The 72,089-nt window shown below is 35.8% G+C and overlaps 1 protein-coding gene across 6 annotated transcripts; it reads left to right on the forward strand.

Moving 5' to 3' along the window:
* Positions 1-1,073: 1,073 nt before the first annotated feature.
* Positions 1,074-37,444, forward strand: ODF2L (outer dense fiber of sperm tails 2 like). 6 transcript variants are annotated; one of them, XM_061121485.1, is made up of 17 exons: positions 1,418-1,659; positions 3,450-3,528; positions 7,909-8,077; positions 9,960-10,092; positions 12,494-12,553; positions 12,680-12,751; positions 13,295-13,411; positions 16,693-16,878; positions 19,278-19,387; positions 20,156-20,291; positions 26,754-26,864; positions 28,152-28,256; positions 30,422-30,580; positions 31,866-31,951; positions 32,035-32,197; positions 34,522-34,647; positions 36,866-37,444. In XM_061121485.1, the coding sequence occupies exons 3-17, from the start codon at positions 7,965-7,967 to the stop codon at positions 36,992-36,994; spliced, it is 1,806 nt and encodes a 601-aa protein (XP_060977468.1). In that variant the 5' UTR covers positions 1,418-1,659; positions 3,450-3,528; positions 7,909-7,964; the 3' UTR covers positions 36,995-37,444. The 6 variants fall into 6 exon arrangements, with proteins under 6 accessions (XP_060977470.1, XP_060977466.1, XP_060977471.1 ...); XM_061121483.1 differs by lacking the exons at positions 1,418-1,659; positions 3,450-3,528 and adding an exon at positions 1,076-1,252; XM_061121486.1 differs by lacking the exons at positions 1,418-1,659; positions 3,450-3,528 and adding an exon at positions 1,348-1,409.
* Positions 37,445-72,089: the final 34,645 nt, after the last annotated feature.

A 72,089-nucleotide genomic window follows, 5' to 3' on the forward strand; every position in this document is an offset into this window, starting at 1 on the left:
ACAGTCTGAAACAAAAGCTTGTGGCGCAGAAAGCGCTTCCCAGGTAGTGCTAGTGGTAAAGAACCTGCCTGCCAATGCAGGAGACATAAGAGAGGGGGTTCAATCGCTGGGTGGGGAAAATCCCCTAGAGGAGGGCATGACAACCCACTCCAGTATTCTTGTCTGGACAATCCCATGGATAGAGGAGCCTGGCAGGCTACAGTCCATTGGGTGGAAAGGAGTTGGCCATGACTGAGGGACTGAGCAGGCACGGTTGCCTCAATTTTATTTGTCTTCTTTTTTTCAGGTGAGAAGACTAGCTCAGAGAAGTTGACTTGCCAAAGGTCATGATCCATCAATTACGTACTTACAAGTGCAGTTCCTACTGCTTTTTAACATTAGCATATATGGAAGTTAATGTATTGTGAACTTGTGCTGGGGTTGGGGGTGGGGATGGGGGAAGCATTGTTGGAATCATCAACGGAAATTGTTCTTTAGTGAAACCAATACGTGGTATGCCACGGTTAAACTACTCAGTTGATAAGTTTATTTGTGAACCTAATGTGATGCCCACGATTTTTAACGTTAGGTTGAAGCGCTGGATAACTTTTTTGTTTTTTAACTTTTCCAAGTAGAATTTTGCCTTGTTCAATTTATAAACGTATCAGCAGGCTGTAACACCGATACAAATAATCTGAGACCCGAGAGACGGCTAGGAGAATTACCTCGGATAAATGGCTTTTAGCTGTTTACATTTACAGTGAACTTTCTTCAAGTCGCGATTGCCTTGGTTTTTTTTTCAAATTTCCCCCTTTAAAAAACAAAAGGAGGGCACTTTTGATGATTCAAGCCTACTGTCAGAAGATTTGGAATGCATCGGCCTTATTTCCCTTTCTGGGTGAACTCAACAGTTAAGACTTTCGGTAACTATACACAAGTGCTACCCTTCTCTTAAAACAAAGGTTGGGGGTGGGGGAATTTACCGGGAGAAGCAATTCAGAGACAGGACGCCTCCCTCGTGCCCCGCCCCCTCACTCCTGACTACAGCAGCCGACGCCGGCGCTCGCTTTCCTGAACTCGGCCGATTGGCTGCGCCGCTGCGGGCCCGAGCGAAGAGGCGGGGCGGCCGTTGCCAGAGAAGCTGCTTGCTGGTTACCAACTCGAATTCGCCTGCGTCCGGAGTCGCGTCCTTGCCTTCCTTCCTAGCTTTCATCCACTGCACTGCCCCCCGCATCCTGCTCCCTGCTGGCCCACCCAGGGCTGGACAGCACAGGTATGCTCGTCAGGGTTTGCACCAACGTTCACCAAACGTCAGCCTTTGGGGCCCCTGCGGACCCAGTGGCGGCCTGACGTCACGGCGGCGTGATGACGCAGTGGTGGAAGCGACGGCCTGCTTTTGGAGGGGAAATCTTGGGCTTGCGCGGCGGAGGGTCGGTTACCGCGGGTCGCTCTAAGGGTCCCGGGTTGGAGCCGTGGCTGGGGCCGTGGCCGTGGCGAGTTACGGAAGTGAAAGGCCCTCGCGTCCACCCAAAACTAACCTCAGCCCCTTTCTGCCTCCACCTCCCACTCGCAGCCTGGGCTTGGGAAAGGCAGCGAGGAAGGGTGTGGTCCCTGGAACAGCCTGGCAGATCTTAGCGAAGTGGGCTTGTCCAGGACGGAGACGTGATCCAGACGGCCCTGGTAACGGCAGCCCTTCTTTAGGAAATACTGCCCCTTCACATATTCGGCTGATTTTGAAGTGCCCGCTATATAATACGCCAGGCTCTAGTAGGCTCCGGGGCTCCTTTAGTAAAGAATACTTCAGGCCTCAGGAAATAATTCCTTTTTCAGTGTCCTAGATTTCCACTCTCTATTCTTTAAAGTGTATGGTTTGGACAAGTCACTGACTTTCCTGGTTTCAATTGCCTTATTCGTAAAATGAGGGGGGTAAGCCACTTTCGAGTGGTTGTAATAAGAGATTTAAGTTAACCAGTGTCAGGTTTTGAGTAGGTGGTCGGTAAGTGGTGCTTGTTTAGTGAGAAAACCATAGCCAGACTTGGCTGGTGTTGGGGAGCAAGTATGGCAAAGACATTTTCCCTAACACTTCACACACAGTTAGGTTTCAGGTGTTTTTGAATGAATGAGGGCTTCCTTGATGGTTCAGTGAATGAGGTTCTTGGAGTAGTTTTAAGTACCACTTGGTTAGTTATGGTTTAAAGAATAGACTGCAGAAAGCCTGTCTACTTTTAAAATGAGTTTAATACCCTCCTGCTTACAATAAGATTGTCATGGTCATGTTTGTTATGATCCTTAACAGCCAGGTGTCCATTTTCTTCTCTCTTTCTTCTTATTTCAAAATTGATGTGTATTAGTAAGGTAGTTTTGCATCTGAAACTCCCAAAGGTATGAGAAAATGGCTTTGTTTATACCGCTGCTAATCACTGCTTAGTTTGTGCAAATGATTGAGACCCTAGAAGCTGGGTATAGCAATGAGGTTAACATAACATCTATTCCCTTGGGCACAGTTCTGTTGGAAGTCAATGATGGTTCCCCTGGGCCCTGGCTTAGTAGAACTCAGTCAGTTTTTTACTACATTGAAGATGATTTGTAATAATTCTGCAAGAATGATTTTTGAAAGAATTATTTTGAAGTTGAGTTGATTCTGTTACAGATAACTCAGAATGAAAAAATAATATGTTTATTTTTGAAAGTTTTTTTTTGATGTGGACAGTTTTTGAAGTTTTATTGAACTTGTTACAGTGTAGCTTTTGTTTTATGTTTTGATTTTTTTGGCCAGGAGACGTGGGATGTTAGCTCCCTGACCAGGAATTGAACCCATACTTCCTGCATTGGAAGGTGAAGTCTAAATCACTGGACAGCCAGGGAAGTCCTAATACACACTTTTAAAAGATTTTCTTCAAACTGGTCTAAGTTAATTTTTGTATTTAACGGGATAAGCAGTCATTTTCTGCAACTTAAATGTTGAGCATCCATTCAGATGGTCATGAGTAAATAAGGGGTTACATTTGATCATTTCCACACTGTTCTCTTGCTTTTCCTGTAGTCTAATTCCTTCATTGTTTTCCGTGGTGTTTTGTTTGTTTGTTTTAATCACCAGCAGGAGCAACTTGTGATTTTTAAAAAAATTTTTGTTGTAAAACATTGTTGAAATTTCATCTGTCTTGGGACCTATTTCTACTCTCTTCCATATGCCTAGTCTATTTTCCAAAACACGACTGGGTTTATCTTTAAAAGATGCACTTCTAATCTGGCATTCTCCTGCTTAAAATTATTTAATGGTCTGTCTTAACCTTTTGGGAAAAAACTCAAGCTCTTGAACTTTGCATAGGATTACTGCTTTCATGTGTCCAGTCAGTCTCATCTTTTGCCAAGTGCCCTTTCAAATCATGTTCTGCCATGATTCCTTGTTCTTGCTGGTACTTTACTCTCTATCTGGAATGCCTTTTTCTTTTCCCTTTTGCCAACCTCAGATGTGTTCTGCTGGACTCTACTGCGGATTCATCTCTGGGAAGTCTCCCAGGATCCTGCTCGTTGCTTTCAGAGTACCCAGTGAGTCCTTATAACCTTCAGCACACTGGATTTTAGTTGTCTGCTCTCTGTCTTTTCTGGGACTTCCTAGGTGATGCTAGTGGTAAAGAACCTGACTGTCAATGCAGGAGACATGACACATGGGTTCGAGCCCTGGGCCAGGAGGATCCCCTGGAGAAGAGCCTGGCAATCGACTCCAGTATTCTTGCCTGGAGAATCCCATGGACAGAGGAACCTGGCAGGCTGCAGTCCATAGGTTTGCCAAGAGTTGGATACAACTGAAGTGACTTAGCACGCTCAGAGTCTTCTCTCAAGTTAGACTTGTCTGTGCCTTCAAGGAGCTCAGTCTTACTCATCCTTTATTTCCTTGTACAGAACAGTTTTCATTTTTAAAATCTAAACTGAATTTATAAGAGTATTATTAAAACACTTATACAAGAGAAGTTTGTATGTTACTTTCAGCTCTGTAAATTCTTACGTTTTAGTAACTGCTGGCTTTTGATTCAATACTGAGTTCTACCACTTCCTTACTTATAAACTTGAGCAAGCTATTTAACCTTTCTAAAACTTGGTTTCTTCATGTGTAGCTTTGGGATGTTAATAGAAACTGTGCAGGGTTTTTGTGAGGTGTTGTTATAAGGTAAGTTAATGTTCTGTTGATAAATGGCAGCATGTCCTCATGCTGTTCATGTGTTGAAGGGAAAGAAAATGTTTTATTTTTATCTGATAAAAGAATACTGACTATTTAGGGTGAAATGGTACTCTGAAGACTTTGGTCCAGTCTTCTGGGTAATTGGGTTCTCTATGAGGCTTGCTTGATCTCTTAACTGTTTCAGGTTGAATAATAAATTATTTGGTCACCCTCACTTATATATTGGAACCTAACCTATGCCTCTCACTGTATTATGTAATTTTTGAGGGTAAAGGGTGACGAGTATATTGCCCTCACAGATTTAGTAGCCATTTAAAAATATTACCATTTATAGAGCAATTAAATTCTAAACTGTGTAATTCTGAAAATATTATTAGATATTTAGGATTCTTAGTGGACTGAATCAGTCAGAGGAATATTTTGAGAAGGAGGGAGGACTTGTGTCTTGAAAATATGTATGTATCCTTTATTTACAAATCAGACACTCTTCCTGTCAACTTTTTTCTCGATATTATACAATCTGCAACCCTTTTATTTTTAAATTCCTTTATTCATTGGACAGAAGCATTATCTAATTTTCAAAGTTAATCTCTATATCAAAAAAATGCTTTTTTGCAATTTTGATAGCTTTCACTCATAAGATCTGTTTTCCATCTCTGGCTATTTTTACTCTGCCTAATTCCAAATACCTTTTTTTTTTTGGCTATGGAGTCCAAAAAGCTATACAATTACTTCTAGTAAACTTTTGACTAGTGTTTAGTGAGGGAAATGAGTAACATTTCTGTATCTAGTTGCTGTTCTTTGCTGAATATTTCATAGTGAATTTTTCAATATAAGCTGCATGCTTTTGTTTAACGCTAATGGGAACTAGTTTTCCAAGGGGTAGTATTTGGCAAAACAAAATGAAATATGCAAGATTCATATGCTTTTTTCTTCAGGGAGATTAGTTTTGAATGCATATTTGAAGCTGATTAGTTTGTATAGAACAATGTAGGTGCTATGGAAGGTCATGGACTGTGATCTTTCCTTTCTGTGATCGTGGCAGCATCATGGTCCCTGAACAGCCATCTTTCAAATGCTTGTTGTTGGCCAAAATGGAACATTGTTTAGTGAATGTAGCTGGGTTGCCAGAAACCCATGACTACTCCTGGAAAAGGCTTTAAATATATGCCTTTTGGGTAGAAGACTGAAAGTCATTTCTATATAGGAAATTTAATTCTTTAAACATTAAAAATATTTTAAAATGGCTGTTCTTTAGGGATTTGATCATTAAAAGTGTGTGTGCCAGAATATGTGTCTTTGTTTCACCACGAGCAAATTGGACAAAAGTTTAATACATTTGTAAATTGGCAGTTTATTCTACACAATTGATGACATTTCCTTGTGAAATATCTGCTTTTTTTCCATGCAAGAATACATTTGGTGCACCAAGATGATAGCTTTTTTTTTTTTTTTATAAAGGCAAGACTTTTTATGTTAAAGAAAATTATTACATTTTTCAGCATACATATGTTTCTGCTTATAGTATCATCACAACACAAAAATAGTGGAGTACCTTGGAACCTCTCAACAATAATTTTGAGAACTTCCTGTATTCCTATATATTATAAGTGAATAATCCTACATTCGTTTCCCACAAAGCCAAGCAAGAACTTATTTAAAGTACTAATACCAAGCTGAATCTTTTTTAAAAAATATTTCTTTTTCTTTATTTATTTGCATGCATTGGGTCTTAGTTGCTACATGTAGGGTTTTCGTCGCTGCATGTGGGATCTGTAATTGAGGCATTTGGGATCTGGTTCCCTGACCAGAGATTGAAGCCAAGCCCCCTGCATTGAAAGTGTGGAATCAGCCACTGGACACAAGGAGTTCTCAAACTGAGTCTTACCTCATAAAATGTTTTCAATACATTGAGGATCCTTATCCTCTTACACTGATTTGTAAACTTTTGTTTTAAATATATAGGCTATTGTTCTTTTAGTGATCCCCTAAAAGATGAATCAAGGGGTGAATAGTTATAAAAAGCATCAGTCTTGATTCATCATATTTGTAAATTACGCCAAGCCTTGAGCCCTCTCCTTCAGTTATTGCTTAGCTTTTACAAGGCTTATAGGTGCTGAGGATTCTAGTAAAGAAGAAATTTTTCTTGAGATTCCGTTGTACAGAGAGACAGATATTTAAACAAGTTAATGGACAAAAGATAAGTACCAAAACTGAACAAGTGAGTAGATGATAATTTCCTTGATTGCAGTGACTTATCCAAGCATATTCGTTTTCATCTTTAGCTTTGGTTTTTCATTTGATTTTGTATATTCATGAAAGAAAGTGAAAGCGAAGTCTCTAAGTCATGTCTGACTCTTTGCGACTCTGTGGACTGAGGCCCACAAGGCTCCTCCGTCCGTGGGATTCTCCAGGCAAGAATACTGGAGTGGGTTGCCATTTTCTTCTTCAGGGGATCTTTCCAACCCAGGGATCCAACTCTGGTTTTCCACATGTGGGCTGACTCTTGACCATCTGAGCCACCAGGGAATGCCTGTATATTAATATTTTAAATTTTTTTCTGGACTACCAGTAGCTCAAAATATTGTTATGCCCTAATAATAGATGTTGCATATTTGTAGCAGTCACATAGATCATCTTAGACTATATGTATCTTATTCTGCATTTCCATTTTGACATGAGTTGCTAGTGTTTAAAAAATATGAGCATGCTTTCATTGGCCTATATCCTAAATATCTCTCTGATGTAGAGAACCTTCAGACAAAAAAGAGATACATTTTTTATAGACATTTTAAATGATTTCTGAATTGCTAATTAAATATTGTGAATACTTTTCAACCTTTAATTTCACATCTATCTAAAGATTTGAAAATTCTTGAACATATGTATTTTATGATACAGAAAATTAAAAATAAATTATAAGGAGCTAAAGTATCTCTGTAACAATGCAGAAGACCTTAAGTATGATGTTTGATTTTGTATAAACAGAATCAGGGAGACACATTTCCATATATTAGAATTGTGAAAATACAGTCTTAATGATTGCCAAACCACTAATTCATTACTTAAAATGGAATAGCTTTGAAGAAATTCATAAATGTCATAAATTTACAATTCACATTTTAAAATGACATCTCCAAATTTGAGAGAAAACAATTAGATTATTTATTAAGACTTAGATGTAATATCATCTGTCCATTCAGCGTCACCAAAGAATATCCTAGATTGAACTTTTTTAAAGAATAGGATTTATTTGTAGAAATAAGTGAATTTAATGTTGAAAAGTCTACTTTTAAAAAAACCTTTATCTTTGCAGCTACTGTTGCCAAATACTTTTAAAAGTATCTTAAATTTTTACTGTTATAGGCATGAATAACATTCATTTCTTGTTGACTAGATCTAATGAAACTGAAATTGATAGTTATTCTATGACTTTTATGTCCATTTTCTAGTCTGTTTGGATCAAGATATTTTAATACTTCAAGAAATAGACTAATAGTAATTTCTACATTCTTGTGAGTATGTAGAAAACAGTGACTTTTTGGAAGCTGGCAGTTGACAATTGTTGAATGATTGTGCTATGCAATTTTGATACTATTTTAAATTAGTATCACAACGAGTAGCAGCTATAATTTGAGTTTTGTCTGTGAAATATTTTTCTTTTATGCGTCTTTAGGGTTTTTATCTTATATGGTGATAACAGAAAAAAATAATCTACTGAAATGTTTAATAATGAAAATATTTCCTAGGTTTCAGCTTATGTGGAGAACTTGCTGTGGAAGCCACCTATAAATCCATTTAATTTATGGAGGAGACTGCAAGTGATGGAAGTCATTCAGAAGAACTCTTTTCCCATTTTGAAAGTAGATCAGAAAAAGAACATTTACCACAGGATGCCAGTGAAAGTCATCTCAGCTGGTATTCTCAACAATAGCAGGGGATAACTTAATTTTCTTGATTTCAGGGTTTCATATTTTGTCCATATTGTAAACTATTTGAATCAAATATAGCATTCTTTCAAGGATATCATCTAACAGTCTAGGAATTGATATTTATTTAATTTGATTACAAAGTACTCATGTAGCAGAATATGGCTATTTTGAAATTTTAATGACAGCAATTAAAATTGAAAACGTTACCTATAAAAATTTATAAAGTGTATACCTTTTTACCTAAGGTAAATGAAAATATAAATACCATGTAATAGTGGAAATATAGTTCATGAGTACTAATTCACTGTCATTTGGTATATTGCTATGTAACAGATATCTGTCATACTTTGCTTCTTTGGTATGGGGATGCACTTGTTTTTTGTATGACTCATTGCTCCCCAAAGTGACAATCTTAAAATACCGTGATTGTTGCTATGGATGGTATAGTGCAGCTTCTAGTTATAAATGAAAATAATGTTTGGTCATATATAATTATTTTTGACTTTCTGTACATGGTTTCTAATAATGATAATTGTCTTTTGTAGCCAGCATTCCTTAGGCCCATCATTTTAAGCCAGTGGTGCTTAAGAACACAATGTATTTCTTAGAGACATAGCCTCTAAGATGCCTTTCATTGTTATTGAGCCATTATATTATGTTCCATAGAAGAGAAGTGGTGTCAATTAAAGAAAGACACAGTGCTTTCTTGGAATGCTTGGAATTTTATTTATAAATACTGTAAAAGCCCCTTCAAACTTATACATAATTTTTGTCCAAATGACTCTGCTCATATAAAGATTAAATAAAATAAATTAGTGAAGGTTTTCTCAAAGCTTCTTTATACTCAAAATCCAACTTCTTTGAGTCACTTTTTAACTCAGAGTTCTCTCTGCTATTAGGAGTATTAGTGAAATGGTATTTCTTAGGCACATCTATATCTGAAATGAAAATTATTGGTGATGGGCTCTTACTTACAGTATACAGCAAGCCTACCTTGGAACTTGCTTCTAGAATGTTGCTAAACATTCTTACTTCAACAACTCCTTCAAGCCCTCTGTGTGACCCGTCTTTGCTAGAGATTAAAAAAGTGCTATATGCCATCTCTGGGATAGTCTTCATACTATCTGATGCTCATTCTATAAGTTTTGAACATGTACAGGAGATAGAGCTCAAGACGGCTTCCAGACTGACAAAGATTAGTAAGAAGCATCCCTATTTCGGGACGTAAAAGTATGAACTTCTTGTTCCCCCCAAGAAATGCATCTTATAGTGATACACAGTGGTGTAGATAAAACATAACCAAGAAAGCAAATATTATCAGTTTCATTTTAAATGATAATGTTTTATAAAACCAAATGTGAAGAATTTTTAGGTGTCTGGAGCAGTTTAGTTTTTTGTGTGACAAATGAGTTTAGCTTACACATTCTTCTGGAGGAATTTTTTTCTGAAGACCCATAGATTTCAAGAAGGGATTGGAAATAAGAGCTAGAAAGTCAGATCTTTTGTTTTTAGACTAGGGAGAAGGAAGGGAAGAAAAAAAAGACACACATTCACATAAATCATTTTACAAACTGAAGAAGAGATGTTGAATAATTATCAAATAGCACAGTGATACATTGCTGTTGGTAGTCTTCATATTTTATACATCTTAACATTTTAGAAACTGTCTTACCATTTATAGTTATGTGTAGGAAAAATATGGAAGTATAGAAAAATTCATACATTGTTAGTGACAGTTCAGTGTTAAATTTTGCAGAGCAGTATATGGAACTGTAATACTTAATCAAGCTATGCTTAGTTTGCACAAAAAGTATAACAAATTTATGTAACAGTTTTAACTTAAATTTTCTTTGTGCATATCTAACTAGCCTAAAGCAGGACATCCAAAATGAGAAGACCGAATTGGAAGCATTGTTTAAGGAAGCCGAGTTAGCAACTTGTTCTGCAGAATTACTTCTGCCATTATTTAAGGACACCATTGAAGAGATTAGTTTTGAAAATGTGAGTATTTGACTAGTGAACATCTAATAAAATGAGGAGCTAGGATAACATTCAGAATGCATTAACTGAGGTCTCATATCTTATAGTAATTATGCTCACACACTGGTATTTGATATAAAAAATGCAAGTTTATCGGTGTTCTTTTTTCCTATGTCATTAATTGCAATTCTTTTCATCAAAGATAATCTCAGGAATGCACTTGATGAGAGGCCGAGCTAGAAACTGTGTACCTCAGTGCTTGACTTACCTGGAGTTGAACTAGAGCCAACTTCTCTCAAGAGTGAATTTAAAATATTCTGAGAGATGAAATCAATTTTCTATAGTACTATGTGGAATAAAAACCTCTATTCTAAAATTACAGTGTACTAAAGTTTGAGTTAAGGGCAAAAAAATAGATTGTATAATATTAGTTTTATTATAATAAATTCCTGAAATATTTTAGGTTTTAAGCCCTTATTTTGATTTCATTTTACTTTAGTGTACCAGGTAACAAATACTATTCACTGCTATAAACTTGGCAGATTTTCCTACTACTATGTGCAAAAGAGGGCCTCCCTGGAGGCTCAGTGGTAAAGAACCCACCTGCCAATACAGGAGACCTGTGTTCGATCCCTGGGTCAGGAAGATCCCCTGGAGTAGGAAATGGCCACCCACTCCAGTATTCTTGCCTGGGAAATCCCATGGACAAAGGAGCCTGGTGGGCTCCAGTCATGGGCTCCATGGGGTCACACAGAGTTGGATGTGACTTAGTGACTAGACAACAACACCAAGTGCAGAAGAATGATTGTTTTTTCTGGGAAAAAGTATTCTTTGCCAATAGTTGCATTACATTTTAGAGTGTCTTAATGCAATGTCTTAAAATGTGTTTGTGGCTCTTATATTTTGTCAGGCTAACCTTTCTGCATCCAATTTGAAGATTTCTAAACAGATGGAAATATTAACAATAGAATTAGACACTTAAATGTGTAAAACAAACTTAAGAACATCTTCTTAGAAAGACAGAATACCAACAAGTAAGAAATACTAAGCACTATTTCAATAGTGATATTTCTCACTTGAAGGGTATATTGGTTCTTGAACTGTAGAAATTAAAATATTGGTATATTTGAAATGGAAATGATTCTTGCATTTTTGTTTGAAATGGCAATCATTAACCCCTACTTTCAGTGTTTCATGAGTAGTTTTACATGAAAGCAGCATATTTTATAGAAAATACATTTTTCTTTTCAATCTCAAGAACTTTCATTTTTTGTTTTACTTGATTTCAGTTGATTACTGTAAAAAACTCTTGGAATTTAAGCTCTTGTATTCATTTTATTTATGCATTCATATATTCCTTTCTTAACGGTTTTAATGAGATCTAATTCACATACCATACAGTTCACTGGTTCAAAGCGTGCAATTCAGTGATTTTTGGTATATTCACAGAATTGTGTAGTCATTACACATCAGCCTTGGAGCATTTTTGTAACTACAAATAGAAACCCTTAGCCCTTTAGAATTTTGCTTCTCATCCTCATCTACCCTTCCTTTATCCATTATCTGCTTTTTCTGTATCTGTGGATTTGCTAATTTCACATATTTTTTATCAAGTGAGTGAAAGAAGCTCAGTTGTGTCCCACTCTTTGCAACCCCATGGACTATACAGTCCATGAAATTCTCCAGGCCAGAGTGGAAAGCTACTGGAGTGGGTAGCTTTTCCCTTCTCCAGGGGTCTTCCCAACCCAGGGATCAAACCCAGGGTTCCCACATTGCAGGCAGATTCTTTACCAGCTGAGCCACAAGGGAAGCCCAAGAATACTGGAGTGGGTAGCCTATCCCTTCGCCAGTGGATCTTCCTGACCCAGGAATCAAACCAGGGTCTTCTGCATTGCAGGCAGATTCTTTACCACCTGAGCTATCAGGGAAGCCCTGATATTTTATACAAATAGAATCATATGGTATGTGTGACCCTCAAAGTGAATAAACATTTTCTGCATTCTCATTTAAAATATCTACATGGAATTCTTTTATTGATTTGCTGTAATTCTTTGAAATATTTCTTTTTGCTAGACTTTAGATTGCTTATAATTTTTACCTGTTTACAAACAGCGTTGTGGGCCTCCTTTATATACAAGGTTCTTATGATTTTTATGTCATGAGACATTATTTAGAAACTAATTTTATAAATTGTGGACAAAAATTGATTTGGAACACTTAAGCAAAAATCTTTCTGGTTTTTAACTTAAAAAAGCTGAACTATGCATAGTAGTTGTCCATATTAATTTCTTTGGAAGGCAGCTATGGTCACCACTATATGCTGCACCACATTAGTTTCTTAAGTGATGCTTAATCCACTTTCTGCTGTTGTGTAGAGAAATATAGCTTGTGAACACTGATTTATAACTTCTTTTTTCCACAGAGAGGGGAAAGTTTATCCAACTTGTTAGAGAAACTAACTGATAATGAAAGTGAAAACATTGTAAGTCTTTTATACTTGGGAGTCTAGTTTTTTGAATTTTTTTGTTTATATGCTGGTCAGTTTTATAAAATTAGCCAACATTACCCAAGTTGTGATATTCTAACTTTTACATTATATTTATTGAAGAATCTTAAGAACAAAGTACTTGAAAAGGAGACCTATATCCAAGAACTTTCTTCTTTGTTTCAGAATGAAAAGGTAAGCAAATTTTGAGCTTAATTCATCATATTTTCTAAATATTGACTCCTTCTTTCTCTTCTTTCCATGCTAGCCTCCTGTTTATCCTCATAAATAGACACAAAGTTTTTTAGGTTATTTGGACTTTTCCCCCAGTTTTATGTATCAAATATAGCATCTTAATTTTTTAAAGTTGTTTTTTCTTTTTAGATTTTTATGATGCTTCATTCAGGGTACTTGGCATAAGTCAGGGACCTATGTATAAATATATATTTCAGTTTTAGTATAAATTAAGGTATTTCTGTGTTTGTAGGATCATTTTAGACATATCCATGATTTTACTTAGGAGGATAGATAGGAACTTGTAACAAGAGATAATTAGGAGTTATTAAATTAAAAAGGGGAGTAGGAAACATCCCCTTGATTTTATATAAAATCCATTTGTAATGGGAGTGTTGTACTTTGCTCTTTAGCAAATTTTTAGATCATATCCAAGTACTGTGAAGTTTAATATTGTAGAGAAATACATTAAATAACACATTTTTGTTTTGTTTTCTCTTATAGGCAAATGCTTTGAAAGCAAGCCGTTTTTCACAATCAGTGAAAGTTGTACATGAACGACTGCAGTCCCAAATTCATAAAAAGGAAGCAGAGAATGATAAATTAAAAGAACACATAAAGGTTATAAATACTCATCCATTTTTATAGTTTTAAGTGCTAAAAGTAATGAATGACAATATAGTCTTAATTCTGGAATTTAGTGGATTTGAAAGAATTTAAGTGTTGCCTTGGGAAATCCATATTTGAGGTAAATCTTAACATTTCTGGTCTTTCTAAAGATTTGGCTCCAGATCCTAATGTGAAAATGCTGTCTCTGTTTAGTACCGATCTAGGAAGGATTTGTAAAGATTGAATTACTTAAAAAAATCTCTCCTATTATTAGTTAAATTATATTTATTTGGAAAAGCTATTAAATATAAGAGAAAATTAAAATAACTTTAAAATACTGAAGTTATTAATATTTGGCATATGGTCATCCCCTTTTATGAGCCTATAATGTACTTAAATACTCTTGCACTTATTTAATGAGACAATAATGTTTATTATATTGTTTTTGTTACTAATGATAATAACATTAAGATTAGGTAACCTAGCATTGGTGTTTAGATAATCAAGTAATCTGTTATACAGCTTTTTTAGCAGGGTAATTAAGAGGAATTCTCTGGTTTAAACTGCATAGTTTAAATATTCTTGTGGAAGCCTCACAGTCACTCTTTAAGGTGAGAGTTCTAGGTTGCTTTGGTATGACACAAGCTAACTGGATCTACTGTCATTTTTGCCAAAGGAAAAGAAGCAGTGCTGCCACTTTTGAAAGAGAAGTGTACAAAGACAAACCCCATTGAGTGTGAGGACTTCTGTGCGGGAATTCTGTTTGCTTTTATCCTCCTGAATCATGGCAGATGCCTGTAGCCCAGGCACATGTTTTTCACGACTGCATATCAAGGGTTGTTTTTTGCCCATGAAAGAGACATTAAGCAGACTTATTTGAGATATAAATTTTGTCTTTTGTCTGCCTTTAGGTGCTTTTTAGCACTTTCCCCCAGAGATTCCCTGTGTTCTTTGCGTCTGTGTCTTAGGGCACTGGAGATGAACTAGAGTTGAAATGTACTGCTCTGTCATGGTAAATATAAAAGAATACATGTACTTTAACATCCCAGATTATCTACTACAATTTATCTTTTCTTTTTTTTTAAATTATGTCTTTAAATAGCAGTTAGGAAGTTCTTGAAAATATTTTCTTCAGTTTAAAAATGAAATAGTAAAATTTTTTTTAAGTTAAATTAGACAGTTCCTTTTTATATTCATGATATTTAGGAGAGCAAATATAAGGCTATAAAATCCTAAGATTTTGCCATCACATTCACCTGTCTGATACTTTGAGTTGACCGTCTCTTATAAAATTCTATTATTTAGAAATAATTAGAAGTTGAATTAGCTCATGGATTTTTTTTACATTCCTTCTAACACAGTTTTGGAATTTATTTAGGGTTGACAAGTTTTTTTTTTTTTTTTTTTAACAAATGTGTGCACAGTGAACTAACTAACTCAGTTTGCCAACATAAATCTCATTAGTACTGTTGATGACTCAACAATTATATTAGGTCTTTTAAATTTTTTGGTTATATTATAATTCTTTGAGAACTACCTTAAAGATACTTTGAACTCATTTTTCTTTCTAGATCTTTAAAATATGTCAATTAGAGTTAGAAGATTTTCACATTTTAGAAGAGACAGAATAATTATCTTTATAATACACTACAAGTATAATTCTTTGGGAAGAGGAAAAGGCAAATAGTTGGTTTAAAATATATATCCGTTCATTTGGCAAATGACGGTGAAGGGATTATTTTGAAACTATAAAAATAATTTGATAGTTTCAGCATACTTCCTAATAGTGGTTGAGCATGGGATTTGATAATCTAGTAGAAAGTCTTGTGGATCCATGTTCAAAAAAAATCTATTTCACCCTGTGTTAAGTGTGCCTGTCATTCATGATGTGATGATGACACCCTGTGGTTTCTTAGAGAAAGTACAGCTGTTTTTCTTGGGTTGGGGAGGGTTCTTCCTTTCTCTCAGCCGACTTAATTATATTGCAATTTGTTTTCCCCAGCTACTTATTAAAATGGGGTTTTTTAGTTTATAGAGATTTTTAAAGACACTTTAAGAATGTTTTGCTTCTTCTCTTAGTTTGTGAAGTTACTTTTCAAAGAGATCAAGTCTTTAGATCCTGTTTAAGATGTATCTCTTAAACTCAGTTTTACTGAAAGTTAAGTGTAGTTTTTTTGTTGATCATAAGGTAGAAAAGCTCCATCTTTTACTGTAAATTCTTTGAAATTTTTTATTAAAATGATTTTCCAGGAAATGAAAGACTAAAACTTAAATTCTTTAATAATTTTGCATTCTTTTCAGAAACACAACTTTTAAGAAACATAGAAATGTTAAAACCTTAAGTCTTTAAGGTCTTAGTTAGTACTCAGATGCTTTAAAATACAAAGTTTTAAGATAATTTGAAATGAAAACATGAGTTATCGCACTAAATCATATTCATCATCAAACCAACCTAATATTCTGTGTTAAGTTATATCCCCAAGAGATATGTAAGGAAAGTTATGTCAATTAACATTATCAGACTCAGTGAATAAAAACATGCCTTACCTTTGGGTAAAAAGATAACCAAACATCTTTTTGCCCTTAATGACTCTTGCTGATCTGGTAGTCATTTCTCAAACCCTGTGTGGTCTTAGAATAATAGCTTCAACAAATAGCTTACTACTTACTGGGCAAAGTAGCACTTTTATTGTCTTGATGTAACTCTTTCAAATGTCAAGACTTCCCCCTTAATTCTAGTAAATTAAAATATAGCAAATAAGTTTTTGTTTATCTCGTTTATACTCTTCATGATCTATAGATTTTGATTATATAGCCTTTAAGCATTTATAATTTGAACTGGAGTCCTAATATATTTGGGGAGCTATTGATTCCTTTGAGCTTTATGTACCTACTGTTTGAATTGTCTCTGGCTTAATTAAATTTTTTTTTTTTTTTGATTTGCAGTAACTAGTAAGTGCTGTATATAATATTCTAGATGTGAAATTTAAAAAAAAAATTCTAGTTAATCAAAAAGGTTTTAAGGGAATTAGTGTTTCTGCCATAATCACCAGTATTAGCATCTTCAATAAGAGTAGTATTAGTTTTATATAGGTTTATACATTTTAAATTTGCACTGTATAACTGGTTACAAATAAACATTGGTGAAATCACCTTTCTTCACTGTTTTGCTTTTTACTAAACTTATTAGTCATTTTGATAAATTCTATGTGGACGATTACTTACATGTTTTAACAATGTTTATGTCAACATTGGCATTCTAAAATAACTTAACTACTGCTGATATTTTTTAGAGCTTAGAAACCCAAATATCAGAATGGAATTTGCAGTTGAAAAAGAGTAAGTACGAGGCTGTAGCAATGAAAGAATCAAGTAGGCAAAAAACTATTGCTCTGAAAAAGGCATCCAAAATTTACAAACAAAGGATTGAACATTTTACTGGAGACATGGAAAACCTTACTTCCCAAATTAGAGAGCAGGTGAGTTATATACATTCTTCCTTAAAGAATTGTTTTATGTACTTAGTTTATGTACTTAACTTCGTAATGCTTAGTATAATTATCTTGTTAGAAAATCTTTACTCATACTAATTTTGCTTTAGTCTTTATTTTGAAAGATTACATAAAGTGACAAATTTGCCTGTTGAATTACATCAGCGTTTCTTTGGGACTTTATTTAAAGGATATGTAAGTCCTAAAGCATCTGTGATTAACTAAGGGTTGTACCACTTCATACATACTCACCCTTGGAAATTTACATTGCATATTAACTTTAAATTAAAGTACATTAACAAAGGCTCTGAAAAGGCCTTCAACATCAAGGAGGGTATTGAATTCAGAGTTTTCCACCACTTAGTTAGCTGCGTGAATTCTTCTATTCACAAAGTAACTCTTAGAACTGATTCTGAGGAGTACCAGTTTGGGAAATGCTGATTTGTATTATTAGACCATATGACTTTATTCAATAATTCACTTCACTTAAACTCCATAAATGCATTTAAATACACGTGCTGATGTAAACCCACCATGTGAAAGTTATCTTTGGGTTTATTAACACAGTTGAAAATTGACTTAGTGCTTTGTTTTTGATGAATTGTGTTTATTCGATTACCAAGTAATAAAATATTTACTCCTTTTAAGTACCATTGGTATCCCACCTCTTAAGAACTTAGATATGAATGAAATGAAAACAGACTTGCATAAAAGCTTATATAAACAAAACAACCTAATATTTTATAAGCTCAACTATGAACATTAAAAAACTCTTAATATTTAACCTACATTCAGAAGAATTTAATTAGATAAAAGACTTGAGGACTAAGTGCAAAATCTGTAAGGCTGAAGGCCTAGTTGAATGCCTGAAAATATTCCTGTGTGTTAAAAACTAATTGAGTCATTAACATTCTTGGGATTTTCTTTTAACTAGCACCATGTCACTCATGCCCCAGATCATAGTATAGGAAGACTTTGCCCCTTGTTAGCCTGGTGACTTTGGGTAAGGTACTTAACCTCTCTAAGCTTTAGGTTCTTTATCTATAAAATAGGGGATGATAATACTGCCTGTCTCATATAGGAATAAATGAGAAAATATACGTCAAATGCAGTGTCTGTCAGACTGCGTTTTTGCCACGTTAAGCTCCTTTCTATTCCTCTAATGCGGGTAGTGTGTTTGTTTCACTGTTCTATGTTGTTGCTGGCTGTAATGTTCTTCTCAGGTTCTGTAATAGCTGATTCTTTTAAAAATCATTCTGGTATCGTTTTACTTGACATCTCTTCACAGGGGCCTTCCTTGACTACTCCTTTTGAAATAGCCCCACAACAGTTAATCACATCAATGTCTTAAATTTTTTTCTTAGCCTTATTTTATAGGCAAAATTTCTAAATATCTTAATTTATATTCTAATATAATTGCCCAACATATCCTTCATAATGCATATTAATATTCATTTACATGTAATATAAAAACAATACTAGTCTTTTTTAAATTAAAAATATTACTGTAAAAATGTAAAAAAAAATTGTCTCGCACACAGTAGATGTTGAATAAACACTTGTTCAGTGATAGGAGAGAAGGAAGCACCCAATAAATGTAAACTGCTCATATCACTACTTCTAAGTCTTCTTGTTAGTAATTATTGGCACTGTTGTCATTCTAGTGAATTTGTTTTTCTTTAGAGAGGGGGCACAATGGCTACAGCTCTTTAGGTGTATTTGTAAAGAGTAGATTCATTTGACAGTTATTTGTTGAGAGTCAGTAGGGTGATCTATACAGAATAGCTTGGCATACAACTATCATATGACCCAGCAATTTCATTCCTGTGTATTTATCCAAAAAAGCCCAAAAAGCTAATTAAAAAAGATATGCAGCCTAAAGTTCATAGCAACATTATTTATGATAACCAAGATATGAAAGCAACCTAAGTATCCATTAACAGATGACTGGATAGAGAAGATGTAGTGTATACACACAAAGGAATATTACTCAGCTATAAAAACTGAACTTTTGCCATTTGCAACAACATGGATGGACTTGAAGGGTATTATGCTAAGTGAAATAAGTCAGAGAAAGACAAGAGTTCAATAAATATAAAGGGAGTTATTTTCAGTAATTATGAAATATTTTTTGAAAATAGCTCCACTAACATCCTTAAAATGTTAAGTTGGAACTGTTATTATATGCATATAAACTAATAGTATTATAAAGTCATTATTAAATTTTACTTTAATGTTTTCCTGTGTTCATATCTGTACACTGAAATTTTCTGTAACAAAAGTTCCATAACTTATAGGGCGAGGGTTTCCTTGTTAATAATGTGTTTGTTTTTAGAACAAAACTAGTGTTATTAAATTACAAGATGAGTACTTTATGTATTTTTTAGGAAGCCAAGTTGTCTGAAACAGTTTCAGCTTCCAATGCCTGGAAAAGTCATTATGAGAAAATTGTAATAGAGAAAACCGAGTTGGAAGTTCAGATCGAAACAATGAAAAAGTAAGAAAAAAGAGAGTCCTTTTACTGTTTTATAAGAAATGTTTAAAAAAAAAAAAAAGAAATGTTTTCAGTTCTTTCCTCTTTGAGTAGTTTATATATGGTTCCTATGAATTACATATGTAAAGCTATTGTCTGATTTGCTGTGTTTGCTATTTATAATTTATAAACTTTTCTTACTCTACTTTAAAAATGCAGTTAAAAATTATTACCCATTAAGATTCATTTTATTCACAAATTATTGATCCTTAAGGTGTCTTAAATGCATAACAAAGAAAATCTGAGTAAAAATATGTATGTTTTATATTTTGTTATTTGTTATTAATAAGTTAACAATAAAGAACTATACATTTGCTTTTGAATGTTTCACTTTCTGTATATTTTCTTCAACTTTTTAACTGAAAAGTAGTGTATATTATTTGCATCTAAAGATTACTTAATATCTTACTTGATCCTTTTATTTATCTCTTTCCCAAAATTGTGTGTATGTGTATATGCATGTATGAATGACAGAAAGACAGGCCTACCTGTGGATCATAGTTTAGATGTTTTACTGACTAGTGAAGAGAATATTGTGTACTCTTTCATTAGTGTCATCCATGGATAATTATTTCTAATCAGTTATTCAGGTAGAAGTAACCTTATAGATTATGGTTTCCTAATTCCTTTGTTCTGAGTGTGCTTAACTTTTGAAACTGTACAAAGAATAACTTCAGAAGCACACTTAAGATATATATTGTTTGAATTAAAATTTCTATGTCTTTTATAAAGGCAAATCATTAATCTTTTGGAAGATCTGAAGAAAATGGAAGAGCATGGAAAAATTTCATGTGAAGAAATTCTTAGAAAACTTCACTCAATTGAATATGAAAATGAAACTCTGAATCTTGAGAATACAAAATTAAAGGTATTATGTGTTTGTGTGTATGTATATCATGTTGTATAATGACAACTTAGTCCTTTGTAGAAATAGCTTGAAGTAACATGTTTAGAAGTATGCTGTTGTATCATTTATCTTTTATGTTTCTCAGAGTTTTGGAATATCATTATAATAAGTAATTCTAAAACTATATCTTTGTATCTTTATATACTTATATATGGACAATACTTATATATTTAAATGTTTACAGTTGTGTACACAGATACATGTAAAAATCGTTTTTAGTAGTACTGAATAAGATTTATGAAGCTGAATAACTCTCTTTGTCTCAACCTAAGAGAATTTATTTATTCTCCAATTTTAGCAGTTTAGGTGAATCTCCAAAATTACATTAACTTTAATGCATAAGATTATTTCTAGGTGTCATGGTTATGATAGGATATGGCCTCAGGCTTGGTCCATTTGAAACCAGAAAGTATATTTTTTGGCTGCTTCATAACCAGAAAGAATTTTCCAACTTAATCAAATCTGAGGGACAATTGAGTTTTTATGTACCAAAGAAAAGATATAGAAGCTTTTATACTTCTTGAGAAAAGGGATATTTGAGTTCCCACTCATAGATATATGTAACCTGATGAGACCTGACTTAAGAGGATGACATCATTTTCAGTTCCTTAATACTGTTTTTGGAGGACAGTAAATAGAAGACAGAAAAAAATCTGTTTACAGGAAAAAAGGTGAGATTTGGCAGTTCAAAACCAGAGTGGCATCAGAGAACTGAGCTACTTTTTAGCTCTCTACCCTGCTATTCAAATGGGTGATGGGGCTCCATCCATTATATATCCAAGATTCAAACAACAGGATGGAGGGAAACAAAAGATTATCTCTCCCTTTCCCCCCATTTCCTCCTCTTTATGGAGACTTCCTGAAAGTTCCATACCACCTGATTCTTCTCCTTAAGTATGGTCACTCAGTTGTGTCCGACTCTTTGTGACCCTATGGACTGTAGCCTCCCAGGCTTCTCCCATGGGACTTTCCAGGCAAGTGCCTTATTTAGGTATTAATATATGGCTCCCTCTAGTTACAAGGGAGACTCGATAATGGAGCCTTCTAGAGATCCTGAGCTCTAGCCAAATATGAATACTGCTTATTTCCTGCAGTTTGTTCATGTTTTCTTCTATCCCTATAGTTTTACCATTGTTTGGAATTTTTTTTCTCAAGTATATAAATCCTACCTTTTCTTTAAAGTTGAGTTTAAATGCTCCTTCCTCCCAAAGTCTCCTCAATTAGGATAAATCTTTCCTCACAAACTCCCATCTTTTATGTAGAGGATGCCTAGGGGAGGTCTGACATATAGTTAGTTCTCATTCAATATTTATTGAACAAATTCTTTTTTTTCCTATTAATTTATTTTGATTGGAAGATAATTACTTTACAGTATTGTAATGGATTTTGCCATACATCAACATGAATTAGCCACAGGTATACACGTGACCCCCTATCTAGAATCCCCCTCCCACCTATCTTCCCACCCCATTCCTCTGGGTTGTCCCAGAACACCAGCTTTGGGTGCCCTGCTTCATGCCTTGAACTTGCACTGGTCATCTGTTTTACATATGGTAATGTACATGCATGTTTCAATGGTATTCTCGCAAATCATCCCACCCTTGCCATCTCCCACTGAGTCCAAAAGTCTGTTCTTCACATCTGTGACTTCTCTGCTGCCATTCAGGTAGGATCATTGGTACCATCTTTCTAAATTCCATATACATGTGTTAATATACATTATGTTAGTATAATTTCTTTCCTTTCTGACTTGCTTCACTCTTTATAATGGGCTGTCGTTCATCCAGGTTCATCATTAGAACTGACTCAAATACATTCCTTTTTGTAGCTGAGTAATATTCCATTGTGTATATGTACCACAACTTTCTTACCCATTTATCTACCAGTGGATGTCTAGGTTGCTTCCATGTCCTAGCTATTGTAAACAGTGCTGCAGTGAACACTGGGGTACTGAAATGTGTCTCTTTCAGTTCTTGTTTCCTCTGGGTATATGCCCAGCAGTGGAATTGCTAGGTTGTAGGGCAGTTCTGTTCACAATTTTTAAAGGAATCTCCACACTGTACTCCATAGTGGCTGTACTAGTTTACATTCTCACCAACAGTGAAAAGAGGATTCCCTTTTCTCTACACCCTTTCCAGCATTTATTGTTTGTGGACTTTTTGATGATTCCATTCTGATCTGCATGAGATGATACCTCATTGTGGTTTTAATTTGCATTTCTCTAATAATGAGTGAAGTTGAGCATCTTTTCTTGGTGTTTATTAGTCATCTGTATGTCTTCTTTAGAGAAATGTCTGTTTAGGTTTTTTGCCCATTTTTTGATTGGGTTGTTCATTTTTCTGGTATTGAGCTGTATGAATTGCTTGTATATTTTGGAGATTAATTCTTTGTCAGTTGTTTTGTTTGCTATTATTACTCCCATTCTGAGGGCTATCTTTTCACCTTGCCTATAGTTCCTTTGTTTTTATTTCCATTACTCTGGGAGGTGGGTTATAGTGGTTTTTGCTGAGATTTATGTCAGAGAGTGTTGTGTCTATGTTTTCCTCTAAGAGTTTTATAGTCTCTGGTCTTACATTTAGGTTTTTAACCCGTTTTGAGTTTATTTTTGTGTACGGTGTTAAAAAGTGTTCTAGTCTCATTCTTTTGCAGGTAGTTGACTAGTTTTCCCAGCACCACTTGTTAAAGAGACTATCTTTTCTCCATTGTACATTTTTGCCTCTTTTGTCAATGATAAGTTATCTATACATTCATGCATTTATCTCTGGACTTTCTATTTTGTTCCATTGATCTATATTTCTGTCTTTGTGCCAAAACTATACTGTCTTGATGTCTGTAGCTTTGTAGTATAGTCTGAAGTCAGGAAGGTTGACTCCTCCAATATCATTCTTCTTTCTCAAGATTGCTTTGGCTATTCAGGGTCTTTTGTGTTTCCATAGAAATTGTGAAATTATTTGTTCTAGTTCTGTGAAAATTACTGTTGGTAGTTTGATAGGGATTGAATTGAATCTACAGATTGCTTTGGGTAGTATACTCATGTTCACTATATTGACTCTCCAATCCAAGAACATGGTATATATATTTCTCCATCTATTTGTATCATCTTTGATTTCTTTCATCAGTGTTTTATAGTTTTCTGTACACAGGACTTTTGTTTCTTTTGGTAAATTTATTCCTAAGTATATTATTCTTTTGAATGAATTCTTTAAATGTTTTGTTGTAGAAGAGGAAGCAGCTTTATTGATTATGTTTATATTTTCTTAGTTTCCTTGATATCCTTCAGAGAGGGAATTAGGATATTTCATTAATTATAAGTCTGGTTTTTAATTAAATATAAAAATCATTGAGTTAAAGTTTATATGTTATCATATTAATAATTCAAAAATATGTATTTTTAACACATTCTCTGAATTTTGTTCAAGGAAAAACATATGTTATATACAATGTAAAATTGTCTAGATGTTGTATTTTGTTACTTTCTCTTATTTCGGAATAATTTTTGATTTTAGTTTCAAATGAAGATGATACTAGCTGATACTGTTTCCAAGTCCCAGTGACCTCCTCTATTAAAAACAACAAAAATTATTTGGAGGGTTACAAAGTTCTATTTGTTCATTATAGAAAGTTTGAAAAACAGAAAAGCACAAGAGGATAAATCTAAAAATCACCTATGATCTCACAAATGAAAGAAATGAAGTTACTATTTTAGCATATATATAATTGGGATTTTGTATTACTTTCAGATTTTTTTCTATTATAAATAAAAATATGGATGGTTTTAGTCTTTTTGCATATATTATATATATATATATATATATATATATATATATTTTAGGATAAATTTCTGGAAGTAGAATTATATGGTCAAGAGAAAGACCCATTCTTAATGTTAGTATTATATATTTCCAAATCACTCATCATAAATGGGTCCTTATACTTTTGGCAACATTTGACAATTTTAAAACAAATCTCTCCAAATTTGATAAGTGATCTTACCTAGTTTTGGGGATTTAGATACCATCTATATCCTGACGGCTCTCAAATCTATATCTCTAGCCTAGACCTTAGCCCTGAATTCCAGACATATTATGTATTCTACTGCTTACTTGAAATCTCTTGGATATTTCATAGATGTCTCAAAGTTATCATGTCCAAAATAGAGCTCCTATATTCTTCAGTATGGTTCATCCTACAAAGTTTCCCTTGCCTCAGTTAATAGCAGTCATCCTTTCTATTACTTGACTCCTTTCTCTCATACCTACAATCCAGTTTGTCAGCAGATCTACTTCAAATACATCCAGAATTTAACCACTTCTCACCAGCTTCACTGTCATTGTCCTGGTTCAGCCCACTGTCATCTCTCATTATAGTGACTTCCTATATCTTCTCTGCTTCTGCCGTTGCCCCTGTAGTCAGCATTCAGTGTAGTAGTAGAGTAGTTCCTATAAAAATGTAAGTCGTCTTCAGACCATGCCACTGCTCTTGGTTAATGGAGTAAACCTCTACAAGGCATTATATATACTATCTGACCTCTGACATTACCTCTCTGACCTTATCTTCTTCCACACTTCCCTTTTTCTTGCTTTCTGCTACATTGGCCTTCTTTCTGTTTTCCTCTGACTGACCAGGTTTTCTCCCACTATGGCCTCTTTCCTCAAAGCAACACATCCCTTTGGTGTTTACTCCAGAGTCTTTTTCAGGAGGCCTTCCTGGTGGCCCATTCTCAACTTGTCCTTACTATCTTGCTATCATGTATGATATATCTTACATCTTGTTCTTGTTTTCTTTGTCTATATACTCCTTGTTTTTGTCTGTCTATACATGGGGTACATTAAGCTTATGATGGAAGGGGTTTTTGCTCTTTATGTTCACTACTGAAAGACTATAACCAGTGCTTAGGGCATTTTGTAATAACTGGTAAGCATATTTTTTCATGTATTTTTCATCATTTCCATTTCTGCCTTTTGGAATTACCTGCTAATTATCCTTTACATGTCTTTTTTTTTTTCAAAATTATTATATAAGGGCTCTCCCTATATTAAGGGTATTAATCATTTGTCATAATCCTTCACTTTGTTGCACATTTTGTTAGCCTGTTTAATACTTTGAGGGCTCTGAAATTTTGGCGATACACATGAACCTATGTATGTATATGTGTATGTACGTGTGTGTGTATAATGTGTGTGTGTGTATATATATATATATATATATATTTTTTTTTTCCTTTATGGCTTCCTTTGTTAGTCTCTCACATTTCTGTGTATCTTGGGAGCAATGTACTGACTATGATCAAGAAACAGACTTATCTTTTCAAGGATGTTTGTATAGTGAATATCCTTGGGAGATAGTAGTGTTTCCTTCTACCAAAAGGTATGCTTACTGCCTGTTATAAGAGATTTGGGTTCCCTAAATTTGGAGTTGCTTCTCTATACGTCTCACTGTGTATACAGGTGTCATCGGCCCTCTTGGTACTGCTTTGGAGGAAGTGAGGCTTAGGAAACTAACACAAACGCTGATATAAGACTCACCCAGGAGTCTTCTGTCTTCTGCTAGTAACCATGAGACTATGCTAGGCTAACTGGTAGTCTTGGAGGGTAAAAATTTCAGACTCTTAGAGTTCTTGATATCCTTTTTGATTTTATGCTTAGTTAGGTTTTTACTATTCTAAAATTAAATCAAATTTTACCTGAATCTTCTGTGAAAAAAAGTGTAAGCTTAATTTTTTTTTAATATTTAACACATTAAAATAAATATATAATTGACCAATGTAAAAATCATGTTTGCTGAAGGTATATTGTTAACCTGTTTTTTCCTAATGAATGATTGTCTTATTACCATTATAGTGATCCATATTTTCCCTGTTTATTTAAAAATTCAATCTTTGTCATATACTAAATATAATCTTAATATATTTTTTTTCTATTCCATAGACTTCTGTATTATATAGAGAGGGGTCGCAGAGTCAGACACGACTTGGCGACTGAACAACAGCATACATTTTAATATCTAATAAGTACTGAGATTCTCTACTTAGTATCCTTTAAAATTGTTATTAGTCTCTTCTATTTTTCCATATGAATTTTAAATTAATTTTCTCATATTCCTCTTCCCCTCAACTGTTTTGGTTGTAATTATAGTAAAATTGTATTGATTTGTAAAAAACTGATATGTCAATAGTATTGAGTCTCCCCTTCCAGGAATGTGGTCTTTCTATTGTTCAAGTCTTTTAGGTCAATACATTTTTAAAGTTTAAAAATATGTTTTTAATAAATTACTTTTTGAAATTCTTAATTTTAATGGTAATCATATGCAGTCAGAAATAAGCTAATTTTATTAGCTTTGTTGATAAATGAGTTAATTTTTAATGTATTGAAGTACAAATGAATTCTAATGATTTATAAAATCTATTTATATATTCCTTAATAGAGTACACTTGCTGCTTTGAAGGATGAGATTGCCTCTGTTGAACATGAACTCTTAGAATTACAAGAAGTAGAAAAACAACAGAAAACCCTTATTGAAGTTTATAAAACTCAGGTGACCATTGCATTTATTTTAATGTTTGTTAAATTTGGTAGATAATTTAAGCATTGTATTTGTTTATGGTTTGAAAAAGCAGAACTGAGGAAAGATGGAGTTATTGTGTTAAAATATGATTTATCTCAAAATATTTCTTAAGGTCCCAAATTCATAAAATGATTCTTCTTAGTCCTAATTCAAATGTGCTGTGTTTATATTGGATATTCCTAAAAGTGATCTAAAATTAATTGCATAGGTGTAATGGAACTTATAGTAATCTTGTTAGTTAATTTTAGTTATATTTGTCATCTTGTATTTTTAATGGTATTGATTTAGAGTAATGACTCCATTCAAGGGTCATTAAAGCACAATATTTCCTCTTTGCATCTTAATAAAGTATAATTTAGATTTATTCTCATGAAAGACCTGGAAAAGAACATATGTATTGAATAGAGCATATGTTAATTGGTAATTTATAGAAAAGCTTATGATTTAGAAATACAGTATTTAAGAAAAAATTCACTTGAAAGATGGGACATATGCAGGTCCTTGAATGATGGGTAACAAATTGGTCAATAAAGATTTTATTTCCTTGAAAGAGAGTGTTTGAATTGAAGGATAATGGACTAAAGGTTAAAGCTGAAGGAGGGAAATAATGCAGGTAAGTAGGAAGGACTCCATTCCCATGGTTTAGATGGGAAACTGGAATTGAGACTAAAATTTAGTTAGAATATTCCAGTTATCCCTGCTGGAGGTAAGAGTGGAGGCTGTGATGGACTGTGTGATGCCTCACTGGAAATATCATCTGGGTCTTCCAGCTGGTGGTTCTGATTCAACCCTCCATCGAGAATACTGTGGATGAGTATATTCTTGGCTCTGGGTCTTGCATAAAGTGTTTAGGTGGGTTTTTTTTTGTTTTTTTTTTTAACATATTTTGATTTGTAGAGTGAAGTAGTTGCTTTGGGAGCTAGTTTGGACCAGAGACCAATTCTTTAAAGTGACATTGACCTGCTAATGAAGGTTTCTCTCTAATATTCAGAGCTCAGGTGAAGATTCTAGAAATATTATGGGAAAAGACAGGTAAATCACAAAAGGACTGTGGATTAGAGTAGAGCACTGAGTGATTCGTGTATTTAAAGAAGGAATAACATTAGATAAACATACTGACGGTACTAATAGGATAATGATAATGGGTTTAAAATTGAAATTTAAAAATTTAAATTCACATTTTTAGCTTTTTATTTCATATAATGGTTCTAATAAGAAAATAATGCATATTACTGTAATAATATTTTTTATTTTCAGATACAAAAGGTGCAAGAAGCAGCTGAAATGGTAAAAAGCAGATGCAAAAATTTGCTTCAAGAAAATAGCCTAATAACAAAAAACAAAAATAAAAAATTAAAAAAGGTTAGCTTGACATTTTAAATAATGTTTTATTTATGTTTTGTACTGTATGAATTTTATATGAATTATTTTATATAAATTTTATATAAATTCTTTAATTTTCTTTAGTTTAAACTTAGGAATTATCTGTTTTTGATTTCTGTGGCAATTTGTTGTCTAAGGAAGTAATATTTCTTCACCTGAAATGTGATAATATATTTTAAAAATTTTTCCTAAATATTTAAAAAATAACATAAATGTTTAATTTTTCTGATACAAGAGGAGACTAAAGTAGCATCAAAAGTGGTTATCATTGAGCTTCATGCAAAGTTGACTTTCATTTTTAATCTCACCTTTTTTATTCTGATACTAAATCTTTTGTGTAAAGAAACAAAGTAAATATTCTCTTCTAAATGCTTTTTTGGAAGAAAAGTAACATAAAAAAAAAAAAAGAACCCAGAATCATTTCCTTTTTTTTTCACCCTATTGCGAAAGAATGAGGGGAAGGTCAGTGTTGGCAAGTTATGATGTTTTTGTGACTGATTTTTAAGTTTTTAAATGAAACCGCATCCTTTTTGGGTCTTCTCACATTGCTTTTGGTAAGGAAGCAGTGAAACTTGTAGGACGCTGACACCCCTGACTTGCGGCTGGGGAGGTCATGGGATGTTACTGGTTAGTTCCAACTGAGTGTACTAAGGTGACTGTCTCTGGGTTGTCCCCACATCTTGGAATTGAGAAGTCTGAGTAAGACACCAGTGTGAAGAAGCAGTCAGTCAGAGCAGGCATTCTGCTGGTTAAAAGAGAGAAAGGTAGGCCATCAGATGTGCAACTTCCTACTTTTCACCTATTTTTAGCAGACCAGAGAAGAAATCATTTCATACCTCTTGATTACTTTTCTCATAGACATACCAATGCAAATGCCTCCTCTTTTATAGGCAACACTATAAATAAAAGTCTATTTTAGAAAACCTGTTCAAAAGGCTGAAGAGGCTGGGGCCTGTGCAGGGTTTTCAGATACTGTGAGGTCACAGTGTTTTCTTACTGGTATTAAACCAGATAAGCTGTTTTTTTTTTAAGTGAAATGCTTCCTTTTTCTTGTCCACTGTTTGTCTTTCTCATGGGCTCTTAGATGTTTGGGGACCCAGAGGCAGGCATTTTTCTAATTTTATCATTTGTGATCCAGAAGACCTGATGTTGCATAGTAGCTCTTGGTATTCCCTGTCTTGGGGAAAAGTCTAGCTTTTGTTTTCTTCCCTATGAACATTCTTGGTGCCCTATGTCTTGTTATTTTCTCTTAATTATCAGTTCAAGCAATTTTTATGGTTGCTTCTTGTCACATCTCTACAAAAATGCTCCCTCGAGGAATTGTAGCAGCCCAGAGATAATATAGGTACAATTAGATTTGTTCTTAGTAACATAGTAACATTAATGATCAAATTATAGTTTCCTGAATACTACTGATATTAGGTATTTTGAATTAGTGAAGCAAACTTCACTAATTCCGACTCCGCTGAGTGCAGCAAGGCTGCTCTATTCAAAATATCTGAGTTACTAGATCAAATTTTGGAAAAAAGTCTAAAGTTACTTTGGACTGATGGCTGGACAGCAGAAGACTGCTGTACCAGCTTTCTTAGTAATGTCTGTGCTTGCATATAAATGACAGGACGGAGTCAAAAGTTTACTTTCCTAAGTAATTTAAACATTCACCCTGCAAGCTAATATCACCATATTCATTTACTCAACAAACTTTTTGTACACTAATTAAAGTCCAACATACTTTTGTGTTCTATATTCTTATGTTCTTATTTAATGGGTGGACTTCCCTGGTGGCTCAGATGGTAAAGAATTAACCTGTCATGCAGGAGGTCCAGGTTTGATCCTTGGGTCGGGAAGATCCCCTGGGGAAGGAATCGGCAGAATGTGCCTGGAGAAGTCCATGGACAGAGGAGCCTGGCGGCAGTCCATGGGGTCATAAAAAGTCAGATATGACTGAGAAAGTTTCACTTTTCATTCTTATTTAGCACAGTCGAACTTGAAGTTTATTCTTACTTATTTGGTTAAATCTCTTTTTATAAACTCTTATACCTAAAGTATTTATTATATTACAGGCATATCTAGTATTTAAGATAGTAAAAACATGAATGCTGAATGTGTGATCTTGCACTTATTTCCCTAATGCTACAACTCAGATGAGAGGCCAGATGGAGTCTCATCTGAAGGAGTTAGAACGAGTCCGCGATTCCTTGACGGCGGTGGAACAGAGGCTTCAGGAGTGTCAGGAGAGCCTGCAGCACCACAAGGGGAGGTGTGCAGACCAGGCGCACACCGTTAGGGAGCTTCAGGGCCAGGTGTCAGCCATCATTTTGATTTTCGTTAGACGTGTTAAATGCTTTGGAATAATTTCGCCAGCTGAGGGCACTCCTGTCAGGGGTTGATTATTTTACTCTTATCTAAATAAGTTGATAAAGTGTCAGTTTCTTGTGAATACTGTGATTATTTTGTAAGCTATTCTTGTTGGTATTTTATCATGAGAAATGGTAGTTAAATTGCTAATTTAGTTTATTCATACAAATCTGTATTTAAACATTTGAGGACAGTAATAGCATGAGAGAAGGAGCAAAGCTATGCTTACATGTATATTTTTGATGTCAGGATAAGATAAATTATTGTAATTTACCTTATAAAAATTAGAATTTATTTCTGTTAGAATTATGTGCAAATTTATTTGGATTAGTCTCAATTATTTTTTTAAACATATACTTTTTCACTGCATCAGAAGAGAGAGATCAATGGGTTCCATATAGCCATCTCTTAACTAAATGCCTAACACATAGTAAACACTTAACAAATATTTTTTAATCTTTTTTTCAAAGAAGCATGTCCTAAGGTGGTGGCACATCTTTTTATTTGCAAAATAATTTTAGGAAGAATTCCCTATCTTCCAAATTAATCTGGATTTAATATTGAAAATCATCTCTTTAAAAGAACCCAAACAAAACTTTGCTGAGTTTATCTCCTGAGAAGAGATTTTTCTAGGAAAATGTCAAATCACACTAACTGAAATATGAGAAAAAAATTTTTTTTCAAAACTGCATTATTTAAATGTAGCTTTTAAAGCAGTGGGAAGAATATTCTGTTTTGGTGTAGGCAAGTGTATATTTGGTTGATTTGCTTATCTGTTTTGTTTTGCTTCTCACAAATATGGTTTTTATTCAGTAGTTACAACTTGACAGATATTCAATTATTAATCACTGCCTGTAGGTGAATCAGAAAACTGTGTAAGAATAATCCTAAGTATCCAACAATAGGAGGTTACTGTTTAAAATCTTCACATTTACTTAACAAAATACATGTTATTTTTCAATAAAACATTACTCAGAATGTTTTAATTGCCATCTTTTAGTAAAAATTTTAGTAGATAATTTTCCATGAGGCAGCAATAGTTTTTTTAAAATATCCAGGAATTTAAGAATTTGTTTCTTAACAATGTAATATTTCTTGGTGTCTCTCTCTGTAGGGGTAATAATATTTATACCATCTTCTCTTTTGTAATTGTTCTAGCAATAAACTATGTAGATTTCTCTGGAAGTCACTTATAAAGAAAATAACCAAGAAAACTTTTTTCTCTTTTAGGTTGATGAAAATCATAATCTTCTGACAAAGCTTTCCCTGGAAGAAGAAAATTATCTTATTCAGTTAAAGTGTGAAAACCTTAAACAGTAAGTATTAAATTGATTTAAAGTTGGTATTACATTTTTTTTCTATACACTATAATTTAAAAATATATGTCTTCTGTAAAAAGAAAATTAGAACAGATGGATGCGGAAAATAAAGAGCTTGAAAAGAAGCTGGCAAACCAAGAAGAATGTCTTAAGCACAGCAATATTAAGTTTAAAGAGAAATCTGCAGAATATACAGCACTGGCCAGACAGCTGGAAGCTGCTTTAGAAGAAGGAAGACAAAAGGTACAGATGGCCTTTATTTAGAAACGTTTTAATTAGATTACCAAAGAGTCATCTTTTTAAACAGACGATATCTCATCTTGCCAAACCTACAGTTATTGTTTTTATCCTGATGACAGGGTGAAGGGAGCAATTACATTTTTGTTTTTTATCTACTTTTCCCTTTTGGAGCTAAACAGATACATTACTGGTCCAGAGTTCTTCACTAAATAAATGGTGATGTGGCAGGGTAAAGGGCAGGAATGGAAAACACTTTATAGGAATCACCCTTCTTTTTTTTTAATGAAACCAGAGCAGATATGCAAGTTACTGAACCTTTTGGTTTTGATTGAGATTCAGTGAGCTATAAAGCTTAACTCCCCTTTGGCAAATGTTGTAAAAATAAATATGGACAAGAATTAATTTCCAGTTAAATCTGTGTGATTAGCATTTAATAAATATCTCACTGTCTGTTGAGAAGCATTCTGTTAGTGCTTCTGATGCAAAGATGAGTAAGAACTGGCCTCAGCTCTCAGGACACTCACAGTTCAGTAGGGAAACAACATGTGAACAGACAGTATCACCCAGCAAGTAGGGAAGTACAATGTAGGGAAGACACAAGGGACACTGCCAGGTGGGTTAGTTCAATCTGGAGATGAGGAGAAATGATTCAGGAAGATCTCAAAGAAGAGGTAAATTTATCAAATGATTTGAAAATGTAATCTTGAAAGACAGGAGGTGGGCTTTGGAATTCACAAGAGGTGGATTTGAATTCTGGCCCTGACACATTGTATCCCAACCCAGGGCAAGCTACTTTGCAAACTTTAGTTTCTTAATTGATAAAATGGGGATGATGAGCTTCCTCATAGGATTGAATGACACTGGAAAGAGATTGTCTATACCCTGATGACTCTCAGAAGTATATCTCTGCCACAGGCTTCTCTCTTTCTTGACATCTAAATTCGTATGCTCTGCTATTTATCTCCTCTTAACATTTTTAAGCAACTCAGACTTAACATGTCCAACACCAGACTTTAAATGTCTCTCTGAACTCTTCTACTTGTGGTCTTTCGCAAGCCTGTTAAAGGCAATTCCACAAGAGTGAGAGATACTTCTGATACCCTTGAAATCTTAAGTGTCACATAGACATATTTTTATTTTTTTTAACTTCTGGGAAAGCTCTTTAAGTTGACTTTGAAAGACATATCATTGAATGAAAGCTGAGTAGTAAAATGTACTGCCAATGATAGAAATGTAATCCAAGTTTCTCAGTCCCAACCTGTGGGAGGAGAAGTGACTTGAGCCTGGGTTCAGACTAAATGAACCTTGGAAATGCTGGGTGCTCTCAGATTCCTTCTCAGAAGTATTCAGAGTCCTCGGAGATGTGTCTGCCCGCTCCTTTCTCTCCTGCTGCAGTGAAATATGGAGCTGTCTCCACCTGCCACATGAGGAGTGCCATCACTGCCCTGTCACTGCAGTCCACACTGCAGGACATTGTAAAGGACACAGATACTTGTCCTGGGGGCTCTTTCTCCCAAAGCTTCAAATCCTGTTAGAATTCTTCTCTCACAATCACCCTTGGAATTTGTGCACAAGAAATCTTTGTAAATAACTGTATAATAACTTAGAATTTAGTCTGTGGGAGTTAGGTTAGAGGACAGTCCTTCCTACTAGCTCCTTGCTCCTGAACTAGTCTCTGCCTCCACTTTCATTCTTGTGGTTCCAACCCACCTTTCCTGCAAATAGGTTCCCATGTATCTGAATCCTTGGATAACATCACTAAGCGAGACTTTCTGCTGAAATAAACCATCAGAGAAATACGAAAACTCAAATTCAGACCATTTTGGAAGTGAATGGATGAAAAACCAATCTTGTGTGTATGTGTGTGTGTGTGTGTATATGTGGTGTGTGATGTGAATATCATCTACCCTGCCCCCAATTCTCTCCATCCAAGTCTGTAATCAGCATTGATTGTGAACTTTCTATGTCCCACCACCACTTTGGATGCCATGATAAATATAAATACTGTAAAAACATGGCAGTTAATCTCAGCAGGTTGTGGAAATATAGTATTGGGGAAAACCTGCCTATGTCACATCTGTGGTAATATATACACCTCTTCCACTTGAGGCTACTTTTTCAGATACTTCCATACCAAACAGGAGAATGCATGCTTATGCTATATGTGTTTCTAAAGATAGAACACCTTTAAACCCTTTCTAGTTAAGTTGTCTAATATCCAAATAATATCTATTTGGACAGAAGAGGATACAGTATAATTATGTCAAGGCTTTAAATTGTATCTTAAAGCACATTTAGCTCTTTTACTCTTTCAATTAAAATTATAGGTTTCTGAAGAAATAGAGAAAATGTCATCTAGAGAAAGGGCTTTACAAGTCAAAATAGTAGATCTGGAAAATGAGCTTAGAAAGAAAAATGAAGAACAAAATCAACTTGTTTGCAAAATGAACAGTGTAAGTATTAGTATGGCTTAATGTATTTTCATTAAAAATAAGTTAGCATTTAACATTCTTACCATGGAGTTTTAGTTAAACAGTTAAAGTGAAGGGAATCAAGGCTATTATTTTACTGATAGGACTAAAAATAACAAATAATATAAATCATAAAAATAAAAATGTCAGCATTTGGCCAAAGAATTATTATCCTGCATCCTTGGTAGCTTCTATTACATTTCCCCCAAAGTCTCATCAGGCCCTTTCTCTGCGTATTATTTTTACATGACAGATGCTTAATGAAAGTTACAGATATCATTTACTTGTTTTCTTTCTATTATGAATTTTTCATTTTTAAGATAAACACTATGATTAGATTTTGATAGTATTAAATGATGAATATTATATTTTAGGAAGTTACAAGTTGATGATTTAGATGTTTAATTATATCTGCATGTGAGGTGGATGCTTGGGTCTACTCAGTCATAAAATGAGAATACCAAATTGGCTGTGTTTAGTTAGTCTTCTAATGTTTTCTCCTAACTATTCATTAAATAGTTGGTGTGATATACTATGAAAGCTAGCACAAGTTGTGATTGACTTAGTTGAAAACTAACTACTTAACAGTGACATAGGAAATAATAGTACTTTTATTTTTTCCAGGAGCCAGACTCTATGATAACTATTTTTTCATTCCCAAACATGTAAACCATTGACAACATGAAAGGTTCAAAAGTTAAATATTTTAGCCATCATTATTAATTTTATTACCATCGAAAGTGTCATGGCAATTTAATCAGAACAAAACATTTCTCATTTTTAGTTTAGCACAGGCCTTCACTTTATTTCACAATTTTTTTTAGTCACAGTTTCTGTTATATTATAAAATGTGCAATATTCTGCGTGTAATTGAAACTTCTAAAAAATAAGTATATTAAAATGAGAGGTATGTGTGTTATAATATTCCCAGTACTTGGTTAAAGCTGCTAAAATAAGTAAATTTAAGATCTGATGTTTTGTTAAGCTTGATGATTTTTACAGTAGTAAAAATTTAGAATTCTGACCCTGGATTTAGACATTGCTGAAAAATGGGTTTATTTCTGTCCCTTCCCGAGAGCAGTTCAGTTGGCAGTTTCAGATATTTGTTTTGTATACATACCTTAGCTCCATCTGAATTGTAAGCACCCTCAGAGGCTGTCTCATAGTTAATTGTATGCTGCTGTCTTCTTCCATAGTGCCCGCCCCACAGTAGTAGGCCCCTACAGGTTTTCTGCCCAGTGCTTCAGAGGGAGAGGGCGGGTGGGATGGATACCCAGACCCAAGGGTGACCCTCAGTGGCCTACTCTAGATCAAGAAGCCTGAAATGTCTTCAGAATATGTTATATACTTATATATTATACTAAAATCTATGTACATTTTGCATTCTACCTTATAATATGTGTGTTTGTATTAATATTTTTTCCTCCGAGTTGTTGAGTAAAATGAATGTTTCTCAAAGATCCATTATAGTCATTCTGTGCCTTTGTAGACTGCAGCCTAGCGAGTTGTTTTATACCACCCACTACACTTTCCTTGGGGGCACTGCTCCGTTTCAGAAGGTATTTGGTGTCACTGAACACCTGGTCGGAAGGATATAAAGGATTTTTCTTCTCATGGTTCCTGCATTTTAGTTGGAAGCTAGGTGATTCTTGTAGCTTGTCTATGTAAAATAGTTTCAGTAAACAGATCTATTTGGGAATTTACACACAACTGAATATTTTAAAAATACATTACATTTTAAATGTTTGCCTCAAAGACCACATATGATATTGAGTTCATTTTGTTTTTAAAAGATTCTAAAAATAAAATGTTCATATTATCAAAACTAGAATTCTGTCAGTTTTTAAGATAGCAAAAGTAGTCAGCCTTTTAAGCAAAGAAAATGACAAAAACTAGTATTAAAATATGCCATGTTAAATGTAATAGAAATTGTGACAGTTTTAAGTAAAATCTATTTAAGTTAATCATATTAAATATATATAATTTGGGGCTAAGTGAGTGTGTATTACAACAAACTATCACAGAGAGATCAACCATGTATGTGCTCTAATAGTCTAGATTTTAAAGAAAAGTGAGCTCTAAGATTTTTTCTTTTAAAAACTTAAAAACCATGTATTCAATTATTGTGTATATAAATTTTTATATTATGACTGTCCTTTGATATTAATGTAATTAACTATTTTTATTTTTTTTTATTTAGAAAGCACAACATCAGGAAGTATGTTTGAAAGAAATACAACATAGTCTTGAAAAGTCAGAGAATCAAAATGAAAGTATTAAGAATTATTTACAGTTTCTTAAAACCTCTTATGTAACAATGTTTGGATAAATTTTTGGCTTTACTTTCTATAAACAATAGATTTTTACTATGAGTAAAATGTAATTAGGTAAAAATTAAATAAATGTTATCTATTGCTATACTTTATGATTTATGAGTGGTGCTATTAGGCTTTTATGTAAAGATTTTTGAAACATAATTTATTATCCAATTGAAATTTTAAAACAAGATACATGTTAGTATTCCTTTTTTGCTGGATAGTCTTCACTTAACTCTGGATTAATATGTATTTAATTTATTTTGGTTTCTAGAATATTTTATACACAGAAAAGAAGCTAGAATCATTCTTTGTGGCTCTAGCCACCATTCAAATGAATTTGTAATAAACTTTGGCCTATTATGAGCCAAATACATGATTTTAAATAATGTATGTAATTGTTTTACATTATAGTCCTATATGTGTATATATTAATATAATAAAATAAAATACTTTGAATATTATTTTTAATAATGATATATTTGCATACTTTCTAAAGTTGCCAAATGTCTCAGTGTACTTAATATTGTTTCAAATATATGCTAAAATGCCATTATAATTCCTGTGAGGTTTTAAATATAGAATTCTAAGTCATGGCTTCATTAAATGTCAACTGACAGTGACAGATGAAAACAAGTTGGCATGCATTGTTCCTTTATAAAGAATAGGTCTTTAGTCTCTCCTGTGGATTTATAGTCTTTTTTTGTTCATCTTATGTTAGTGATTGATATTATTAGTGTAGACATTCTGAAACCCCTGAGTTCACTGAGAGATTAAAGAGGACTGATTTTTCCTACCCCTTCCCATGGCCAACTCACATGGGATGATCAAAATAAACACTCTTAATACCAGGAAGCTTTAGAGTGAGATCTTTGTTATTGATGGAGTAGAAGAGACACCAAGAATATGTTCTCTGTAATCTCCTACCCTATGTGTCAAGTCAGGATACTCTACAAGGGGTCGGATATAATTGACAAAGAATCAAGTAATAGTGACTCCTCTCAGAGAATGACTTGAGAGCTGTTTATTCAAAGGATACTCAGGTCTCAAAAGATCATTCAAAGCAGCAAGTTGTGTACTACACAGTCGATCCTATGAACTGAACTCAGTCCCTCCAAGATGTTTTATCTGCTTCTCTGACCAGAAATGAGGGCCTGCTTTTCTCTGGTCCCCTCACTCCTAAGACTGCTATTATCATCCACAGGGGCATACTTCCCAGTGACCCAATTGCTTCATGGTATTTTTTAAAAATACAGTAATTTCAGAAACTGGCCACAATTTTTGCCTAACGATTGCTAACAATATTAGTGTTGCCTTTTAATTTTAGATCATAGTACTTGTGTTACATGCTTGAACCCTGTCGTTCTTTCTTCATCTCCTTAAGCAAAGGCAGCCTTAAGAAATATTCTCATGAAAGAAAAAAAACTCTCAAGAAAGAAAACTAAGGTTCTTGAATACTTGCCACTAGACTGTGAACTCTTTAAGAACAGAACTGTATCTTATTGATGTTTCTATTTCAGCCACAGCACAAGACCTGGTATATAGACACTTACTTGATGTTTGTGGATAGGTAGGTAGATGGATGTTAAAAGAAGGAGGTATTCATATTCCTGTTTTAAATATGAAGAGTATAAGAGGGATTACTCCTGTGGCTGTGGTATAAAACTCTTTGAGTTTTAAAGTTGGTATTTGAACTCGAGTCTTCTGACTCCAAAATCTCTGTACAATACTTTTTTCCTGTTGTAAGCAGTGACAGCAGCATTAGCCCAGCAGCAGCATTGCTATTATTTATTGAGCACTAGTCTGTGGGTGTTCATTGGAAGGACTGATGCTGAAGCTGAAACTCCAGTACTTTGGCCACCTCATGAGAAGAGTTGACTCATTGGAAAAGACTCTGATGCTGGGAGGGATTGGGGGCAGGAGGAGAAGGGGACGACAGAGGATGAGATGGTTGGATGGCATCACCGACTCAATGGACATGGGTTTGAGTAGACTCCGGGAGTTGGTGATGGACAGGGAGGCCTGACATGCTGCGATTCATGGGGTCGCAAAGAGTCGGACATGACTGAGCGACTGAACTGAACTGAACTGAGTCTGTGCCAAAGTTCTGACTCTGGTATATGTATTAATTCATTTACCCTTTGTCTAATGAGATAGGTGCTATTAATTACATTTACTTTTCAGGAAACCAAAACACAGAAAAGTAACTCACTCAAGGTCACACAGCTAGTAAGTAGCAGGTATCCAGAATCTCTTCTCTCAGCTATGACTATACTATCTTCATGTATATTTCATAAATAAAGGTAATGGTTTCTTGTAACAGTCATGCATTACTTCATCTATGAATATTTTCTCTTTTAGACATTTTTAATTTTATCAAATAAATTTGTGTATATGGTATTTAAAAGTTGGTCCCCACCATATTTTGGCTGGACTATGGAAGGAAAAGACCCTAAGGTTGGTACTTGGATGTAGTGACACAGAATAACAAAGGAAATTTACCAGAACTAGAACTTCAGCAATCTCCATGCTTAACGTTTCCATGTGAAGCATTAAGCACAGACATTGGGTTTTTCTGGCATGTGAACCAAACTCAGTGTCAGGGAGGCTCACAGTCAGTCCCCTGGAGTCCCCAAGTAGTGTCTGCTTCCAGCTTCCCATCATCCCAGACAGGGAAAGAAAGCCCTTATTCCCACAGTACTAATAGGCTGGCAGGATTTTCCGTTTATCCTTGATATTCAGGGTCTCATGACTCTTAAGTTCTAAATGTTTCCTTCCATTATTTATGTGATTATTATGTCTCTACATATTCCTCCCCTCTTCCTAATTTTGTCTGCTGGATCTGACCTCCACACCACTTGCCTTTTCCCTCAGGCTATCTGTTACAGGACTTCTTGTGAGGCATTTCTTCCATCTGATGTTTCTAACCGCTTATGTGGTTCTCAGGGGCAGTCATTCTCTTTTTTGTTGGATACTGAATTTCTAAAGAAGAAGTCTTGAATTTTAGTTCCTAAAAATGTTGGAGTTTTTTTGTATTTTGCACTGTAATTCCATTCTATTTTCATTAAAATTCTCTTGTTTCTTCCATTGGTCTTACTTCAGTAGGCATCTCCTGTTTCTGTTCTGTTGGCCATCTTTCTTTCAGAGCGCTGTGAGTGAATTTTAATTTTCCTTGCCTACTCATGGTTGTGGTTCCCTCAGTACTTGCCAGCAGCCTGCCTTGCATATTTTGGGGGCAGTAGGAAGCTAAGTGGTGAAAGGCACCATGGCTTCAATTCTCATGGCCTGAAACCTCTTACCCTGCAATGCGGTGCTGTGAGAAACCATTCCGCTCCCAGACTTTTCCAGTCACAAGCATCAGTGCTTTCCCAGCTACCAATATTGGAAGCACATCACTCCACTGAAGAGTCTGCTTCAAGGTTTTCTGGGGTCAGCAAGTTTGTTGTAGAAACAATGAGTGAAGTTCCCTTCGGAGGGGAACCACGGGCAGCGTCTCTACCAGGAACAATATGCAGCACTTTAAAGAAGGAATTCAGCCTGTATCAGAGATTTGTTGGTGACTTTTATTTTTAGGGTAAAATAACTCTTGGAGTTTTGTATTGGATATGATTAACTTTTCATAATCAAAACAAGCATTTATATACACATATGTAGAGACAGTTCACATATGTTGGTATGAGCATGGAGGAAGGTGTAGAAAAACCTACATGCCTTGATAGGGTTGGAGGAAATAGTAATAACTTTTCACTTATTCTGATGAGCTTATATTTCAATTGTTTTTTCTAATCAGATTTTAAAAACTTTAAACAGAGGACAGGCATGATAGGTATAGAGTGGAAGAAAAGTAGACTTGATAAGAGGTTATGGTCTGACATTGAATCCTGGAATTTGATTTTCAGAGGTGGACTAATTTGGGACAAGGAGAAAGTGGAGAGAAGCCTGATTGAGGAGGAGTTTGGGGGGTCACTGGAGTCCAGGGTGTTGAGCTGAGAAGTCTTGGATGTGAAGCTATCTGGGATGTGGAGAGCTTTGGAATAGAGCAGAAGGATAAGCAACTAACCCGGTTAAATGTGAGCAGATGAGTCATGACTCTGGTAAGGAGTCAAGTTTCTGGTTGCATTTAGAATAAAATTAAATCCAAAATCCTTAACATGACCTTTGAGACCCTGCCCCTCTCCTCAACCCCTCAGACCACTCCCCTCACCCATTTGCCCAATTGTACAGTTTCCTTGAAAACTGAGTTCTTTCCTTCTCATCCTTAAATTCTGTCACTCTTGGCCTGACCAAATCCTACGGATTCTCTCATATACCTTCTTATTCTTTTCTTTCATAATTGACAATGATTTGCATAATTATGTTTCATATTTGTCTTACTAGATTTTAACCTTCATGAGGATTTACTGTTCTATAGCCTACAGCTAACAAGGTGCCTGGCACACGGCAGACGCTAAGTACATACTTGTTGGATGGATAGATGATGGGGTAGTGATATTGTTCCTAGTTCTGAGCTTCAAAGTAGGGACAGGATTTGGCTACTAAAGGGCAGTTGTATGGAGTCTGGGAGAATGAGTATCTTTGACTTCTGAGAGCTGCCAGGGAAACAGTTTCCTGGGTGAGGGGTCAAGTTATCTTTTAGGCAGAGGTAGAGACAGAAGAGACTTAGGATGTAGAGACCTTGTTTATAATCTGATACGCATGTGTCCCAGAGGCCGCAGTGGAAAATGGGAGGGAGCAGGTAGTGGAAGTCAGGAAAATAGAATGGGTTCTACTTACGGCTGTTTGCTTCAGATAGTTTAATAGGAATTTCTTTTTTTTCTTGTCTAAGAATTAATAAAAATCCCATACATTGTCTTTTCTTTTGATGCTACTGAACTGGGAAGTTGGTTAAATCCAAAGTGTACCTTAGTGGTTTTGATGTATTTAACATTATAACCAGTTGCAGTACTTTCAGATAACACACACACATGCACACGCTTGCACAAATATTTAAAAATAAATAACATTTTCCTTAAAATTTAAGATTTCTTTAAAATCACAAAGTTTAGTCTTATTTTTAAAAATAACTTTAGTATCTTGCTTCTTTTCTTCTTATATAAGTTTAGTTTGGAGTGGGAGGTAAGAACAACTGTTAGGAATCCTCTGTATCTAGTTTGCTATTAGAGGAAGTTAAAATTGACAGTTGTTTATGGCCAAAACAAAAAAAATTAAACCTGTAATTAACTGTCATACATTACTGACTAGAAACATTTTATTTGGCAAGCTTGAAGTTTATTTTTTGCAGCCTTTTTGTAAAACAGATATTTTTCCCTATCATTCAAAAAAACAAACTCAAAAAAAAAGAATTAACTAGAAAGGGCATCTAAAGCCAGGGCAGTAAGACATGGTCCTTAAAAAAATGATGATTTCATTTTAATAATTAAATTTCTTGAATAATAATAAAACCTCTTGACTCTCACCTGACTGTAATATTGCCTAAAACTATTCTTATTTTTAAAAGGTTTGTTTTCACCTCTACAGATAAAACACTTAATTACCTTAAAATTTCATAAATTTTCATTTCTATTCTAGAAGTTTAACTTTGTTTTTACAATTGTGAACGTATTTGAAAAAAAAAAATATTTTTTAGCCTTATCAATAGTACCCATGAACTTGAACACTATCAGAAGTTGAAGCATTTCAAGAAATAACTTCTAATGAGCTGATTCATGCTAAAACTCTAAGCATAACACTTGAGGGTAAAATAGACTAGAAGACTTTTATACTTTCTTTTATCTGCCCAACATTTAAAGAGCTATTACAAATTAATAAAATATAAATGCCTGTCAGATAAAATAGCCACAGGAAAAAAAACAAACAACTCAGAAGATTCACTAATGACCAATAAACATGTTCATAGGATGTTCATAGATATTATTAGTAAAGAAATATAAATGAAAATCTCTTTTTCCCCTACAATAATTTAAAAGACATAATCTTAGTATTGACTAGGTTGGGTAAAATGAGAATGATCATGCACTACCAATAGCTTACTGTTCCCCTGTCTCTGGATATATCATAATATATTATTTATTGCTCCATTATTGTATAGTTACGTTGTTTCTGTTTTCTGCAGTGAATATCATTATGTACAATTTGTTGTCTGCATCAAGTTATTACTTTAAGATAAATGCCTATATATGAATTGTTGTATTAAATGCCATGAAAAATTTCAAGATTCTTGAAACACAGAATTGTTCATGCCATTTGCTACAATAATTTGCAATTTAGCCATTTATCAAGAGGTATAGTTAAGTGCTGGCAGAGCTACTGTTAAATGCCATTCCATTGTTTAGTCATTGCCTGGTATCTAGTGAAAACGGTTCTGTCATTCAGCATTCAGATGAGTATGAATTCGGTCATCTCTCAGTTTTGTTATATCTGTCAAGTAGGAATGTGAACATGCTTTGAAAATTATAGAGTTCTGAAACTGTAAATATTAGTATTTGTTCCTAATTTTAGAAGTGCTGTATTTTTTATTTCTCATTAATATTTAGTTGTTAGCAGTTTAGTAATACCTGAAGCTGGTGTTTATTCTCCCATGTCTGTTTATTTTACTATCCATTTGTGTTAAAATTTTCTTATGTAGTTAAAAGTCAGGTGTAGATAGTGTGAAATGAATTCCAGATGTGAATTTTCATTGAAGATAGTTATATAAAACATTTTCTACTTTGTGAATTGTTTTTGCCTAACACTTTTTAAAATTATGACTGCTGATCAGGATTTTTGGTTTTTGAATTCTTCATGAAGTTTATTAAGATGTGAATTAATAAATGTTTTAAAATAAATATCAATAATATTTGTGATTGTGAGGGGTTCAGTCATATTTCAAGGCCTTCCCCCTTCCCCACTTATTTTGAAACTGCCTAAGTAACAAATTTTTTTTCAATTGGAGTGTAATTGACCTATACTACTGTGTCAGTTCCAAGCATACAACATAGTGTTAGCTATTTCTATACATGATTATCAGAATAAGTCCAATTACCATCTGTCAGCATACAGAATTATTACCATATTATTAACTATATTCCCCATGTTGTATATTTCATCCCTGTGACTCATTTATTGTGTAACTGGAAGTTTATCCCTCTTAGTCAGAGTTTTTAATTTGAATATTGTGTTAGGATTCTCCAGAGAAGCAATATATATGGCATTGGTTCATGTGATTATGGAGTTTGAGATGTTCCATGATCTGATGTCTATAGCTTGGAGTCCTGGGAATGCTGGTGGCATTCCTCAAAGGCCTGAGAGCCAATGTATAGTTTATAGTCTTGAGCATAAAGGCCTGAAATCCAGGAGTGCTGAGGGCGAAGAATATTGATGTCCCCACGCGTTGTAGTCAGGCAAAGAGCCAGTGAATCCTCCCTTCCTCCACCTTTCTTCTATTCCAGCCCTCAGTGGATTGGATAAAACCCACCTACATTGGGAATCTGCTTTATACATGCTTTGTATATGAAATTTCCCTCTAAGCACTCATTATATGTATCCAACAAGGTTTGGTATATTTTATCTTCATTATCATCCAGTTTAAAATGACTATAGATTTCTGTTTTGACTTAATATTTAATCCATGGATGACTTGTGAATATAGTTCTAGTTTTTAGGCATTTGGTTATTTTCTAATTTCCTAACACATGGAAATGTTTCAGATATCTTTCTGTAACTGGTTTCCAGTTAAATTCTTTTATGATGAAAGAATATACCATGAACAGTTTCAGTCTTTTGATGTTCATTTAGATTTGTTTTAGGTCAACTTAGTTGATAGCATTTTTCAGGTCTTCTTATGTTCTTACTGTTTTTTGTCAACTTGTTCCAATTACTGAAAGAGTTGTATTAAAATTCCCAACTATAATTTGGAATTTACCTATTTTTCCTTTTAGTTTTATCAGTTTTTGCTTTATACATTTTGCTTTTGTACATTTTATACACTATTGTTAAGTGTATATACAGTTAGGACTGTTATGTCTTGGTGAATTGACCCTTAGTACTATAGAATCTCTCTCGGATAATATTTCTTATTCTAAAGTCTACCTTGTTTCATATTAATAGAGCCACTGCAGTTTTCTTTTAATTTGTGATTGAATGCTATATTTACTTTTAAAACTTTTATTTTAGGCCATCTATGCTTTTATGTTTAAAGAAATTTCCTTACAAACAGAAATCTGACAATCTCTGCTTTTAATTGAGTTGTTTAAATAATTTTCATTTACTATAATTAATAATATGGTTGAATTTAAATCTACCATCTGGCTAATTGTTTTCTAATTGTACCATTTGTTATTTTAGTTTCCTTTTCCCTCATTTGGATTAATTAAATATCATTATTTCATTGTATCTCTACTATTGGGTTACTAATTATATTTTTTTTTATTTTTAGCATGTTTAAGACATACATATTTAAGTCCTCACAGTCTACCTTCATGTAATAACACAACACTTCACATATAATGTAAGAACTTTAACACTGTATAATTTCATTGGCTCTCTCCCATCTGTGTTGCTATTATTATTATTATCACATTTTACTTCTGTATTTGCTCTAAACCTCACAATATATTGTTACTATATTTTCTTTGACAGTTATCTTTCACAGTGATTAAAAATAAGAAAAACTGTGTTTTATGTTTACCCTCATTCTTAGCATTTATGGCATCATTTGCTTCTTTTTGATCCATTTTTTTTTTCCAGTTACTATCATACTGCTTATGTCTGCAAAACCCTTTAATGTGTTTTGCAGTGGAAGTCTGTTGGAAATAAATTCTCCCACTTTTATCTTTTTCTGGAAAAAACTAGTCTTCATTTTGAAAGATATTTTCACTTTCCATAGAATTTTAGATTGACTTTTAAGCAAAAGTTTAAAAAGTTCATTTCTCTAACAAAATTCATTGTCTTCTGACTTCCATAACTTCTGACAAGAAGTACATTATCAACCCTATCTTTATCTCTGTTTTGATTCTTTCCTTGTTTTCTTCCCCCACCCTACTACTTTCAACATTTTGTCTTTGATTTTCTATAGTTTAACTATGATGTGTCTAGGTTTTTCCTTTTTATTTTATTTTTCTTATCCTTAGAGTTCTCTGAGCATCTTAGATCTTGGAGAGTTTTGTCTTTCATTAGTTTTAGCCATTGCATTTTCAAATGTTTTTCCTGCTTTGTTCTTTCTCCTCATTCTAGGACTCTTAATTTCTTATGTGTTAGACTTTGGATATTGTCACACAGTTCTTGGATGCTCTGTCCTCTCTTTCTCTCCCTTTCTTTCCCCTTTTCTTTCTTTCTCTCTCTCTTTCCCTCTCTCTTTGTTGTATCTCTTTCCCTTTTTCTTTGTTTCAGTCTGGATAATTTCTGTTGATCTACCTTTCAGTTCACTGATTGTTTTCCTTGGTTAGGTCTAGTCTGTTAATAAACCTTTGGAAGAAGTTCTTTATCTCTGATATCATGCTTTTTTTTTTCTCATTTACTTTTATTAGTTGGAGGCTAATTACTTTACAATATTGTAGTGGTTTTTGCCATAGATTGACATGAATCAGCCATAGATTTACATGTGTTCCCGCCTCCCTCTCCTCCCCATCCCTCTGGGTCTTCCCAGTGCACCAGCCCTGAGCACTTGTCTCATGCATCCAACCTGGTCTCGTGACTGTTTAACCCTTGATAATATACATGTTTGGATGATGTTCTCTCAAAACATCCCACCCTCACCTTCTCCCACAGAGTCTAAAAGTCTGTTCTATACATCTGTGTCTCTTTTTCTGTTTTGCATATGGGGTTATCGTTACCATCTTCCTAAATTCCATATATATGTGTTAGTACACTGTATTGGTGTTTATCTTTCTGGCTTACTTCACTCTGTATAATGGGCTCCAGTTTCATCCATCTCATTAGAACTGGTTCAAATGAATTCTTTTTAATGGCTGAGTAATATTCCATGGTATATATGTACCACAGCTTCCTTATCCATTCATCTGCTGATGGGCATCTAGGTTGCTTCCATGTCCTGGCTATTATAAACAGTGCTGCAATATTTGCACAACAAAGGAAACTATAAGTAAGGTGAAAAGACAGCCCTCAGAATGGGAGAAAATAATAGCAAATGAAGAAACAGACAAAGGATTAATCTCAAAAATATACAAGCAACTCCTGCAGCTCAATTCCAGAAAAATAAATGACCAATCAAAAAATGGGCCAAAGATCTAAACAGACATTTCTCCAAAGAAGACATACAGATGGCTAACAAACACATGAAAAGATGCTCAACATCACTCATTATCAGAGAAATGCAAATCAAAACCACAATGAGGTACCATTACACGCCAGTCAGGATGGCTGCTCTCCAAAAGTCTACAAGCAATAAATGCTGGAGAGGGTGTGGAGAAAAGGGAACCCTCTTATACTGATGGTGGGAATGCAAACTAGTACAGCCGCTATGGAGAACAGTGTGGAGATTCCTTAAAAAACTGGAAATAGAACTGCCATATGACCCAGCAATCCCACTTCTGGGCATACACACCGAGGAAACCAGATCTGAGAGAGACACGTGCACCCCAGTGTTCATGCTTTTTATTTACAACATATCTATTTAACTTTTTTAGTTTCTATTTTTCTGCTGAAATTTCCCATTTGTTTATACATACTGTCTACAATTTTCATTTGTTCCTTTAACACACTAACCATAGTTACTTTTAAGTTGCTTTCTAATAATGTCAACATTTGTGTGTGTGTTAGTTGCTCAGTTTGTTGCTCCGACTCTTTGTGACCTCTTTGTGAGTTTATACTTATTTATAATTTTATTAACTTTAAAAATTCTAAATCTATGGATAACTTTTTTAGTATTTTACAGATGATAAACACAGATTCTTTATACAGTTCTCAGAAAACCTCTTGCTTTATTAAAAATGTAAGATTTTATCTAGTTCACAAATGTTTTATTTAATTTATAAATAATTAATCCAATAATAAATCAAGAGTTTACTGTGACAGCTGGTGATGTGGAAGACTATTAGAATGTATTTACACATTATAGTTTAATTGATTCAATGTGATATCCTTTTATGGGTTGATAAATATGTAAAGAAAGCAGTAGCCTATGATTATGGCATTAATTCCTGCAAGAAGTAGATTATAATTAGATAGTGTAATTACTATAATACTCAGTTGGGAGTAACTGGAATGGCTGGGAAAATAAGATTATCTAAGCTAATTTATAGTCATCAGGTTGGTACTGATGGTGAGAGTGTTATAAATGATGGGCTACTGTGTGTGTGTTAGTGAGCAGCAGCCAAGAAGGACTGCATTTACTATAGGAAATGGTAAAGGCTGTGCCACCATGATAAAGCTTTATGAGGTTGCCAAGTCAGACACAACTGAGTGAACTGAACTGAACTGAGTAACTTTCTAATCCTAAATGGTTCAGAAGTAAATTAACAAAACGTTAAAGGCAAAAGGATCCAGTTATGATCCTCTGTTCAACTGCCAATAAGAAGGCAATTCTGTAACCATATACCGGCTAATGATTTTGTATTTCCAAGTAAAGGGAGATATTTTTACTAGAAGAAAAGAAATAAAGTTACCTATTATAGGTTATTGGATTGATAAGAGTAAAGAGTGAGGTGTATTGTATAATGGAGTGTATTTAATGTTTATTACTAAGGCAATGGGAGACAGTATAAAATAGAGTTTCTTAACTCTCAGTTCAGTTCAATCTCTCAGTCGTGTCCAACTTTTTGTGACCCCATGAACTGCAGCATGCCAGGCTCCCCTGTCCGTCACCAACTCCTAAAGCTTGATCAAACTCATGTCCATTGACTCAGTGATGCCATCCAACCATCTCATCCTCTGTCATCCCTTTCTCCTCCTGCCTTCAGTCTTTCCTAGCATCAGGGTCTTTTCCAGTGAGTCAGTTCTTTGCATCAGGTGGCCAAAGTATTGGAGCTCCAGCTTTAGCATCAGTGCTTCCAATGAACACCCAGGGCTGATCTCATTTAGGATGCACTGGTTGGATTTCCTTGCAGTCCAAGGGACTCTCAAGAGTCTTCTCCAATACCACAGTTCAAAAGCATCAATTCTTTAGTGCTCGGTTCTCTTTATGGTCCAACTCTCATTCTTAACTCTAGTTCCCAATTAATTTAAGTATTTGTATCTGTCAGTATAAGTTTTGTTTTCTTCAGACTGCTTACACATATTTCTTTGTAAAATTATTTCTAAGTATTTTGTGTTTGAGTATTTGAGTTTTTGTGTAGAATCAGAATTGTTAGCTTCTAACTACTGACTAATAATCTATATGAATACTATCATTTTTATCTTGTTTTCAGTTATATTACTAATTAATTCTGTTTTCCAATGGATACTCTGGCCTTTTCTAAATAGGCAGCAAAAGATTATAATTAGCAGTATTAGTATTAACACTGTACTTTAGTTAAGTATCACTTGTGCTTTAAAATGTCTTTTTACAAATGATTTATTTATAGCAGGATCCAAACAAAATCCATACATTGCATTTGGTGGACATGTCTCCTGAGTCTTTAACAGTTTCCGTTCCTTAATTTTTCATTTATTTATGGAACATTTATATTTATTTATGGAATACGTGGATCATTACCCTAGAGAATTTCTTACAGTCTGTATTTGGCTGATTATATTCTCATGACATTATTTAATATGTTTCTTCATCTCCTGTCTTTCCCGTAAACCAGTAGTTAGGTCCAAAATCTTGATTGCATTCAGTTTTAAATCTTTTTGGCAAAAATACGGGGTCGCAAGAGTCAGACACAACTTTGCGACTAAAGAGAGAGAGAGAATCTGTATGCTTTCAACTGCATGACATTAGGAGCAATGCAATGTCTGGGTGTCCTACTATTATTAACATTAAAATGGACCAGTGGATTCAGATGATGTCAGACTAATTCATTCACTAAAAAAGAATTACATCAACGTTTTACCAAATGCTTTTAAGCAGCCATTGATGATCATTGCCAAGTCTGTTATTTTATTAAGAAATTTTAATATGGTGATTTTCAAATTCTATTATCCTTCTGCATCTATTCATTATTCATTTTCTACTAAAAAAACTTTACTTCCTCAACTGTTTAATTATCCTGAAGGAAAGCTGAAATGCTTGATTCAAGTTTTAGAGTAATGAGTGAGTGCCTTCTGCTATTGCTGCTGCCAAGTCACTTTAGTCCTGTCCGACTCTGTGCGACCCCATAGACGGCAGCCCACCAGGCTTCCCCGTCCCTGGGATTCTCCAGGCAAGAACAGTGGAGTGGGTTGACATTTCCTTCTCCAGTGCATGAAAGTGAAAAGTCAAAGTGAAGTCACTCAGTCGTGTCCGACTCTTCACGACCCCATGGACTGCAGCCTACCAGGCTCCTCTGTCCATGGGATTTTCCAGGCAAGAGTACTGGAGTGGGGTGCCATTGCCTTCTCCAGAGTGAGTGCCTAGTAGCCTCAAAAAGTGACAAATAAGGTTTTGGGTTTTTTAGTATATTCTTACAGATTTTATGTATAAATACATGTATATATATGTAAATGGCAACCCACTCCAGTATTCTTGCCTCGGAAGTCCCATGGACAGAGAAGCCTGGTGGGCTACAGTCCATGGGGTCACAAAAGGATCAGATACAATTTAGCAACTAAACAACAATGTCTATTTTAACCCACCACAGTAACTTATTTTTATTTTAAAAAAACCCTCTTTTTCCTGTAATAGTGAGTGAGACCTGGGTAGGTATGTGTGTGCCTGGTTTGCATTTTTTAGTTTGTATTTTTCTTATTTCATATATGTGTTCTTAAAAGATTTTCTTGCTTTAATTTTTATTGTGATTTTTGATTTCTGATATTGAGAATTTATTATCATTTTTTTACTTTAGTATTCATTTTTCCAAATCTTCCTTATTTTGTCCGTTTTATCTGTCATGGAGTAATTCTGATGTATATTAAAGTCTCCCACTCCATATGTGTTGCTGTCCATTTTTCCTTCTATATGAAATACTTTTTCTACATAATTTAATGTTGTTATTATTTGATGTTATCCTTTTTCCTTCATAGGAATCAAATTGTGCCTATTTCATTGGTTTTATTTTGTTTCAGTGACTTTTCATGGAAACAAGGAATTTGCTACTTTTTCCATCCTCTCCTTTTCTCAGTCTTTGATAATTTAGTCTGGGGTTGTAAATTTCATCATTTACTGGTTTTTCATAGAGCAATATAGTTTTACTTTAAAACTAAAAATTAATGTTATAAAATAATCATTTGCATTTATATTTTTATCTTTAACTGATTTCATAGGAATCCACCCCTAGCCTGGAAACCCTGAAGCTGGCAATAAAACCATGTTAAACAGACTTTTAAATTGCTATGAAATAGATGAGGAAAATGCTCTTTCCTTTTGTTAACAAGTAAACTGACATTTAGTAAGGAATTTGAGGCTTCTTGATTTTTAAGATAGATTAAAAAAAAAAACTAATTCAGAATAACATGCAATCATTTCAGTTTTTGTTTGTTTTTAAGACATTAATTCTATATCTACATTGGGGCCTTACTCTTTTGAAACTTGTTCTTATCCTATATGAGGCTACTTTTCAAGTTTCAGTCAGGGTAATTATTTTTCAGTTTCTTCAATGATTGTTGATCTCACACATTTTTTAACTTAATTCTATCATTAATAATTATGAATATAACAAATATTTATTTAAAAATAGAGGGTACTGAAGAATATGATGTGAGAAGTATTACTTCAGCTGATTCTCATCCCAAATTCCACTCCCCAAAGTAGCCACTGATAATAGTTGCCTAATCATGCCATTTAACCTTCAAAAGATAGCCTAGTAGTTCAAAAGATCAAAAGATAGCCTAGTTCTCAAGTAGTTTAGTCTAACAAAGAAACAGAATCTGGTTCAAAAGTTCAAAAGATAGCCTAGTTCTCAAGTAGTTTAGTCTAACAAAGAAACAGAATCTGGCTCTTTTACAAATAGCAAGAATTAATTTTCAATATTTAAAAATTTTAGTAACCCACAAAGCTAGAGATTACTGAATAATATTTAACATGTTTGTTAATGCTGAAGTGGCTAAGTAAACATTTTTCTGCAATTTATTTTCCTTTGTCTCTTCTGAGTAAGAGCATAAGCTACTCTTTTAAAAAAAGATATTTTTCTGTATTTCTAATGTGTATAGAAATTTTTACTTGCTATTACTATCCACATAAAATCACTGTAAAATTGTAGTAACTTAAGTTCTATTTTAAAAATGAAAGTATGATTTAGCAGTGGCCTTTTATATGTTTTCCACTTAATGCAGTCCTTTTAAGGCCATACATTCCAGTATCCAAGTTTTAAAGTAGTTTGTATACACCCAAGAGGCAAGGCCATGACTTTAATCGTTTCCTCACCAGAACTTCAATTATGCCAAGCACTTTTTAATTATCCTGCAGCCCACAGTCTATTCTTAGTCAAAAGCCTGACTTGTACACAGGCAGTATATTCCTCTGTGGCAAGATTCAACTCACCACTTTGCAACCCCACCCATGAAAAAGCTCTGTGAATTAAAAGCTACTAAATTAAGTGTGTATTTTTAACAGCCTCAATTTTAAAGTCAATTTTGGCATGACAGTAGAAGATATTTTTTTGAAGTACAAAAATGCTATGTTGGCATTTCATGGTATTTTCAGAATGCAGTTTGTTTTTCAGGTTGTCTCTTTACAAAGTTAGTTTCTTCTAACATTTTTTTTTCCTAAAGGGAATATATATAGTCATCTTGTCCCATCACTTTTATTTTTGTATTATTTAAGAAAGAAGTTTCTGAACACAAAAGAGTGATTATAGAAAAGGGACTTCCGTGTGAGGACAGGGCTGTAGGGTAGCAGGAAAGATCTGGAGGCCCAGGGGGCTGCAGGGGAAGCCCAGAGCTGACATGTAGCTGGGCTTAGCATTTCATGCACAGACCAAAGCCTGAAATAAGTCTGAAATTAAGAGAAAAATTAACTACATAGAATTATTGTGCTTTTTTCACTTCTTAGTAATGGAAAATCTATTTTTCCCAGTGAATGTAAATAGAACACAAAGTCATTTCAGGACAAGCTTGTATAACTTTTTTTTTTTTTTGTATAACTTTTATATAACGTTATCATTCAAAAAATAGTTAATGAGGATCTGTTCCTTGTAAGACCCTGTGCTACTTTTGTCATAATGTAGCTTTAATAATTTACTGCTTCATGATCTAAAGAAAATGCAGTGTTCAAAATATGAACTTGAGAAACATGCCAGAAACTTATGGGCTCCATAAACACAGTCTTCCTTGTTTTATCTTGCCTTCATCCACCATAAAGGTGGGAATATCTAAAATCTCAGTTACCCAGCCTGCCTTTCAGCTAGAAGCTGCATGATGGGATTCTGGCCACTGAGGCGTAAAGGAAAGGCTGTTGGTGCCACATGGTTTCTTTCTGCCAAAGGGCTCTGGAAATGCTACCGTCATCACTAAGGGCGACAGAACTGAAAGCCAGGAGGCTGGGTCCTTAAAGGTATCCTGGGCCACTGTACTAGCTGCCTGCTCTGGGACTTCTTGTGATGTGACATGAAGGAAGCCCATCCTTGTTTAAATCACCATTGGTTGGGGTTCCCATTGCTCTTAGTTGTATGCATATTCTTAGCTGTATGCATTACTAAATGACTCAAGAATAATTTAATTTGGCGATAAGCATGACAATGGGCTTCCCGGTGGTGACAGTGGTAAAGAATCCACCTGCCAATGCAGGAGAGATGAGGTGTGTGTTTGATCCCTGAGTCAGGAAGATTCCCTGGAGGGGGGCATGGCAACCCACTCCAGTATTCTTGCCTGGAGAATCCCATGGACAGAGAAGTCTGGCGGACTACAGTCCATCGAGTAGCAAAAAGTTGGACGTGACTGAAGTGACTTAGGACGTATGCATGACAGTGGTGTTCATGCTCCTAATTGTGGTGGCCAGCCTCCAAGATGGCCCACAGTGATCCCAGCCTTCCTTCACACCCTTGTGCAGTGCCCTGACACACTCTGCCAGGGCCACTGCTACAGTAAAAATTATAAACTTAGCAATAACTTTTAAGATCATTTATATTTAGTTTTTATAGAATGTCACATATTTCTTCTTACATATGACATGTGTTCTGGTCAGTTACAATACATATCCTTTATTGAAATTGGAAAATAAAGAAAAAAATAAGTTCAAAAACTATTTACATAATACTATATGCCAGGCTCTCTTCTATATTCTTCAACTTCATTAACTCACCTTTTTTCTTCAAACAATACTTTGATATATTACATAACCCACTTTGCATTTGGAGAAACTGAGGTAGAGCAGGTAAAAATCTGCCTGAGGCTACACACCCCGGAAGTGGTAGGGCTGAGATTTGAACCTATAGATAGGCTCGTTCTAGCTTTTGTGATCCTCTCACCGTGTAAAAGTCAGCTGCAATCCTGCTAACCAGACAAAACTGGTCTCTTTCCTATAGTTCTGCTTAAACAGGTGCAATGTGTTAGTTGCTTACTTCTTAGTGTCACAGGTCAGTTCCTACTGGCATTCTCAGTTCCTTAAGCATCATTGCTCCTCCAGTTTTTCACATTTATGTCAATGCTGAATGTCATCTGTATTCTGCTGGTTGCCGACTCTGTCAATCACTGTTCACTCAGGCAATGAGGGCCAATAGAGGGGATACAGTGCAGAAAAATGGTTGGAAAGATTGGAGGAGCAAAAAGGAGAAGTGTTAAGTTTACCTAAAGAAGAGTAACTTTGGCAGCCACTAACACGCTGAGACAGGAGAAGCAAGATGGAAGATGTTGCAACCCAGACCCCAGCCACAGTCGTGTGCCCTTGAGGCTGCAGGGAACAGGGAGTTGTGCAGCATTAGAAATGAAGCTAAGCAGACTCTATTACAATATGCCAGCAAATTTGGAAAACTCAGCAGTGGCCACAGGACTGGAAAAGGTCAGTTTTCATTCCAATCCCAAAGAAAGGCAATGCCAAAGAATGTTCAAACTACTGCACAGTTGCACTCATCACACACGCTAGTAAAGTAATGTTTAAAATTCTCCAAGCCAGGTTTCAACAGTATGTGAACTGTGAACTTCCAGATGTTCAAGCTGGTTTTAGAAAAGGCAGAGGAAACAGAGATCAAATTGCCAACATCTGTTGGCTCATCAAAAAGCAAGAGAATTCCAGAAAAAAACATCTGCTTTATTGACTATGCCAAAGCCTTTGACTGTGTGGATCACAATGAACTATGGAAAATTCTTAAAGAGATGGGCATACCAGACCATCTGACCTGCCTCTTGAGAAACCTGTATGCAGGTCAGGATGCAACAGTTAGAACTGGACATGGAACAGCAGACTGGTTCCAAATCGGGAAAGGAGTACATCAAGGCTGTATATTGTCACCCTTCTTATTTAACTTACATGCAGAATACATCATGAGAAACGCTGGGCTGGAGGAACCTCACGCTAGAATCAAGATTGCCAGGAGAAATAGCAATAACCTCAGATATGCAGATGACCCCACCCTTATGGCAGAAAGTGAAGAACAACTAAAGAGCTTCTTGATGAAAGTAAAAGAGGAGAGTGAAAACGTTGGCTTAAAACTCAACATTCAGAAAACTAAGATCATGGCATCCAGTCCCATCACTTCATGGCAAATGGATGGGGAAACAGTGGAAACAGTGACAGACTTTTTTGGGGCTCCAAAATCACTGCAGATGGTGACTGCAGCCATGAAATTAAAAGACACTTACTCCTTGGGAGAAAAGTCATGACCAACCTAGACAGCATATTAAAAAGCAGAGATTATTTTGCCACCTAGTCAAAGGTTCATCTAGTCAAAACTATGGTTCTTCCAGTAGTCATGTATGGATGTGAAAGGACTGTAAAGAAAGCTGAGTGCCGAAGAATTGATGCTTTTGAACTGTGGTGTTGGAAAAGACTCTTGAGAGTCCCTTGGACTGCAAGGAGATACAACCAGTCCATCCTAAAGGAGATCAGTCCTGAATATTCATTGGAAGGACTGATGCTGAAGCTGAAACTCCAATACTTTGGCCACCTGATGCGAAGAACTGACTCACTGGAAAAGACCCTGATGCTGGGAAAGATTGAAGGTGGGAGGAGAAGGGGACAACAGAGGATGAGATGGTTGGATGGCATCACTGACTCAATGGACATGAGTTTGAATAAACTCTGGGAGTTGGTGATGGACAGGGAGGCCTGGCGTGCTGCAGTCCATGGGGTAGCAAAGAGTCGTACACAGCTGAGTGACTGAACTGAACTGAACTGAGACTCTATTACATTCTACAGTGGGAAGCATTTTATTATGCTTGTGCAAGCCATCACGGTTATGTTTCAATCACAATGACTGATGGGCTAACTTCAAAACAATGGCATCAAGAATGTTTCTAGTCTTCCTTGGCTGTGTTTAGGATAGGAACTTTTCTAAATTGTCCCTTGACCTGGATGAAAATAAAATGTAGTTAAAATAAAAAATGAAAAATAAAACATCCTGAAGATGTTACAGGAGTCTGGGAACCCTCCTTTTCAAACCATGTTGCTTGTCAGGGGCTAAGGCTTACCTGCTGCTGCTGCTGTTTGTGGGCACTACCTCCAGGAGAAGGGAAATCCTTCTTTCCACTCTGCCAGGGAGGATGGAAAGATGAGTATTCAGACTTCTGCCTCCCTACAATGCCAAGAAGCATAGAAATGTGGATATGCAACCATGGGGAATGGCCAAGAAGCAGACCAGTCTTTAAAACACTTTTTTTTAACATGTTGTTAACGTGTTTTTTAACGTGTTTTTTTTCGTGTTGTTTAACATGTTTTTTTTTCGTGTTGTTAAATATTCTTCCCATAATTAATGGCTGCATCATGTTCTTTGTTAATTACTAATGCTCTAGTTGTTAAGTTTATTGCTGTCTTTTTTAGTGTTAATTTTCCTTATTTTCTTTGAGATTTTAGTTTGAGAGTTTATCTTATGTGAGTGTTTCACCCTCCTCTCCTCCAAGCTTCCATTTTATCACTTTCTCAGTCACTTGCACCCTCCTTTCCCCCACATCTCTAGCCCCGGGCTTGGTCTCAGTTGTGGCTTGAGCTCTTGTCCCTTGGTGACCGGACATATCAGAGACCTAGTCGTTGAGCTGGCAAAGGGTAACACTGTCCTTGCCTCCAGCTTTAGAAAGGATGCCTTGCTCTGTCACCCCACACAAGTCCAACTCTGGGCTGCCTGAGGCTTTGGCTCCTGCATATTGCCACAGATTCTCTCATCCTGCTTTTGATATGATTATGGCTTTTCTTTATATTAAAAACTATCATAGCTCTGTTTACAGCAGAGGGAAGAATGTATAGCACAAATGCATAGTGTCACATCAATGGTAAATCTGTCAGTACATTTTGCTGATTTGCTTGGATTTTCTAGGTAATCACATTGCACAAGAATAACAAAAACTGGAGTCACCGTTTAATCAGTACTTACTACATGGCAGGTACACTCTACCATGCACTTTATCTACATGTCAGGACTTGGAAGTGGGCAAAGAGGATTACTGGTATCTTTTAGTGGAGGGCTGGCCTTTGGCCAGGTGGCCCTCAGGACATTATCTGATTCCAGGAATGTGCACTTTCAATTGACTTTTTTGACAAGATTATTTTATAATTCCAAAGAGGCAGCTGTTAAATGGTGAAAAAAAAATAGCAATGCAATGTGTGTTCATAACAAGGTAAATGTATTTTGACTGGTCAATTATAAAACTTAAGTCAAATGCTCATTTGAAAACAGGTCTTACCATCTTATTGGTTCCCTGAAAAAATGAAGAGTTGAATAAAATCTTTGATATATGTCCATTTTATATTTATATGAGTCATAATTTTATTGTTTTGAAAATTATGCTTTAGCATATGTATCTTCTAATAGGCACAACCTGAGAGAAAGGTATTATTCACATTTAATAGATGAGAAAACTGAGACTCAGATCAAATGGCTTACCCGCTTAGTGTCAATTTAAACTAGTAAGTGGCCAAACTGGAATTTAAGTACCACATTTGCTGTCTTCAAGATCTATGCTCTTATATATTATTGCCTGCCTTGGAAAAACTCCATTTGATGAAAAATGATTTTTAAAAAAATTAACATCAATAAAACAATATCTAAGTGTTTGCCATGTGCCATGCACTGAATTACACATTTATGTGGATGAACTAATTTAATCAAATTGGGAAAACTGAACCTACAGAGGTTCAATAATTTGCTCAAGATTTTCCATGCTATTTCTGTTTTTATCTCTTCTTTTTCCTCATGCAGTAGTACTCAGCATTAGTTTGAGTGTCTAAAACTGTCCAGGGTTTAAATAGAGGTATTTGAAAAATAGAGCTCAGCTGAAGGTCAAATCATAGTAGGAGCTTAGCATATTGAGAAACCATCCCAGCAGTAAGTAAATGACTTTTGCGTGGACTCACTAAATCAGTCATATCTGCCTGATACTGCCAAACAGTAGTGCTTATAAAAGTCAGTATTTGCTAAGGAAATGTTCTCTTTCTATGATTTAAAATATTTGGATGACCTAGTAATATTTTTTAGTAAACTTCCTCATCCCTTTGCCCACAGAGGCAGACAAGGTGGCTTAAAACCCATTCACAATCGTTCAGTCTTGCCTTCTTCTACATAGTGGCTTGAAAGCTAAAATACCTTTCTAACAATCTTTCCACTACTGATGACCCAATTCTAGCCAATAATATATAAGTGATTGGATTAAACTTGGAAACTGCATTTTAAAGGAATACACTAAGCTTCCCTGGTTCAGAAGGAAGATGAACCATGAGGTGGGATAGCAACCATCTCTTAAGCATGCGGAGAAAAGCCACCTGCCAAGAATGGTGGAGCAGAAAGATAGGAGGTCTGACCCTGGGTTCTTGATGGAATCAGGGAGCTCATGTACCAGCCCTCTACAGCCTTACATGAGAGATCTTATTACATAAAAAATTAGCCCCTTAACTATTCAATCACTTTCAGTTGGTTTTCATTGTTTTTGTTGTTATTATTATTGCTTGCAGCAGAAAGAGGAAAAAAAATTAGCAATGGGAGGAAATATATATACAAAGCATTTGACTTTTTTTCAGTTTTATTGAGGTATACTTGACAAAACTATAAGATATTTAAAATGTTCATCACAATGATTTAATATGTTTATACACTGTGAAAGGATTCCTCCCTAGTTAATTCTTCCCGTCCATCATCTCACATATATATCTCCTTTTTTCTGACAAGAACATTTAAGTTCTACTCTCTTAGCAAATTTCAATTATACCATACAGTGTTAACGACTATAATCACCATGCTACACATTAGGTCCTCAGCCCTTATCATCATCTAGCTGAAAATGTTCTTATATAATTGTTTTAAGTCTACAATTTTAGCCTTTTCAGAGGAGGAGAGAATTTACTTCTCAAAAGTGAGTAAATTGTATATAAAACTCACTTTGACTGATGCAAGTAACTCATCCTTTTCTATATGGATTGTCCTTATTATCTTGATTATTAATGGAGAGAAACAAAACTGTTGTAATTTTTTCAAAAGGAGATGGGCAAGTTGTAGGCAGCTGGTTTTGAATGAACATGTCATTTCATCATACAAGCTTTATTGAATATGTTCATTAAGGTCTTGCACCAGTGGAATTTTATAGCTGTCAGAATCCATGATCCCATTCAGTCTACATGAAATATAGGTTGACAGTATCAACGCTGCCAGAGGAGAGTCTTCAGAGGACTGCATTTCACCCTCTACCGAAATGTTTTTCCTTGATACTGGATCTATGACATTTCTTTGGCATCATGTCATAGTATGAGGTTTGCCTATGTACTAAGCCATTTGTTATAAAGTTCCTTGATAAAGAGATCAACTATCATGTATTATTTTTAATTTTTGAGTATGTATTACTGCCATTTTAAGAGCTTAGTTACACTTGTTGTTGTTTAGTTGCTCAGTCATGTCTGACTTTTTATGACCCCGTCATCTGTAGCCCACCAGGCTCCTCTGTCCACAGGGTTTTCCAGGCAAGAATACTAGGGTAGGTTGCCATTTCTTTCTCCAGGAGATATTCCTGACCTAGGGATCGAACCCACATCTGTTGCTTGGCAGGCGGATTCTTTACCACTTAGTCACCTGGGAAGCCCCTTAGGTATTCCTAGGTCTCAGGAAGAGAAGCACAAAGCATTAGATTGTACTGAACACCTCTTGGTTGGCAGAGAAGGAACTAGGAGCAGAGATCCCCATAAAGAACCTGACTTGGGAGTGGCAAGCAAGCCTAGGAGGAGAGGAGTCAGGAGTAAGAGTCTCAGCCCTAATTGGATATAAGTATTCACTAGGTGAGTGGGACACAGTGTTTGAGGAACCTGTTTCACGGAACAGAAGAAAGAGATAAGAACTCCCCAGCTTTCTTCCACTCCACCCATGAGCTCACGTGTGTCCTGATTCTCCTTCCTTGCATCACTCCCATCATACTGGAATCACTCTGCCTTCCCCTGTCTGAACCTAGTCCCCCCAGCATGCCCTGAACCCTAGCCCTTTGGTGCGTGCTGACCTTGCTCAGTACATCATCCCTCCTCTTTCCTCTGTCCTCACTTCATTCCCCATAGTGTTTATATGTATCTAAGGTTTGTCAGTCCCACACCTTGCCTCCCATCACCATCCTCTCTCCCCTTTCTAAAGCTAGTGTTCTTTATGCAGTTTTGAATGTCTCTCTCCACTTCTGTACCTCCCACTCTTTCCTTACTAAGCCTGCCTTCTGCCTCCTCGGCTCCACTGCAACTGTTCCAGCCACTCTGGCTTCACCAGCCGTCTCATCATGCACTTGCCTGCTGATGTGATCCAGCCCCTGTTGCCCCTCAGCCTCATCTCCTGTACTCTGCCTCCTTACTCCTGCTCATCTGGCCCCACCAACTTCCTTTTTATAATTCAACCTGCACAAATCCTTGTCCATTTCCAGGCCTGGGTACTTGTTCTTTCCACAGCCCCAGATTCTCTCCCCCATGCTCTCACACAGCAGATTCATTCTCATCTCTTGGGTCTTGGCTCAGATATTCACTCTCAGAGAGGGCTTTCCTGAACCATACATGGTGTGTGACCTTGGGATCATCACCCAGTGAGCTGGGTTCATAGGAGCTCTGCTAAGAGGAGGGAATGATGGGTGGAGCTGCCCATCATACTGCTCACATATATTCCCTCATCAACTGAAGAGGGAAACCTTGGGCTGAGCCTACAAGTGGGGAGTAAAGGGCTTAGGCTTGCTTTTAAACTCTAGATCAATTCATCATTTATCAGACACCTAAAGTGCCCAACTGAGTTAAGTGTTAGGTTAAAAATATAAACAAGGTATATATCAAATATATGTATGTATAAACAAACATAGTAATTTACTAAGCAGAGGTATACACAAATTGGCCGTGGGGGACAATCAGTTGTCTAGGGGTGCTGGGAGATTCAAAGAAGAGTAAAAACATGAAATAGGCCTAAAACTTATCACATAAAACAGGGAAAGCAATCCCAATTTGAGGAAATAGCACATGCAAAAGTACAGGGAGATTTCTCATGAATATTCAATATGGTGGATAGAGGTGATGTGAAGACCCACCTCTACCATTCCTCTCCCTGACAAAACAGAAATATTTAGTATCCCTGTCACTGTTATGAAGTTGGTGCAAACTTTTGAGGAGAAAATTTTATATGGATTTTGAACTAACTTTATTTTGGAGTAAATAATTTATGGCTTGCTGTGATATATGGCTACTAGGATAACTTAACACTTCTGAATATTAAATATCAACTCATATAACAGCTCCAGCTTTGGAAGAGAGAAAGATTAGAGGTGGATGGGTAAGTTGACTGGACTGGAAAATGGACAGGTGGGAGATAGGCGGTAGATGCCAAGGAATCTGGTAGAGAACTGGGGTGGTGTTTCTTTATTCAGAGTTTTGTTGGATGATGTATCCAGCTGCAGGGGTGAACTGGGAAAGCCATCCTCATGTCTCTATATGAAATTTTGATTTTATTATAATAATAACAGTAATTACTGAAAATGTACTATGAATTAGATATTATTCCCTGTTCTTTTCTTTTTATATATTATCTTTAACCTGGAATTGATACTTTTGAACTGTGGTGTTGGAAAAGACTCTTGAGAGTCCCTTGGACTGCAAGATCAAACCAGTGAATCCTAAAGGAAATCAGTCCTGAATATTCATTGGAAGGACTGACGCTGAAGCTCTAATACTTTGGCCACCTGATGTGAAGAACTGACTCATTGAAAAGACCCTGATGCTAGGAAAGATTGAAGGCAGGCGGAGAAGGGAACAAGAGGATGAGATGGTTGGGTGGCATCACCAATTCTATGCACATGAGTTTGAGCAAGCTCCAGGAGTTGGTGATGGGCAGAGAAGCCTGGCATGCTTCAGTTCATGGGGCTGCAAAGAGTCGGACACGACTGAGTGACTGAACTGAACTTACCCTGGAAGAAAAGTATGAGAAACCTGAGATTTGGAGAAGTTAATTTACTTACTCAAGATAATACAGCAAGTAAATCTATGTTGTCAACAACAAGTAGATTTTTTTCATGCTTTCCTACCATATAAGGGGGACAACTCCTACTTCTTTCTTAGCAAACTCAGATTACTTCAAGTCCCACTTTTAAATCTAATCACAGCTCTGCTTCAAGAATCCTCTCCAACTCTTGTGCTACAAAGGACACTGAAGAATTGCACAGCTATTCTAACAATGCTCTGCTTTAGTATAACTGGTTTTCTTATAGCATAGGATGAACTTCTGCAAATATGAAGTGCTTTCTTTGCACCTGAACCCTGTCCACCCACCACAGTCAATTTATTCCTGGAGTCTTTCTATTTCATGCCTCTCCAGAGAGAATTTACTACTGTATCTATCGTGGTTTCTGTTGTTCGCAACTGAACACTGCTCGTTGGGCTAAGTGAATGGAATTATTGCCAGCTATTAGATGGTTTATAAAATTACTGGAAGGGCTATAAGAAGAGGCTCTAGGCTGAGAAACCTAGGATCTAGGTTTCAGGAAACAACTCCCGATATCCAAAATCACACTGCTTCTGCATGGCCAGAAACTTCACAATCTCTTCTTGACATTGACAGAAGGCTACTGACAGGAGAACCTTAATGTCTTTGCCCATCCACAGGCACAGAAGGAAAGCCTCCCACCCTTTCTCTCCACTCAGGACCAGCTTCATGAGCAAGCAACCCGTGCAGTCAGTTAAGGTTCAACACTTAGAAGGGCGCCACTTTAGGAGTTTAATACTCTGAGGTTGCCATCTTGAAATTCTTGATTTAAAATTTATATTCTGAAGAGAAGTCCTTTAGGACAGTGGATTATGCGCTGGGAATTATGCACCGGGAGCTTGGATTTTTCTCCTGTCGCCTGCCTGTGACAAGTTATCCGCCAGCCCATCCCCTACACTCTAGCGCCCCAGGCCTCCCCTTCCCTGCTACTGCCCAGCGACCACCGCCTTCCAGCCCCAGATGGAGAACTGGCCCCAGGAGCCAGGCGGATTGGGACTGACTCCCGTCAGGCGCATGCGCCGCTTCAGCAGGTGCTGGGCAGCTCGGCACCGTCCGCCTCCCTGGCGGGTAGCTGCGCCCACAGTTGGTGGCGGGGGTGAGCCTCTTAACTGCCTTTATCTAGGCGCCTGGGGCCTCTGGGCATGGAAGTGGCAGTACTTTCAAGGGTCACTCATTCTCCGTGGGTTGGGGTGCCAGCCCGTGGAAAAGAGGGATATCTGAATTGACGTCTGGAAGCTTCTGTTGGTCCAGCAGCCTGTGGGAAAAGAAACCGAACAGCCAGTGAGCACGTGGTCATGGACAGGGAACCTGGGACGGTGAGTATTTTAGGGTCCTCGATTTCTGGGATTTCACATTAAATAAAAACAGAGGGGTTAAAAAAAAAAGAAAAAGAAACCACCTTGATAAGTTGTGGAAAAGACCACAAAAGGAAGACAAAAGTCCTCCTCCCCGCACCTACCTTTTTTCCTACAGGGGCCTTGTGTTTTCATTTTATATTGGGTCCCACAAATTCTGCAGCTAGCCCAGTCTCCAATTAATTTAGCCTTAATCCAAGTGTTTGATAAGTGCACCTGATTAGTGGAATCCTAATTACATCCTAAACTCTGTTTATAAGGAAGTCTGGAAAACTCAGTTTTTAGCTTTCTAACCTGAGTTGTAAGTGAAAGCTCTGGAGTACAGGAGGGAGGTTGGAATTCCTGTTGAGTAAGAAAGACAGCCTGTTCTGTCCATCCCTGTCACTGCATCAACAGTCTGGCAGGCGTGCTACCTCCCTGGTACACTGGCCTCCGTGGCACAGGGGCAGAATCTGGTTCATTTACTCCTTTAACCCCAGTTCAAAATATAGGGCCTGTCATATAGTATGATCCCAGGATTTATAGAATTGAGTTTCTAATCATCAATTTTTGTATGTTCTAGTTATTAACCTATATATCTAATGGTATATTCTTTCTTGCTGTTGTTCATATTTACTTGAGATCTTCATTACTAGTGACAAATTCATATTCAAATGCAGTAGATTACTAAAAATAAAAATAGGCACATGGATTATACTTAGTGATTTATTTTCATGTACTGAGCATAGCTAATTACAAACATAATACTCTATGTCTGTTCTGCTTAGTGAATTAAATTACTTACCATGCCACTGTGAAAACATTAATAATGTTTACCCAGCCACAGAAATCACCAATATGAAGTTACATTCCCTCTAGTCTTCACTTTTTGAAATTCACAAACTGGAATTAATTTCAAAAAGAGAGTGTCTGGCCGAAGAATATTAAAAGAGTGGGCAAATTACAGAATATTCTATGGAAAAATTAGTTTGATTTAAAACAGGAATACTCTGCACAGAATCAAAACTTTTCATTTACTTCTCATCATCTCCACAATGGAAAGTATTACCACCAAAAGGTTTTAATTTAAAAGGCTTTTGTCATGTGTGTGTATAAAAATGTCTCTTAATTACAAAGAGTAAAGATAAAGCCTATACCTGAGATTTAATTTTCAGTCTAAAGGTGTATGGATTGATGACAGTGAGGACAGTTGGAAATATGCAGGATAATCAGACCATCCAAAGCAATTAGGGAAGCAAGCCACACTTTTCAGAACTTATCTGTCTATCCAAGAAGTGTGGGGCAGAGGGCTTATTCCAAAATTTAGTTAAATATCATAAAAAGTTAAAACAGTTCTTTGGGATCTCCATCCTTAAATGTTCTTTTCAGGAGCTGTATCATGAAAATCTGGCCTGACAGTCTGACAGGTCATGAATTATTAATAGATTAAGTTATAACTCAGAGCAAATGAGGCCAGATTCTCTTAAGGAGAATCAGTGAGGCAATTGTGTGAGTAACTGATTGTGATTGCCTGAAGCACAGTCTGGCCTTTGAGCCAAATCAGGGAATAAATGGAAGTCTGGTTCATTCAGGAGAGGTGGACCAGAGAGTGTTGACTTTTATTATCCAGGTAACCTTGTCTTTCACATCAATTTGAAGGCAAGATTTATCCTAATCCATTGTGCCTCTAAATTAAACAGTTACCCTGACAAAGTGGTACTATGATACAACTATAAATTATAGCAACAATAAGGGCTATGCACCTAGATAATCCAGGGTAATCTTCCCATCTCAAAATCCTTAATTATATTTGCAAAGTCTGTCTTGGCCATGTAAGGCAATATTCATAGGTTCTAGGAATAAGGGCCAGAGAAGGCAATGGCAACCCACTCCAGTATTCTTGCCTGGAAAATCCCATGGATGGAGGAGCCTGGTAAGCTGCAGTCCATGAGGTCGCGAAGAGTCAGACTCGACTGAGCAACTTCGCATTCACTTTTCACTTTCATGCATTGGAGAGGGAAATGGCAACCCACTCCAGTGTTCTTGCCTGGAGAATCCCAGGGACGGTGGAGCCTGGTGGTCGGCTGTCTATGGGGTCGCACAGAGTCGGACATGACTGAAGTGACTTAGCAGCAGCAGCAGGGATAAGGGCATGCTGGCTTTTGGGGGAAGGGATGTTATTCAGCCTAACATGCCCCTTGTCTTAAAGTTTGCTAAAACTGTAATCTATTTCCTACTATCTCTAAACAGACCATCAAAGGATGGAGATTCCAAAGCCCTACTTTCGTTATGACTAGCAATTATAAACCTAGGTTTCTAAAGAAGTTTATTTTAAAAGAGAGCTGTTTGGGGGAACATCTGATAACATAATTCCTGTTTTTAGACTAATAGATATAGTCTTCAAAAATCCTGAGGTTCAGATTTGAGTTAAATTTTATCATGTTCATTTTGTACGTTACTGAATTTCTAAGTTATCATGTGCTTCTGCATTCTTTTGAATTAATTTATTTTTGGTTGCACTAGGTCTTCATTGCTGCGAGTCAGCTTTCTCTAGTTGCAGTGAGTCGGGGCTACTCTCTAGTTTCAGCGCTTGGGCTTCTCCTTGCTGTGGTTTCTCTTGTTGTGGAGCACAGGCTCTAGGGTGCACAGGCTTCAGTAGTTGCATGCTTGGGCTCAGCAGTTGTGGTGCACAGGTTTAGTTGCCACATGGCAGGTAGGATCCTGGTTCCCAGACCAGGGATTAAACACTTGTCCTCTGCATTGCAAGGTGGATTCTTAACCACTGGACCACCAACGAAGCCCCTTCTGCATGTTTTTGATCAGCCATGTGCAAGCTGTAAGACCTTGCATCTGGAATGATTCAACATTATTCATTTTTTATCACCCTAGGGCTGATAGGTTACACTTTGAACTAGATTTTGGGTGAATTAATACATTTTTAAAATGAATTTACACTTGGCATATCATTTAGCATATCATGACTTTGAGCATAGTTATTGAATTTTTGTTGCTTAAGTTTTAATGAAATGACAAGTACCCTATTTCAGGACTCTAACTTTAAATACAGGGCTATCCCATCTTTACTGTGTATTTCACTAAACAATTTTGTTTGTCTTTTTTTGTTAAATATTTTGGTGAATTAGAAAATGTAGCCTTTAATAACCTCTCTTCAACTGGAACTGTTTTCTACTGTCATTTTCAGTGTTAGTTATAATGCTCATGGCTGTACTTGGGACTCATAGTTCTAGTTCTTTTAGTTCTGAAGTGCCTGTGATGTGCTTAGCACTTCTGTTGAGCACAGACTCGATACCAAACCCAATGCCAAGGGACAAGTGAATATAAAGAAGTTAAGACTTGTTCTGCCTTTCCTCTGTACTGAGACCTGGACTTATTTTATCTTAATCTCCAGCATTTGTTCAACTCTCTAGCACAGAGTTCAGAATTAATGTCTGTGTTCTGTTTAAAAAAATTATTGAGACATAGTTGACATTATATTAGCTTGTATGCCTGTAAACATAATGATTGGCTATGTACGTATTGCTAAAGGGTCACTGTAGGGTAAGGGAGTTAGAGAAGGTGAGGTTCAGAAAAAGAAGAGACCAGCATTTTACAGGAACAGATGACCTTTAATGAGGGGAGAAGGGGCAGCAGTCAGATTACTGAGCTGCAGCACTAACCCAAGAAAAGAGTAAGTATATAGAGGCATATATGTGGAAAGCTACTGTCTTACGGGGGCCTGTTCTTCTCCAAGGTTGTTTGGAGTAGTTATCTCTTAAACGGCTGGGGCAAGGAATTCTGGAGATGGGCCAGAGGCTGAACCGGCTAGGAGCTGGGCATAATCAACCTTAATGTCCATTTTTTTTTCTTCAGGTGAGAGAGTTCTTTGTTTTGCATAGAATGGTGGGGAGGACCTGGAGGGGAGTTTTAACTCCAGGCTATTTTGAGCCTTGTAACTTTCCTTCAATCACCATTATCAGTCACCATACATAGTTACAAAAGATTTTTTTCTTATGATGAGATCTTTTAAGATCTACTCCTTTAGCAACTTTCAAATATGCAACATAGTATTATTAAAAATAGCCACCACACTGTACATTACATCCCTCATGACTTGCTTATTTTGTAACTAGTTTATACCTTTTGATTTCCTTCAACCATTTTGCCACTCCTCTGTAAATATCTGTTTAATGAAAAATTTTTCCTTAAGAAATAGTTGTTGAATGAGCTACTTATAACTGAGATAGAATGCGTCTATCTTCAGATCACTTCTAAGGGTTGTGATGGAGGTGTGAACAGGGTGTAAAGATACCTACCACTTCATCAAGGAGAGTCAGAGAAGGCTTTGTGGAAAAGCAGTCATGAGAGTGAGATCTGGGAGAAGAGAAGTTTGCAGAGTAACCACTTCTGTTCATTTACTTGTTTCCTTTCACTGCTTAGTGTTGATGGGGTAGTCTTCATTTTGTCCATAATAGCATTTGGAGGAATGTTGGGTTTGTCTCTGTCCCAGCTCCACTGGAAGGAGCAGGAGTGGAGTGACTTTTGGGGAAGTTACAAGGAGCAGAGCCAGATGCAGCACGGCCCTCCCAGGGAGAAAGGAGACCACAGAGATGAGAAGAAACGGGGCCAAATGTATGAAGAAACGAAGGAGGAACCTGGAAGCAACTTCTTAGTTAAGAATGTGTTTATAAAATGTCACTGTATTTGAGAATGTATTCTTTGTGAATGTATGGTCCATGAATATATCCTTTTTCTTTTCACCACAGCTTGTGGTGGCACAGACTGTAAAGAATCTGCCTGCAATGTGGGAGACCGGGTTCAGTCCCTGGGTTGGGAAGATCCTTTAGAGAAGGAAATGGCAACCCACTTCAGTGTTCTTGCCGGGAGAATCCCATGGATTCTGGAGCCTGGAGGGCTACAGGCCATAGGGTTGCAAAGAGTTGGACATGACTGAGCAACTAACCCTTTCACTGGCTCTCTCTGGGAAGCAGTACATACTGACCCTCATCTTCATCTTGCTCCTAGTAAAAGTCCCCTTTCTCTGTCCCTGCTTTTCCCAACTGCTGCAGCAGGAATCTGGTTAGAGACAAATTAAACATTCCTTAAAATGCTGTTATGAAAACAAAATGAAACTGGTGAACTAAAAGTTTACATAATTTTTAAAAAGCTCTTAAAGCTATCCCATGCAATATGAATTGTTGTAAACTTTATAAGTAGTTCAAAGGAACAAGAAAATTTGGCAAATTGGCCTTGTGGAAAGTCTTGGCTTTCTGCAGCTGACTTTTGGTAAATTGACCTAGGACCAGTGTTGAAGAATTAACACACATTTACCTAGCAAAAATGGGAAACAGCATTCTAGGTACAAGAGCAGAAGAAATGTTTGGCAGGGACAGGTATGTTTGTTTATTCACTAAATATTTTAGAGCACAAAACCTGCCCTTGTGAACAGCTGTACCCTCATGAAGCTTATGTTATCTCTTTTGTATGTTGTCTCTTTTGTATAAATGTCTGCCAAATTATTGATTTTAACTCTTTCTCTCTCTCCAAAGAGAAACTTTTTAGATATTGGATATTAATTGTAGCAGGAAAACAGTAGAGATAGAAGGTAGAATAATTGTAATTGAAGTGAAACAAGCTACGCTTTTGTCTGAAGAAGCTAGAAAAGATCTCAGAAATTGAGCAAAATTGCAATAGAAGGATAAAAAGCAGAAATGGAGTATGAAAGCAATGAAGCAAACAAAAAATAATAAGTAATGTTAAGAGGCAGTTTTTATAAAAGTCCACTAAAATAGATAAGTGTTTGGGGAGTTCTGACCAAAAAAAGGAAAGAGAAAAAACACAAATGTAGAGGGAGACTCAAGAGGGAGGAAATAGATATATAATTATGGCTGATTCACAGTGTTGAATGGCAAAATCTAATACAATATTTTATTTTTTTAATTTTTTTTTATTATTATTATTATTTTTTTCCAGTGGGTTTTGTCATACATTGATATGAATCAGCCATGGATTTACATGTATTCCCAATCCCGATCCCCCCTCCCACCTCCCTCTCCACCCGATTCCTCTGGGTCTTCCCAGTGCACCAGGCCGGAGCACTTGTCTCGTGCATCCCACCTGGGCTGGTGATCTGTTTCACCATAGATAGTATACATGCTGTTCTTTTGAAATATCCCACCCTCACATTCTCCCACAAAGTTCAAAAGTCTGTTCTGTATTTCTGTGTCTCTTTTTCTGTTCTGCATATAGGGTTATCGTTATCACCTTTCTAAATTCCATATATATGTGTCAGTATGCTGTAATGTTCTTTATCTTTCTGGCTTACTTCACTCTGTATAAGGGGCTCCAGTTTCATCCATCTCATTAGGACTGGTTCAAATGAATTCTTTTTAATGGCTGAGTAATATTCCATGGTGTATATGTACCACAGCTTCCTTATCCATTCATCTGCTGATGGGCATCTAGGTTGCTTCCATGTCCTGGCTATTATAAACAGTGCTGCGATGAACATTGGGGTGCACGTGTCTCTTTCAGATCTGGTTTCCTCGGTGTGTATGCCCAGAAGTGTGATTGCTGGGTCATATGGCAGTTCTATTTCCAGTTTTTTAAGAAATCTCCACACTGTTTTCCATAGCGGCTGTACTAGTTTGCATTCCCACCAACAGTGTAAGAGGGTTCCCTTTTCTCCACACCCTCTCCAGCATTTATTGCTTGTAGACTTTTGGATAGCAGCCATCCTGACTGGCGTGTAATGATACCTCATTGTGGTTTTGATTTGCATTTCTCTAATAATGAGTGATGTTGAGCATCTTTTCATGTGTTTGTTAGCCATCTGTATGTCTTCTTTGGAGAAATGTCTGTTTAGTTCTTTGGCCCATTTTTTGATTGGGTCATTTATTTTTCTGGACTTGAGCTGCAGGAGTTGCTTGTATATTTTTGAGATTAATCCTTTGTCTGTTTCTTCATTTGCTATTATTTTCTCCCAATCTGAGGGCTGTCTTTTCACCTTACTTATAGTTTCCTTTGTAGTGCAAAAGCTTTTAAGTTTCATTAGGTCCCATTTGTTTAGTTTTGCTTTTATTTCCAATATTCTGGGAGGTGGGTCATAGAGGATCTTGCTTTGATTTATGTCGGAGAGTGTTTTGCCTATGTTCTCCTGTAGGAGTTTTATAGTTTCTGGTCTTACATTTAGATCTTTAATCCATTTTGAGTTTATTTTTGTGTATGGTGTTAGAAAGTGTTCTAGTTTCATTCTTTTACAAGTGGTTGACCAGTTTTCCCAGCACCACTTGTTAAAGAGGTTGTCTTTTTTCCATTGTTGGAAGTTCTGGCCACAGCAATCAGAGCAGAAAAAGAAGTAAAAGGAATCCAGATAGGAAAAGAAGAAGTAAAACTCTCACTGTTTGCAGATGACATGATCCTCTACATAGAAAACCCTAAAGACTCTACCAGAAAATTACTAGAGCTAATCAATGAATATAGTAAAGTTGCAGGATATAAAATTAACACACAGAAATCCCTTGCATTCCTATATACTAACAATGAAAAAACAGACAGAGAAATTAAGGAAACAATACCATTCACCATTGCAACAAAAAGAATAAAATACTTAGGAGTATATCTACCTAAAGAAACAAAGGACCTATACATAGAAAACTATAAAACACTGATGAAAGAAATCAAAGAGGACACAAACAGATGGAGAAACATACCGTGTTCATGGATTGGAAGAATTAATATTGTCAAAATGGCTATTCTACCCAAAGCAGTCTATAGATTCAATGCAATCCCTATCAAGCTACCAACGGTATTTTTCACAGAACTAGACCAAAGAATTTCACAATTTGTATGGAAATACAAAAAACCTCGAATAGCCAAAGTAATCTTGAGAAAGAAGAATGGAGCTGGAGGAATCAATCTGCCTGACTTCAGACTCTACTACAAAGCCACAGTCATCAAGACAGTATGGTACTGGCACAAAGACAGAAATATAGATCAATGAAACAGAATAGAAAGCCCAGAGATAAATCCACGAACCTATGGACACCTTATCTTTGACAAAGGAGGCAAGGATATACAATGGATAATACAATATTTTAAAGCAATTTTACTCCAATTAAAAATTTTTAAAAAGATGACTTAGGTGTTCCCATGAGATATAATTAAGCAAG

The sequence above is a fragment of the Dama dama genome, chromosome 20, assembly GCF_033118175.1.
Source record: "Dama dama isolate Ldn47 chromosome 20, ASM3311817v1, whole genome shotgun sequence".
In the NCBI taxonomy this organism is placed as follows: domain Eukaryota; kingdom Metazoa; phylum Chordata; class Mammalia; order Artiodactyla; family Cervidae; genus Dama; species Dama dama.

Coding starts and splice junctions, on each gene's coding strand:
- ODF2L (XM_061121483.1), top strand. CDS start 7,965: ATGGAGGAGACTGCAAGTGATGGAAGTCATTCAGAAGAACTCTTTTCC. Junction 10,093..12,493: donor AAGAGATTAGTTTTGAAAAT/GTGAGTATTTGA, acceptor TTTTTTCCACAG/AGAGGGGAAAGTTTATCCAA. Junction 26,865..28,151: donor TTGAAGTTTATAAAACTCAG/GTGACCATTGCA, acceptor TTTTATTTTCAG/ATACAAAAGGTGCAAGAAGC.